This window comes from Chenopodium album, chromosome 6 (genome assembly GCF_948465745.1).
Source record: "Chenopodium album chromosome 6, dcCheAlbu1.1, whole genome shotgun sequence".
NCBI classification, from domain to species: domain Eukaryota; kingdom Viridiplantae; phylum Streptophyta; class Magnoliopsida; order Caryophyllales; family Amaranthaceae; genus Chenopodium; species Chenopodium album.
The window spans coordinates 36,268,302-36,340,390 of NC_137839.1; the positions used below are offsets into that span (position 1 = coordinate 36,268,302).

Sequence of the window (72,089 nt, forward strand, 5' to 3'; positions counted from 1 at the left end):
CGAACTGAAAATTCCCGCGTCACGGCAACAATCCACCGTGTCACAGGAAACTTTCCCGTCTGACGGTGGGGTTCCCCGTGACACGGGACACCTGCCGTGACACAGGCGTTTCCGTGTCCTTTCCGCGTAAACCCTTAACGCGTTTTCTCTCCCGTTTAGCAAATATTTCCCGCGTCACACAAAAGTGCACCGTGTCACGGGAATGTTTCCCATCTAACGGTTGGATTTCCCGTGTCACGGTACACTTTTTCGTGTTGCGGGATACTCTTTTAGGGTTTTTATCATTTTAGAGTTCCGTGTGTTCCCTCAGCACATTTTTTTCTATAAATACCCCCTCGATTCTGATGTACGGGGCATCAATTAATTCTCTAGTTTTTTCTCTCTTCTATGCTCTAGATTAAACACTAGCCTACCCTTATTCTTTCAAAATTCCTTCTTCAAGCACTCCTAGGAGTCCATACTTTACTCGTGGTTCTGTACTTAAGCCAAGGCGTGAAAGGTAGAACTGTTTGAGGGTTTGTCCCAAAATCAATTCTATTTAATTTAAATTAATTATTGTTTTCTTATTATTTCCTTGAAGTTACTAACTCGTTTATTATTTTGTAGTTGCAAGCAAACAGAATCAAAGTAAGAATTATGTTCCTTTTATTTCTATTATTTTTCTAACGATTTTATATTGTTGGAATTATTATTTAATTGCTTCCAATATTGATGTTATTCTATTATTTTTATGATCACAATATTGCATGTTTAAAGGGAATATGTAATTGAAAATCACGCCTAATAAGATAATTTGGACAACTGGTTTAGGTTCCTTTTTAATCTTGTTATTTAATCAAGTGATCATGATAATTTAGAATAATGTGTTGCATTAATATTAAACCAATTTAGCTTAATAATAGTTTGGAGCAAATTGAATCTTTGTTTGCATGCCTTTGAGATTGCAGGAATCACTTTTCACTATAAGAATCGAGTAGAGGCCAATACGGGCGAATGTGACTCCATGACTCACTTCGTACCATCATCCCCGATCCTCCTTTCGTGGTTCCGAACCATATGGAGTTAGTACTCTCATGGATTATGAATGGGGTGTAACCTTCACGAGTAAATCGTTCTTGCATTTCGTTGTCCCTTTATCGTGGTTGCCTATTATGATCCGTGAACGGTTTACAAGTTCCTTAAAAACTTGTTAACGACTCCCTACTTTCCTTGTCCCTAATCGTATTATGTCAATTCCCACTTTCTATGAGTGCCAAGCATATTCACCACATGCTTTAACGTAGGCGCACTTCGAACGACGCCTACTATTTGGCGACTCCACAGGGGAGGATTCTTGGTTATTTATCGATTTGAGTGATCGGTATTTAATTAAGATAAGTGGATGAGACTTGAAAGATTCTTGAAAAATATTCATGTGATTAATTTGGCCTTTTTGCATATGCATAGACGTTTTAACGTCGCATTTAGGTCTGTTCCGTAGGAGGAATTGAATAACTTGATTGCGTACAAAGGAAAACAGGGTACCAGTCAGATTTTCTGACTGCCGTGCCATGGCAGAATCTGCCGTGTCACGGTACAGTGCACCGTATGAAGGTGTGCAGTACCGTGGCACGGGAATCTCTGTTGTGTCACGACAGTCCTAAAATCAGTCCGGTGGCATGTTTTATCTTCTCACAGTCAACTTCCTTCGATTTTTCTGAAAAAAACGTGTGTGTTCTACATGCGTCTTAGCCCTGGGGGATTTAAGCTCTATCAACCCAAAAACTCTCATGGCAATAAGGGTTTATCTGAGTTATTAAATCCACTAAACCATGGAGTCGAGTTCGATTTCATCACGAAGTCGCGGAGCCGCCCGTTAGCATACACCCTCAAGGGAGGCTGCCTTGCTAATGCGTCGAAACTCTTAACCATGGTACCCTATTGACACCAAATAAACCTTACCATAGTCTAACATAGAACTTGACCTTAGGTTGCGAACTATTCTTTGCATCATTGTGCCTATGTATTTTATGCATGGTCGTTTTGATCCTAACCTTAACGATCTTTTTTTGTCTATGGTGGATTATTTTATGACTGACGATTGCCAATGGACCGTACTCATTTAATAATTAGTGCAAAAAAATAAAAAAAAAAAGTTTGCCGCGCCACGGGTAGGTCTACCGTGTTATGGCAATTCTACCGTGGCACGGTGGACTTGCAAAAAAAAAAACAAAAAAAATGCCGCGCCCTGGGAAGGTCTACCGTGTCATGGCAAATTTCCACCATGGCACGGTGGACTTGCAAAAACAAAAAAAAAAAAAAGGGTTTGCCGCGCCACGGGAAGATCTACCGTGCCACGGCAAGTTTCCACCGTGGCACGGTGTACCTGGGAAAAAAAAATAAGGGGAGTTTGCCGCACCACAGTGGATTTCCAAAAAAAAAAAAAAAAAAAAAAAAAACCACCGTGTCACGGCAGCTTGTACCGTGACACGGTACAGTTTTCCGTGTCACGGTGCCCTTGAATTAAGTCCAGTCAGCTTTTTCTTAAGTCTTCCGTGTTAATTTGGTCCTCGTGTCAGTCATTTTTGTTATTGTTCTCATGTCTAGCCATACGATCATACCACGAGTCTTATAACATCACTTAGTCACTCACGAGTCAAGTATAGTCCACACACTTTCTTTATGTTCCGACTCGAGTCGTGCACCAGGTCGTTTATGATCGTATATTAGGTTCATGCACCCTTTTTTCGTCATAATAAAAAAATAAGTGGAGTTTTCTCACCTGTTTTCAAATATCTATTTTTTGTTTCCTTTCCTATTGACAAGGGAATAATCGTGTCGTCGAGCGACTACACCTAAGTCAAATTAATTTATAACGCTCTACCAACCTAATACGTGTATAGGGTAAATAGAGGGGTCGAACCACAGGGAGACATGCATAAACACCGCATTCACTACTTAAGACTTTAAGCTATCTCGGGACAAGAAGTATGAATAACTAAGAGATTAAACTAAGGATTAAGAATGATTAAAGATCAATATAACTAAACACCAAGGGAAGTGGGTAGATGTAGATGTCACTTGATCATGCAATAACACAGAAGCAAAGCAATGGTAAACTAAGCATGCAAGAATATCGAAATAAAGCTCGATCTAACCGCCTTTTGGGGTTAATCGATTTCTCCTAACATAGCCTCTATGTTTCCACATTAGAACCATATATTAGAGGGTGCAAACAAAGAATTATCGATAGTAATGAATCTCAACTAAGTCAACTTCCGTTACTTGTTAGTAAAGACTCATCTTTGATCAACTAACAATGTGCACTTGCAAGAAAGACCAAAGAATATCAAGCATACAAAGACTTTAATCACCATTAACATAACCCCCAACATCATAAGCATGAATCAATTAACAACTACACCATCCCCACACCCTTGGCTAGGTGACTACTCACAAATCATATTGAAGACAATATCAATCATCAAATCAATAAGCATCAACATGATCAATAAGCAAAGAAGGAAAATCAAAATAAGCAAACAAAACTAGATACAAAAGTAAAGAAAGAGAGTAAGAGATTGCTCATTCATTGAAGATGAAGATTTACAAAGATTCAATCAAGCTCCTTCTTCAATATCCAAGTTCATCAATAGAAATCCACACTTTCTCTCTCTACTAATGAAGTTTCTCTCTCTAGATTAAGCTAAAAATGTAGAAAATTAAAACTAAGTTAATCCCCCAAAACGTTCTAAAAAAAGGGACTTATATAGTCCGTACAGAGTCAGCTGAGAAAAGGAGAGGTCCGACCGAACAAATGGGAAGGTTCGGCCGAACTACAGGGTAGGTTCGGCCGAACCATGGGTAGGTTCGGTCGAACCTCCCTGATCCTGGTCTGGTCGAACTCCTGTGGTTCGGCCACTCCTGCAAAACTGCCAATTTTCATCTTGCCCCTGCCTCGAAGTTCGGCCGAACCACTGAGCAGGTTCGGCCACACCTTGGTTCAGCCACACCATCAGGAGGTTCGGCCGAACCTCTTCTGAATCATGCTTCCTCTAGCTTCCTTTGAGCTTAGCTTCCTCCTCTTGAAAATCTCGATGGTTCCTACAAAGCATAAGCATGAAAAGCACAATAAGAACAAAGCGGGAAGACTAAGAAAAGGGAGGATAAAGGAGAAAGAAAAGAGAAAGCAAAGCTAAGTAAAAATGCTTAGAAAGAGGGCCAAACAAGTGCAAACGAGGGGAGAATCCTTAGAGAAAAAGGATAAAAGAGTGGCCTTTGATCGCCTTTACGGTCAAGGCTTGATCACACATATTGGGCCATTTCCAGAGCCAAAACCTGAAGAAAGGAGCGCCAAATGGAATCCCAATGTCCATTGCAAGTACCATCAAGGAATGGGCCACACTACAGAGCAATGTTGGAATTTGAAGGACGTCATTCAAGACTTGGTGGATGCAAACAAACTTCCTGTCCCTAAAGGCGGCAAGAAATAATGAACACAAGGCGCACAACAAATCCTTCGTGCAAGATTTCATGATTTCTTTCTTTATCATTCATCTCCATTCCCCCATTCATGTCTAGCATAGGTTTCCAATTTTGAATTTTTATATGTTTCATGTGTTTCGTTCACCTTTTCCATTAATATAATGAGCAAATTTCCTTTACATCTCGATCATACAATTTTTCATTCATTCATTCATTCTAAAAAAATAAACAAATTTAAAAAAAAATTTTAAAAAAAAATCAATTACCGAACTAAACCCAAGGTACACCAATGACTTGAGGCACCTTTGCAACCCTGTCATTCCCTGTTAACCGTTCAATCACATTCCATTTCTTCATCAACCATTTTGAGCCTCGTCTAACGTTTAGCCTTCATTTCTTCAACCCACATTCACTAAACCCTGGGATTGGAAGATGTGTAATTGTATAACATTCAAAATCAAGTAAAAAAAGCAAATAAAATAAAGCATTAAAAGCAACAATAAAACAATGTCTAAAGGCAAGTGTTCCAATGTCTTCGATACGAACACGTCTCGAATTGCGTCTCTTATCGAGTGCTTGGTACCGTGCCTGAGAAACATGAATGCTAAGTGAGTGATGGACCGCATGATCTGAGATTGCCTACATTGATTCAACAGAATGAAAAAAAAATATCAAGAAACTAAACACTAGGGATGTAGGTTCCACATGCAAGTTCAATAATCATGCTAATTGATGGTTCATTAAATTGATTCAAGCATTGCAAAGGACAAACAATAGTAGCAATCAAAAGAATTCAAAAGCTATCTCCTAGAAGCCAAACAAGGGGTCACTATGAATAGCTAATCAAGGAAAATCACAATCAAACTCAATCAATTAAAGCAACTCTCAAATTGATGGTTCATGTCATTAAGAATTGCAATGCAATCTAGATTAATCTTATAGGTTGATCATTCCTAATCTAATTAATCACATGCAAAACTATGTTAACCAATTTAATTGCAACAATTAAATAAATCAATGATCATCAACTAGCACAAATAATCAATCAAGCATGCTTCCCCTTCCCCCTAGCAACTAATCTACTCACTAATCATGGTGTAACTGAAGAACAAATCACTAGCAATTGCATTGATCATCATTCTAAATAAAAATGAAGAGAAAACAATATCAACTTAAATTTCAAATTAAAATCCAAGGAAATTGAACAATCAAACATGAAACTTAAACAAACAAGTAAAGAGATGAACTAAAAGAAGAGATTCTCACTAAGATTAATGATTGAAGATGAAGAAATTCAAACACAATTGAACCTATGTTGAAATACCAATCCAAATCCAAGAACTTCTTTCTAACTTCTCTTTCTAAAACTTAACTAATCAAAATCTCCCACACTTGCCTTTTGCTTGTCCTCAAGCAAGGAATACTAAAACAAAAAGACAACACACAACAAGCATAATATGACAAGGGTTAAGAAAATCAATCAAGTTTCACGATGGGAAATGCTCTAAATGGACTCTAACATAGGGACATGAATCAAATAATGCTTACTTTTCTCAACTCAAAGAGGGGGAACACGTTCTAAGATGCTCATGGTTGAGGGAGACAAACCTAAGCTAAGCGTAGAGAACTAATGATTTCATCCTCTTCCCTAGCTCCAACCAAGACGGTCCACATTCTCTCCACTAGCTTCAAATCATCCCTAAGTTAGCTCCTCATGGTTCCTCGAGGGAACCGGAAAAAGAAATTTATTGTGGAGTCATAAGGTTATCCCGACATCTCAACTATGCACACTCTTTCCATAGGGTTGAAATCTATCTCCCTCCACCGTTCTTTGACCGCACTTCTCCAAGTCCAAGGGTCTTAACTTGGGTTGTAATGTCATGGCTAAGGGTTAAGGTTGGGAATTAATTTGAAAATTTTTGGTGGCAAATCCTAAGTGAAGCAAAAGAGTGGCCATCTCTCAAGAACCACCTAAGAATTGAACCTAAATTCAAATTACAACCTTCAATACAAGATTTCATAACATTACTTCATTTCTCTCATCATTTCCTCTTCCTTTTCCTTCCCCCTCTCTCTCTTTTCTATTTATTTATTTTTATTTATTTTTTTTTTTTTATTTTGAACTTCATACGTTGCATCCTTCCTCACAAACTTTTTGCAAATATTTCCTTTCATGAACAACCTTCAAAATCTCACTTGAACCAATATTCACAACTTTCTTGCCCTAAAACCAACACTCTCGAATTCGAACCTCAAAAACCAATGCTTCACTAACTACAAGGGTTGGTAGAACATAGGCCGAAAGGTTTGTAATATGGCTAGATCAAGAAAGGGGAATGAGGCCCAAATTGGTTAGCAAGTGGGTGGATGTAAAAATGAAAACCAAATTTATAACAAAACACAAAGAAAACAAAGAAAAATGAGAAGAAATGCCCTCTTCCTCCTTTAAAGTTGTTTGGTCACGATCTCGGGAGCTAAATACCAACACAAAGATTAAGACATGCATAGTTAAGGATCCAAAACGCCGCTCACAAGAGTGATGAAGGCTAGAACAAATGACGCTCACACGGGATAAAAATAAGCAAATACCAACCAAGGGAATCCTATTCACTACCGAGAGCAACACCATCTTACCACTTTCCCGTGAACTAAGGGGTTCAAACGTCATCAAGAGTTCTAAACCGGGCTACCTTAGCTTATAATGTGTCTAATTCAACCTTAAGCATTCTTAAACTGTATAAACCCTCATCAACTAGGAAGATAAGCATTCAAAGCCATGTCATCAAAAAGGCACATAAATTCTTGAATCCAAATGAATGAGCAAATCCACATCAAAAATGTTTCAACTTGTCATAGTCATGCTCGTTACACAAAAGAGAACAAGAAAAACACACAAAAGGGAGGAAGAAATAAAAAAGGTTCATAATCGAGGCATGTAAATCAAATAAATCCCAATCGACATACAAGTGATCGTTGATATCAACATCAACGATCCCAGGTTCCTTGGAACCAAAATCAATCAACCTCGAACCATTCAACTCTTTCTAAACTAGACCTAAACTAAGCACTCAAAGAAAAAGAAAAAGAAAGAGAGGAAAGGTCTCACCGAATGTCGCTTGAAATATAAGACAAGGTAATATATCCAATTCTCACCAAGGGAGCTAGTGTTGCTCCTTAACGTCCTACATCTCCGCTTCAAGCTTCAATAAAGGTGAGCCAAACAAAAGAAACTAAAACAAAACAAGAAAAGGTTAGAAAACAAAGAAAAAGACTAAAGAAACAAACAAAAAGAAGAAAAAATAATAAAAATCTATCTACAAAGTTTGGATTAAGGGGATTTGGAGTTTCGGGAAATTTGGATTTTTTTTTCGGGAGCATCTCCACCTACAAAGACTCGGGGATCATCAAAGAAAATCATCAGAAATCAGCAAAAATAACCATAAAACATCATCATCATCATCACATCAATAATCATAAAACATCACCATCTCATCACATCACCATCACAACATCACCAACATCATCACCACCGCCACAACCCCACATCAATACCACAAAGCCACTATCCTCACTATCCTCCTTATGTGCAAGCAACTACCCTACCACCCTACCTTCCTATGTACACTTCAACCAACCAAAAGGACATCCTCCCCCACACCATTCTTTTGCTCGTCCCGAGCAAAAGTGACAAGTGAGAAGATCGGGGGGAAGGGAAAAGTTCCCACAACATCACTGGTTATCATCTCCTCGCCCCCTAGGTTGAGGGGGGTTGTTAGGATCAAACCCGGGAGAGTCCATGAAAGGGTGGAAGGGTTGGTTAAAGTTCTCATAGGGCCACCCTTGGGCACCCCAACCACCATCAAAAGGAGCGGGGGTGGATGCGGATGCCGGGTCATAAGACGGATCACACCCACCCGGACGATAGGGGTCGTATGGGGGGGTGCCAACGCGTTGGGTAGGGTCGATGGGACCTTCCCAATAGGCGTAGCAAGGGGGGGTGGGGTGTTGAGGGTCATAGGATCCCCAATGATTGACCGGACCCTCTTGAGGAGGGTGGTAGGGGTAGTTCACATAGGGCGCTTGAATGCCCGCTTGCACAAGATTGTCATAATTTGCCCTCGCGTAGTACCCCCATTGCTCAATGGAAGCTTGATTGTCTCGACGAATATCGTCGAGGGTACTACAAAGGGCATTGAAATCAAAAGGAGGAAAGGAAGAAGAAGAAGATGCCTCACCTCCCCCGCTAAGGGGGGGATTGATTTGCTCTTGATGGAGGACCGGTGTAGGTTGAGGAGCTCCACCCCGGGCTCTAGTTCGCCTCAGCTCATTGGGGATGATTTGCTGAGGGATCTTCCATTTGAGAGGAGCGGAGTGGTCCACCGTAGTGAGGTCGGGGTCCGGGAGGACACACCATTCGATCTCCCTATCGACCAGGAGGATAAAACGGCGTTTGCTAGTAGTGAAATTGAGGAAGCGGCTGTGACGGAGGGCGCTTATGGATAGAGCATAGGGAGGGAACTCGTCGGTGAGCTCTTCTCGGTTTTGGTGCACCGGTGGGAGCAATTCAATTTGGTCCTTGTATGCTCCACCCTTCAAAGAGAGAGCAATGATAGTAATCATGCCACCCATAAATATCTCATCACCTAGACGGTTGTCCCTAGTATCCAAGAGCCGTTGGATAAAGGTGGAGGAGCATTGAAATTTTAGCCATTGAGGATTGTCGGCCAAGAATAGGCAAGCAACCTCGTCTTTTACCATGGAGCCGAGGTTGGCTTTGAAGAACACGGCGTATTGTAGAAACCGTACAAAATACCTCAAGGCTAAATGGATGATGTTGTTGACCTTTGAGGTATTAGTTTGGAACCTATCCTTGTTTGTGATGCTCCTCCACCACTCTTGCTCGTTGTAAGGAATGCGATGGGAGGAGGTCATTTCAGACGGGTGATCAAGGCCAGTGGCGTGCCAAAAGAAGATCTCATTTAGATCACTCTCCGTTAGAGAGTGATCCTCGTTGAACATCCTGAAGTGTATAATGAGTTGAGGATCCTCATCGACATCTTCCGGCTCAAAAACTTCCTTGCGGAGGGAGGCAAGGAATTCCAAGGTCACACGCTCGTAAGTGTGAGCGTGGAGGTGGATGAAGTCGCCCCAACCAAAGTTTTGAGCCAACCTAGTCACCTCATCCAATATTCCCAGCTTCCTCAAAGTTTGAGGGCAAAAGAACCTTGTGGACCTAATCGGACGCTTGATGAGTGATGCATATATAGGCCAAAATTGCTCGTCCGGAGCAATAATGCCATGATCGTTGATGTTGGGAGGAGGTGGGAATTGCGTTGCTGAGGATTCTCCCACCCTCTTCCTCTTTGACTTTCCTTTTCCCTTGCCGAACATCGTGATTCTACAAATTCACCAAGAGCATATCATTAGAACAAATTGATAGGAAATGACATAAGAAGCCAAGTACTTAACCAAGGTAAAAGTGTATGCTTGAGAGTATACAATTCAAGGCATGCATGAATACATTTGGACCAAGGTTTGAATAAGGATTCCTATGTCATTCCTAAATTAGTCCTAACAAGGTCTAGGTGAAATTTGGCATGATGTCCCCTTATTTTCATGATATCCAATCATCAAACCATCAAAATCAAGCCAAAACCATGAATAACAATCTCCAATAACATCCAACTCATGCATTTCTCAATCATAAAATGGTAACATGAATACCCTAGTATGAAATCAACATTCAATTACATTGAGATCAAAATAAAACCAAGGTAAACATGCATAATCATCATAAGAACATGTTCTACTATGAACAACCAATCAATTGCAACAAGTCAATCCAAAGAACCACATGAAATAAACAAGTCATTACTAATAATTTCAAGAATACCATAATTCACACTTAAATATGTAAAACATGGTAAAACTATAAGAAATTAAAGAAATAAACTTGCAAAAGCTAGAACAAACATACCACAATTGATTGGAAGGAAGTAAAAACCCAAAAACACCGAAGCACTTAAACCCTTGAAATTGGGGAAAATGGAAAGATGGGTTTGTTTGGTAGGAATTTTTGGTAGAGATTGCAAAAGTTGAGTGAAGGATGGAAAATAAGTGAGAAAGGATGAAGATTGGAGTGATTTTGATGGAGATTTGAGGTTGTAAGGGGAGGTGCAATGGAGGTTTAGAGTGAGAAGGAGAAGAATGGGGTAGGTGACGAATATGGGAGTGATATTCACGAAAATGCAGCAAAATAGAAAACATGGCAGCATTTTTTTTTCGACTCTGAAGATAGGTTCGGCCGAACCGAGGGTATGTTCGGTCGAACCACAGTAAAAGTTCGACCGAACTCCCCTGTGGTTCGGTCGAACCATTGCCAAAACTCTACATTTTAAAATCCGGGCAGAAAGTTCCAGCAAAATCGCAAAAAGAGAGGAGTGACCGAACCTAGGGAAGTTCGGCCGCACTACGAATTAAGTTCGGTCGAACCATACTTGGGTTCGGTCGAACCTATGCTGGAACTGCAAATTTTCAGATTCTGGCAGAAAGTTGCTGGAAATTTCTAAAAATTTAGGAGTGACCGAACCCAGGGAAGTTCGGCCGCACTATAGTATAAGTTCGGTCGAACCTCCCATGGGTTCGGTCGAACCTTCTGCCAGAATTCAATATTTTTGTTTTTGGCAGAATGTTGCCATAAATCCTTGAAATTGCTGCAGTGGCCGAACATGAAGTGGTTCGGCCAAACTTCCATAAAGAATCACGCAAGTAAAATTAGTCCGTTAACACACATCTAAACACATTACAATCATGCTAGATGCAAAGTATATCTAAAACCCAAGCACAATCAAAACCCAAAAATCCAAACAATCCAAAGTCGTAGATGGAAAAATAGAAGCAACATGAAAAGAAAAAGTATAAAAGGGTTAGAAACTCGGGTTGCCTCCCGGAAGCGCTTTTGGTTAACGTCGTTAGCTCGACGTTCCTTGAGTTGATCAAGGAGGGTCGAATTGACGATGCACATCAAGAAGTGTCACAGAAACTGGTTCATCACTTGGGAATCCTTCATGATAGGGCTTGAGACGGTGACCGTTGACTTTGAAAGGGGAGTGGCCGTCTTGGGAAATTTCGTAGGCTCCATAGGGAAACACTTCCGTGACAATGTACGGCCCACTCCATCTTGACCTAAGTTTGCCCGGGAAAAGCTTCAAGCGGGAGTTGAATAGGAGGACTTTTTGGCCTTTGACGAATGCCTTCTTGACAATTTGAGCATCGTGCCAAGCCTTAGTCCGCGCCTTATACATGCTTGCGCTATCGTAGGCATTCATCCTCAACTCCTCTAACTCATGTAGCTCTAGAAGCCTTTGCTCACCCGCACTATGGAGATCAAAGTTGATTTGCTTGATTGCCCAATGCGTTCGATGCTCCATCTCCACGGGCAAATGACAATTTTTCCCATAGACAAGCTTGTAGGGAGTGGTCCCTATTGGGGTTTTGAAGGCGGTCCTATAAGCCCATAGTGAATCAATAAGTTTGGAGGACCAATCCTTCCTTGTCCTAGCAACCGTCTTCTCCAAAATCACCTTGAGCTCTCTATTGGTGACCTCCGCTTGGCCACTCGTTTGAGGGTGGTATGCAAGCCCTCGCTTATGAGAAACCCCATATTTATCAAGTAGTCGAACGAAGGTGTGGTGCTTGAAATGCGATCCCCCATCAATAATTATTGCTCTTGGAACACCAAATCTCTGGAAGATCACCTTTTTGAAAAGGTCGACCACCACCTTAGAGTCATTCGTTGGAGAAGCCACGGCCTCCGCCCACTTAGATACATAGTCAACGGCGACCAAAATATACTTGTTCCCATGTGAAAAAATGAAAGGGCCCATAAAGTCTATAGCCCACACATCAAAAACTTCAAGCTCAAGGATGGGATTTTGCGGCATTTCATCCCTTCTAGAAATATTCACCATCCGTTGACATCTATCACAAGTTTTGACAAATATCCACGCATCCTTGAATAGAGAAGGCCAAAAGAGCATAGATTGAAGGACCTTAGAGGCGGTCTTTTGAGCACTCATATGCCCACCACAAGGAGAAGAGTGGCACATATGGAGAACACTTTGAACCTCGTCGTTGGGGACGCATCTCCTCAACAAACCATCGACCCCTCTTTTCAATAAAATGGGATCATCCCAAATGTATCTCTTGGCCTCGTGCTTGAGTTTTCGACGTTGTTGTGAAGTGAAATCTGGTGGTATGGCACTACAAGCTAAGTAATTCACAATATCCGCATACCAAGGCTCCGATTTCACTTCAAAGACATAAAGCACATCATCTCTTAGAGCGTCCTCTATTGGCAAGCCATCATCTTCAAACCTTGCACCGCCCAACCTTGAGAGGTGATCCGCCACCACATTCTCGGCTCCCTTCTTGTCTCTCATCTCATAATCGAAGTCTTGGAGGACTAAAACCCATCTCAACAACCTTAGTTTAGCTTCCTTCTTCCCTATCAAATATTTGAGAGCCGAGTGGTCGGTATACACAATTGTCTTAGAACCAATGAGGTAGGTTCTAAACTTCTCGAATGAATGGATAACCGCTAGGAACTCCTTCTCGGTAGTTGTGTAGTTTCGTTGGGCATCATTGAGAGTTTTAGACAAATAATGTATGACATGAAGTTTCCCATTCTTTCGTTGTCCAAGAACCGATCCAATAGCCTCGTCGCTTGCATCGCACATGAGCTCAAATGAAAGAGACCAATCCGGACCTTGGACAATAGGAGCGGTGCAAAGGGCTTCTTTCAACCTACAAAAGGACTTATGACAAGCATCATCAAACACAAACTCCTTATCCTGTTGCAATAGGGATGTGAGAGGCTTAGCGATCATTGAAAAATCATTAATAAAGCGCCGATAGAACCTGGCATGGCCAAGAAAAGACCTCACTTCCCTCACGTTGGTGGGGGGAGGAAGTTTTTCGATGACCTCAACCTTGGCTCTATCAACCTCAATGCCGGCATGGGAAATTTTGTGCCCAAGAACAATCCCACTTTCGACCATAAAGTGGCACTTTTCCCAATTCAGCACGAGGTTAGCCCTCTCACACCTTTCTAAGCAACGAGATAAATTAGATAGACAATCTTCATAGGTGGCTCCTCCAACGGAGAAGTCATCCATGAAGACTTCTATCTCATCCTCAATCATATCACTAAAAATGGACATCATGCAACGTTGGAATGTTGCGGGGGCATTACAAAGCCCGAAAGGCATCCTACGATACGCATAAGTACCGTAGGGGCATGTGAAAGTTGTCTTCTCTTGATCCTTAGGGTCAATTTGGATTTGGAAAAATCCCGAGTAACCATCAAGGAAACAATAGAAGGAATGCTTTGTAAGCCTTTCCAACATTTGATCAATGAACGGTAGTGGAAAATGATCTTTGCATGTACTTGTGTTAAGTTGGCGATAGTCAATACACATGCGCCAACCGGTAACAAGTCTAGTGGGTACTAGTTGATCATGATCATTTTTCACTACCGTCATGCCCCCTTTCTTAGGCACAACTTGCACGGGAGATACCCAATCACTATGAGCAATTGGGTAAATAATTCCCGCATCAAGAAGCTTAGCCACTTCCTTCCGCACAACCTCTTGCATGGAAGGGTTAAGCTTTCTTTGCCTTTGCCTGACGGGTTTGGCATCTCCCTCTAGATCAATTTTGTGCATACATAAAGATGGACTTATACCCTTGATATCATCAATGGTATAGCCCAAAGCTTTTTTGTGATTTCTCAAAACATTGATCAAGAGGGAGGTTTGCTCCTCCGTTAGGTTAGAATTTACAATCACGGGGAAAGACTCATTGGGACCAAGAAATGCATACCTCAAGCCCAAAGGTAGAGGTTTCAAGTCTACCTTTGGTGCTCCCTTACCATTGGGGCTCTCTTCTCTTTCTTCAACTTGAAAGAGGTCATGAATGTAAGGAGCTTCTTCTTCCATGCTCGCGCCCTTGCACTCCTTGCTTTCCTCAAGCAAATCCTCATAGAATTGTATGTCTTCTTTGTGAGTACCTATCTTTGATTCATTCAACAACACACTTTCAAGGGGATCATTAGTGGCATGCAAGTTGGAGCGAGAAAATTCATCAAGAACCGTATCAAGAATATCTACCCTAAAGCATTCACCACTTGAGGAGGGTTGTTGCATGACATTGTTCAAATCAAACTCAATAGAATCATTGTCAATTTTCAAGGATATCTTCCCCTCCTTCACATCGATGATAGCTCTAGAAGTGGCTAGAAATGGCCTACCCAAAATTATAGGAATCCTCTTATCCTCATCCATTTCTAGCACATAGAAATCCACGGGGAATGTGAACTTTCCTACCCTAAGGGGAATGTCCTCAACTTTGCCCATGGGGAACTTAACGGAACGGTCCGCTAGTTGGAGAGTAATGTTAGTGGGAGAGAGGGTTCCTACACTAAGCTTTTGGTAGACGGAATAGGGCATGAGACTCACACTTGCTCCTAAGTCACACAAGGCTTTATCAAATTCAATGCCATTGATAGAGCAAGGGATGGAAAAGTTACCCGGATCTTTCAATTTGGTAGGTAGTTTGTTGGAAAGAATTGCACTACAATTGGCGGTTAAACTCACCGTCTCACACTCCCTTCTCCCACTCAAAAGATCTTTCAAAAATTTGGAATAGTGGGGCATTTGCTTCATAGCATCAACAAAAGGGACGGAGATATGCAAATTCTTAATGACTTCCAAAAACTTCCCAAATTGGGCATCAAGTTTAGCTCTCACAAATCGTTGTGGAAAGGGTAGCTTCTCCTCTCTAGGTTGACGATTTAGGGGCAAGGGGGTGGCTTCTTTTTCCTTGAGCACCTCAACATGTTTTTCTTTTTCAACACTCAATGGCTCATTGGGTTTTTCACCCTCATTCTCTAACTCCGCCTCTTCTTGGGGTTCTTCCTCAATTAAAGGGTCACTCCCTACTACTTTCCCACTCCTTGTTGTCACGGCATACAAAGGTTTTGGGTTGACTCCTTGACTTGGGATGTGAGAAGAAGAAGGAGAAGAAGAGGAAGGGGATGAATTAGATGCAAGTTGAGCAATTTGAGTCTCAAGCATTTTCATATGAGCATTGGTTCGTTTTTTAGCCTCTTCATGTTTCTTTTGATCCTCCTCACGCATTTTTAAAAGAGCATCTAATTTAGCCATCACGGGATCTATTGGAGGGGCTTCAAGTTGAAGAGGTTGTTGAGGTGGAGGAAGTTGGGGTTGATGGAAACCCGGGGGCCTATTAGTTTGGGCATAGTTAGGAACAAATTGGCCCCTATTGCCTCCCGTGCCTTGGTTAGGAACATTTCCTTGTTGATTATTTCCCATGTTACCGTGGTCACCAAAATTTTGATTTTGATGGTCATGGTATCGGGAATTAGGTTGTTGGTTTTGATTACCATATCCTCTTTGGTTAGAGTAGCCTCTTCCATTGAAATTGGAAAGGCCTCCCCCACCATGGTATTGGTTATCATAACCACCACCATTTTGGTTCCAACCATGGTTTCCACCTTGATTCCAATTCCCCATTTGATTGGAGGTTGGCCTCAAGTTTCCTACATTTCCCATTCTAGGAGCAAAATTCATAGCATTGACATTTTCCATATTACTATCATGTTCATGGGAAGGGGGTTGAACTTCACAAGCATAGACACAATGAGAGGTATCATGATCATAGGTTTCACAATTAGAACAAAACATGCATCCTTGGGACATTGTATTGTAAGAAGAGGGGGAGGAAGTATCCATACCATTGCCTCCCTTGGTTGAAGGGGAGATATTACCATGAGGGTTGGACCTTTCTTTCATCAATTCATCCATTTGCTTGGTCATTTTGGAGATTTGGGTAGAAAGGTTTTTGATTGCGTTGGCTTGCTCCAATGCATAAACGCCCTTGCTAGAAGTAGCATCCCTTTCTCCTTCGTACCAATCATCATAGTGCTTTGCGGCTTCCTCTATAATACACTCCACTTCATGCTCTCCTTTGTTCATAATTGGACCACCGGCCGCGGCGTCTAGGCTTGTTCTTCCTTGAGGTGTGAGACCTCCATAGAAAGTGTGAATGAGTTGATACTTGGGTATCCCATGGTGTGGGCATTGACGTTGAAGCTCTTTGTATCGTTCCCATGCCGCACTTAGAGACTCACCACTCTTTTGGCGAAAACCATGAATCAAAGACCGAGCCTCGGCGGTCTTCCTATGGTTATAAAACCTCCTCAAGAAAGCCGTAGTCACTTGGTCCCATGTCGTGAGAGAATTAGGGGGCACCTCCTTCTCTAGCCATTCTAGACCTCTCCCAATTAGCGAAAATGGAAACATTTTGAGGCGAATATATTCTTGAGTCACTCCATTGGCCTTTATTGTGTCACAATATTTCTCAAACTCTTTTAGGTGCTCATGAGGACTCTCAAACTTTCCACCCGAGAATTGTTTCCTCTCAATCAAGGCAATCAAATTAGGCTTGATCTCGAAATTGTTGGCTTGAGTAGTAGGAGTTAGGATCCCACTTTGCGCTCTAAAAGCTTCGGGGGCCCCAAGACGACTCAAAGGCGTATTCTCTCCCATTTTAGAACCTTCTTTACTTTCAAACTTATAGGTTGAGAAAGGGTTGATTTCTGAATTCGAAGATGATTTAGGGCTATCTAATTCTTCACTTGAGGGTGAAGAGGGTGGAGTATCTTCTAATTCTCTTACTCCTCTCGTTGGAGTGCGGGAATTTCTACTCCTTGCTCTTGCTTCTCTTCGAAGTAGGGACAAAGACCTCTCTAGCTCTGGATCGATGGGAATTAAAGATCTTGAGCGGGTTCGTCCTCTGTTCATACAACAAAGCTAAGAAGAACGTAAGCACTGACAAGTAACAAAAGTAGCAAACACTAACAAATAAAGGTGAGATAGTCTTAAACAAGCAATGAAATAGCAATGGAAACCGTATCCCCGACAACGGCGCCAATTTGACAAGGGAATAATCGTGTCGTCGAGCGACTACACCTAAGTCAAATTAATTTATAACGCTCTACCAACCTAATACGTGTATAGGGTAAATAGAGGGGTCGAACCACAGGGAGACATGCATAAACACCGCATTCACTACTTAAGACTTTAAGCTATCTCGGGACAAGAAGTATGAATAACTAAGAGATTAAACTAAGGATTAAGAATGATTAAAGATCAATATAACTAAACACCAAGGGAAGTGGGTAGATGTAGATGTCACTTGATCATGCAATAACACAGAAGCAAAGCAATGGTAAACTAAGCATGCAAGAATATCGAAATAAAGCTCGATCTAACCGCCTTTCGGGGTTAATCGATTTCTCCTAACATAGCCTCTATGTTTCCACATTAGAACCATATATTAGAGGGTGCAAACAAAGAATTATCGATAGTAATGAATCTCAACTAAGTCAACTTCCGTTACTTGTTAGTAAAGACTCATCTTTGATCAACTAACAATGTGCACTTGCAAGAAAGACCAAAGAATATCAAGCATACAAAGACTTTAATCACCATTAACATAACCCCCAACATCATAAGCATGAATCAATTAACAACTACACCATCCCCACACCCTTGGCTAGGTGACTACTCACAAATCATATTGAAGACAATATCAATCATCAAATCAATAAGCATTAACATGATCAATAAGCAAAGAAGGAAAATCAAAATAAGCAAACAAAACTAGATACAAAAGTAAAGAAAGAGAGTAAGAGATTGCTCATTCATTGAAGATGAAGATTTACAAAGATTCAATCAAGCTCCTTCTTCAATATCCAAGTTCATCAATAGAAATCCACACTTTCTCTCTCTACTAATGAAGTTTCTCTCTCTAGATTAAGCTAAAAATGTAGAAAATTAAAACTTAGTTAATCCCCCAAAACGTTCTAAAAAAAGGGACTTATATAGTCCGTACAGAGTCAGCTGAGAAAAGGAGAGGTCCGACCGAACAAATGGGAAGGTTCGGCCGGACTACAGGGTAGGTTTGGCTGAACCATGGGTAGGTTCGGTCGAACCTCCCTGATCCTGGTCTGGTCGAACTCCTGTGGTTCGGCCACTCCTGCAAAACTGCCAATTTTCATCTTGCCCCTGCCTCGAAGTTCGGCCGAACCACTGAGCAGGTTCGGCCACACCTTGGTTCGGCCACACCATCAGGAGGTTCGGCCGAACCTCTTCTGAATCATGCTTCCTCTAGCTTCCTTTGAGCTTAGCTTCCTCCTCTTGAAAATCTCGATGGTTCCTACAAAGCATAAGCATGAAAAGCACAATAAGAACAAAGCGGGAAGACTAAGAAAAGGGAGGATAAAGGAGAAAGAAAAGAGAAAGCAAAGCTAAGTAAAAATGCTTAGAAAGAGGGCCAAACAAGTGCAAACGAGGGGAGAATCCTTAGAGAAAAAGGATAAAAGAGTGGCCTTTGATCGCCTTTACGGTCAAGGCTTGATCACACATATTGGGCCATTTCCAGAGCCAAAACCTGAAGAAAGGAGCGCCAAATGGAATCCCAATGTCCATTGCAAGTACCATCAAGGAATGGGCCACACTACAGAGCAATGTTGGAATTTGAAGGACGTCATTCAAGACTTGGTGGATGCAAACAAACTTCCTGTCCCTAAAGGCGGCAAGAAATAATGAACACAAGGCGCACAACAAATCCTTCGTGCAAGATTTCATGATTTCTTTCTTTATCATTCATCTCCATTCCCCCATTCATGTCTAGCATAGGTTTCCAATTTTGAATTTTTATATGTTTCATGTGTTTCGTTCACCTTTTCCATTAATATAATGAGCAAATTTCCTTTACATCTCGATCATACAATTTTTCATTCATTCATTCATTCTAAAAAAATAAACAAATTTAAAAAAAAAATTTAAAAAAAAATCAATTACCGAACTAAACCCAAGGTACACCAATGACTTGAGGCACCTTTGCAACCCTGTCATTCCCTGTTAACCGTTCAATCACATTCCATTTCTTCATCAACCATTTTGAGCCTCGTCTAACGTTTAGCCTTCATTTCTTCAACCCACATTCACTAAACCCTGGGATTGGAAGATGTGTAATTGTATAACATTCAAAATCAAGTAAAAAAAGCAAATAAAATAAAGCATTAAAAGCAACAATAAAACAATGTCTAAAGGCAAGTGTTCCAATGTCTTCGATACGAACACGTCTCGAATTGCGTCTCTTATCGAGTGCTTGGTACCGTGCCTGAGAAACATGAATGCTAAGTGAGTGATGGACCGCATGATCTGAGATTGCCTACATTGATTCAACAGAATGAAAAAAAAATATCAAGAAACTAAACACTAGGGATGTAGGTTCCACATGCAAGTTCAATAATCATGCTAATTGATGGTTCATTAAATTGATTCAAGCATTGCAAAGGACAAACAATAGTAGCAATCAAAAGAATTCAAAAGCTATCTCCTAGAAGCCAAACAAGGGGTCACTATGAATAGCTAATCAAGGAAAATCACAATCAAACTCAATCAATTAAAGCAACTCTCAAATTGATGGTTCATGTCATTAAGAATTGCAATGCAATCTAGATTAATCTTATAGGTTGATCATTCCTAATCTAATTAATCACATGCAAAACTATGTTAACCAATTTAATTGCAACAATTAAATAAATCAATGATCATCAACTAGCACAAATAATCAATCAAGCATGCTTCCCCTTCCCCCTAGCAACTAATCTACTCACTAATCATGGTGTAACTGAAGAACAAATCACTAGCAATTGCATTGATCATCATTCTAAATAAAAATGAAGAGAAAACAATATCAACTTAAATTTCAAATTAAAATCCAAGGAAATTGAACAATCAAACATGAAACTTAAACAAACAAGTAAAGAGATGAACTAAAAGAAGAGATTCTCACTAAGATTAATGATTGAAGATGAAGAAATTCAAACACAATTGAACCTATGTTGAAATACCAATCCAAATCCAAGAACTTCTTTCTAACTTCTCTTTCTAAAACTTAACTAATGAAAATTATCTAAAAGTTAGATTTCAAAAAGGAATTACAAGTGTATTTATAAGCAAAGAAGGAAAACAGTATCCCCGTGCCCTCTCTAAGAAATCCCGCGCCCGCGGGGAAATGTGTACTGAAACCATAAAAAACTCCGCTGGCTGTCTGAACAACACCCGCGCCCGCGGATCTTCTAGCCTACGCTCGCGGCAAAAGCCACTGCGCCCGCAGCAAGGGCGCGTCGAATCCCCTGCTCCCAAAGAGTAATTAGAGGCCCGCGGTCTCTCTAATCCAGATCGCTCTCTCCAGTCTACCCCCGCCCGCAGGGAGCCCGCGGCCAGACCGCAGAAAGTTCCTAGTCGATTTTGACTAATTTGATGCAACAAATCACGCCCCCGAGGCCTTCAGGATCCGCGCCCGCGGCAACCTGGCAAATGCTGATGCCCTCTCCAAGGCCTCTCCAAGCCCTCTCTAAGCAGATTGCTTCCTTCTTGCTTAGTCAATATAGCTCATCTTGATCCCTTTGCAAAGAGAACTCCTAGGTACCTACAAGAGCAAACAAAGGAAAAGAATAAAAGGGAAAAAGGGCCAAATAAAAGGAAAACACGAAGAAAACACGAAAAACACAAAGAATGAAGGAAAGAGAGGAACTAAAGGAAAAAGGACCAAAAATAAGAGAAGAAATCATGAAAAAGGGATGAAATCATCCTAAAAGACTACCCTATGAGTGCCATAAATAACACTCATCATTAGGCCATGAGGTGATCCTCGGGGTTGGTGGTGCCATCATAAGCACCTACTAACACATTTTTAACTTGGCCGGATGTGCGGCTTTAGTTATTTCCTTAGTGAACGCAGAGGTTTGTTCACCAAGTTTGAGCAGTCGGAGCTGCCAGTCTAAACGCTGGACGTTAAATGCCGCCTGTCCCCCAAAGAGGGCCGGCTGCATAAAGTGAGGAAAGTATAGACCGTAGACCACAGGAGGTACATACGGCGCGTTATCAATCATCTGAGGGCCAGAGCGGACGGTATTACCGCCTGTTTGGCTCTCATGAAGAGATTGAATATTCCCTGTAGATATATTCTTGAAGCTGTCTGGAAAGCTCGATGTAGAGGCTGACTTAGACAGCTGCTGACTCCTCTTGCGATTAATTATTTACCGAGCATCCAGAGTTTATTTTTTGTTTCTCCCCGGCTGTTAACTCCGGCGGGTATTGGTGGTATTCCTCTTAGGTTGAAGAATCTTGGACCAGTCAAGGGTCCCGGCTGCCTTCTCCTTTGGATGCGGAGTTGGCTGCCTGTCCCTGACTGACTTCCTTTTTTTTAGAGGGGTCTTTCTTGCTAATTGGACCAGCCTTACTTTTAGTGATAATATCCTTGATTTCACCCTTGAAACTTGTCATAAATTTCATGAGTTCGTCCCGGGTGACTGGATCGGACCCACCTACCGTGTGGGTTTCCCTTTCCGGCCGACTTAGGGGCCGATTTGTACCCGCTAAGCTTTCGCCCCACTCCAGAGTGTCTCTAAGACGGATGCGTTTAGTGATCAGAAAGCCATCTTTGGCAATGTAGGTTTTGACTTGAGGATCATCATCATCTTGATCAGTAAAGACCTTCGGCTCATCTACCGGACATTCGGGAGGTGGAAAAGACTCTTGAACCATCCTTGAGGTACTCTCCCCACAGACGGCGCCAAATGTTTTGGGTGTTTTTGTCCATCGGAAGAGCTACGACTCAAAGACTGGTTGGTGAGCGCCTGTACCTGCAAAATAAAGAAGACTCCGGGTGGTTGGAGCTCCGCCTCCGGAGAACAAGTTAGAACGTGTATGAGTGAGTAAAAAGTACGGAAATAAAGGTGATATCTTTCTCAGATTCCGAGAAAGGAGATTTCTCTAATGTAAGAGAATGTTAGTAATTGTGTAATAAATTCAATCTGTCCCATAACTAGGGGAAATCTCCCTATTTATAGGGTCATTCTTGATAAAGGTGCCCTTGTCTAGGTCATTTGACCTAGATTTGGCGAGCTGCCCGTCCTTTTGACGGCTTTTTGGGACTTGGGCCTTAAAAAACCGTCATTCCTCTTGATGACAGTGGATTCCACGTGTCACTTCGTAAGTGGCCCAATTTAGGCCAATATAGGATGGACACGTGTCCCTTTTCTATTGGGCCACGTGGCGGGGTAATTTTACCCAAAACAGATCAGATGAAGCTTCTTGTCCACTCTTTGACCTAAGACACCTTCTATTGCCGAAACACTTGCATCACACATCAACTCAAATGGTAAATCCCATCTTGGAGCTTGAACAATAGGAATAGAGATTAGAGCTTTCTTCAACTTATTGAATGCCTCCAAACACTTATCATCAAATACAAACTCGACATATTTTTGAAGAAGATCATTGAGGGGCTTTGCTATGAGGGAAAAGTCCTTGATAAATCTTCCATAGAACCCGGCATATCCCAAAAATGATCTCACACCCTTCACATTAACCGGAGGTGGCAACTTTTCAATAACCTCAATCTTTCCCTTGTCCACCTCTATTTCCATTTGAGAAATTTTGTGCCCGAATACTATTCCTTCTTCAACCATGAAATGACATTTTTCCCAATTCAACACCAAGTTCACCTTTTCACACCTTGCCAAATACTTTTCAAGATTTTCAAGGCATGCCTCAAAGGAAACTCCACCTACGCAAAAGTCATCCGTAAACACCTCCATATCCTCCTCCAACATGTCTCCAATGATACTCATCATACATAGTTGGAAAGTGGCGAGAGCATTGCAAAGGCCGAATGGCATTCTCCTATAGGCAAAGGTACCATAGGAACAAGTAAAAGTAGTTTTCTCTTGGTCATCGGGATGAAAAGGAATTTGGAAAAATCCCGAGTAACCATCAAGGAAACAATAATACTTGTGCCTCGTTAGTCTTTTAAGCATTTGATCAATGAAAGGAAGGGGGAAATGATCTTTTTTGGTGGATGTGTTTAAACATCTATAGTCTATACACATCCTCCATCCCGTGATCGTACTTGTTGGAATGAGCTCACCTTTCTCATTTTCAACGACGGTCATACCTCCCTTCTTTAGGACAACGTGAACGGGAGAAACCCACCTTGAATTAGAAATGGGGAATATGATTCCCGCATCCAAAAGTTTGGTGATCTCCTTCTTCACTACCTCTCCCATTTGGGGATGTAGATTTCTTTGCCTCTCAATGGATGGTAGAGTACCCTCCTCAAGAGTTATATGATGTGTACATAAAGCGGGGCTTATACCTTTTGAGGTCATCAATGGTATATCCCAAAGCACATTGATGCTTCCTCAAAACATCACATAACTTTTAAGCTTGGTGCTCGCTCAAAGAAGATCTAACAAACGGGAAAAGTGGAGTTAGGTCCCAAAAATTTATACTAAGGTGTGATCGAAGAGGTTTGAGCTCAACTATTGGTACACCTTTACCTTCCTTTGATGTGGTGGCTTGCAAAGCTTCTTGTCTTGAGATATTCATGCACATATGCTCATCCACTTCCTCAATGCTTCCATTTAGCAAATCCTCATACATTGCCATTTCCTTAGTAGGAGCACCTATCTTATCCTTATTCAACAAGACATTCTCTAGAGGATCATTAGAAGTGAGCAAGTGCTAATGCATGGAAGAAACAACAAGATCAAGAGACTCAATTAACATGCAATTTTCTAAAGAAGAAAATGGATACTTCATGCTTTCATTCAATTCATATTCAATGACCTCATCTCCCACCTTGAGTGAAATTTTTGCACTCTTAACATCAATCATAGAACCCGAGGTAACAATAAAAGGTCTACCAAGAATAATGGAAATGGTACCATCTTCATCCATTTCAAGAACCACAAAATCTACCGGAATCACAAACTTCCCTACTCTAAAAGGAACATCCTCTACCTTCCCCTTAGGATTCTTAATTGACCTATCGGTCAATTGCAATGTAATTTTGGAAGGCATAAGTTCCTCTAACTCATGTTTTTGATAAACCAAATATGGAATTATGCTAACACTAGCTCCTAAGTCACATAAGGCATTATCATTTTGCATCTTGTTAATGGCACAAGGGATAGAGAAGTTTCCGGGATCTTTCAACTTGGGTGGCATCTTGTTCATTATAATAGCACTACAATTCTCGGTCAAGTTGACCGTCACTACCACATCACAAGTCCTTCTACAACTCAAAATGTTTTTGAGGAATTTTTCATAGTTGGGCATTTGGGTAACAACTTCGGTAAAAGGTAGAGAAAGGTGAAGTTGCTTAAGCATGTCAATAAATCTTCCAAATTGTTCATCCAACTTCTGTCTCATGAATTTTTGTGGATATGGAAGCTTGGGTTTCACAATTTCTTTCTCTACTTTAACCTCTCTAGGTGTCTCAATCACAACCTCACTCAAAGATGCACCATCTCTCTCATCCTCTACCAAGACCTCCTTGGGGACCTCCTTAGTTCCACTCTTCCTAGGCAAATTCTCCTCAAGAACCTTACCATTCCTTGTAACAATAGCATTCACGGGTCTCTTGGGATCTACGCCTTGGGAAGGTAAAGAAGAAGGACTAGAATGGTCTTTCAAAACATTAGCAAGTTTAGAAATTTGGTTTTCAAGCATCTTATGATGAGTCATCATCTTATTAAATTTCTTATTACTTACGGCCCTGTAAGTGTTCAACAACTTGGTTTGATTTTCAATGATTCCCTCCAAATTAGTTCTAGAATAAGAGGATTGTGAATAGGAATTATCAACTTGAGTCTTTAGAGCAAATCCGGGTAGAGGGCCTCTTTGAGCATAATTTTCAAAATTGTCTCTCCCTTGATTGTTCCAATTACTCCTATTTTTATTTTGACCATAACCTTGATTATGGTTACCACCACCTTGATTATATTTCCATAACGTTGGTTTTGATTACCATAATTTTGGTTTTGATTTTGGCTACTATAACCTTGATTGTTATAGTTACCTCGAGAACCCTGGTTCCCTTGTTACCTATAACCACCACCTTGGTTATAGTTGTCAAAATTACCATGGTTTTGGTAATTCCTATTCCATTGACCCCTTTGCTCATCAAACCTTTGCACATTATTATTGTTTTACACATAGTTCACATGTTCACTCTCATTATTGTCAAAATCATCATTACTATCTGGAAAAGCATGAGGGCATTTGCTAGAATCATGATCATATGAACCACGTACATCTAAAAGCAAACAACCACTAGGCATGTTACTAGAAGAAAGAAGGGGATGAGAGTTAGAAGGAGTACCTTTCCCCTTAAATTGGGAGGGAAAACTTGGAGCTTGGGAAGAAAAGCTCTCCAATTTTTCCTTGATTTCTATCACTTCCTTCCCCAAGTTTGTCATTTGTGAGGAGAGATTGTTGATTGCATTTAGATGATCAACCGAGTACACAAAAGAGCTACTCTTGCTAATTAAATCTCTCTCACCATCTTGCCAATCTCTATAGTACCTCACAACATCCTGAATGATGTCGACCACTTCTTATTCCATCCTATTCATGATGGGACCTCCGGCTCCTCCATCCAGGCATGACTTGCCTTGGGGACATAGGCCTCCATAGAAAATTTGAATAATTTGATAGGTTGGAATTCCATGGTGAGGACATTCCCTTTGATACTCTTTATATCTCTCCCACGCTTCATAGAGGCTCTCACTTAGCTTTTGTTTGAAGCCTAGAATCAAAGCTCTTTCCTCCGCCATTTTCTTTTGTGGATAGATACAGGTTAGAACTTCTTTTGTAACCTCGTCCCATGTCGTTCGAGGATTCGGCTTAACCTCCTTGTCTAGCCATTCCAAAGCACGCCCAGTGAGAGAAAAGGGAAAGAGCTTGAGGCGGATGAATTCTTGGGAAACTCCGTTCACCTTGATAGTATTGCAATATTTTTCAAACTCCTTGAGATGATTTAGCGGGCTCTCATGCTTGGCTCCACTAAATTGTGTCCTCTCTATCAAAGTGATCATAGCCGACCTAATTTCAAAATCATTTGCCGGTGTTATAGGTGGAGCAATTCCACTCTCAAATCTATATGCACCGGGAATCCCCAATTCTTTAAATGCCACTCTCGGATTCTCTCCCACTTTTGCTTGTCCTTCTTGTTGCCGTTCTTCCTCACTTGAAATGCTAGAGCTCAAAGATCGCGTAGCAACCCTTAATCTTGTAATAGTCCTCTCAATCTCCGGATGAAATGACACTAGTGAATGACCACGTGCTCTATGCATACAACTTCAAAAGAAATGATTAGTATCACGGCTACAAGTGTAGCCCTAAAGAGGAAAATATTTTTGTTTTTTTTAGAATGAAATAGACTCAGCAACTATAACAAAGCACCAATGTCATTCCCCGGCAACGGCGCCATTTTGACAAGAGGAAAAACTAGGTCATCATCTAATTCTCCCTTGGTCAAACTAAATTTATAAACACTTAACAAACCTTATTATTCAAGTATGCGGTAAGTCAAGGGTTCAACCCAAAGGAATGAATAGGAACTATGCTATAGTCTATTGTCAAGCTAAATCGATGAATATCAATGGTTGAGGTTGGTAACTAGAATAACAAGAAGATATAAAAATCAAAGAATTCAATCAATATGCTAAACACTAGGGATATAGGTTCCACATGCAAGCTCAACGATTATGCTAATTGATAGATCACTCAATTGATTCAAACATTGCAAGGGACAAACAATAGTTGCAATCAAAGAAATGCAAAGGTTATCTCCTATTAGGGTTCACTATGAATGGCTAACAAGGAGAATTGGTGTACTCGGTTGATCATTTGAATGCAATCAACAATATCTCCTCACAAATTGAAAACTTGGGGAAGGTTGTAAGTGCAATCAATGAAACATTAGAGAGTTCTTCTTTCCAAGCTCTAAGTTTTCCCTCCCAATCTAAGGGGAGAGGTTCTCCTTCTAACTCTTATCCCCCTCCTTCTTCTAGTAACATGCCTAGTGGTTGTTTGTTTTGTGATGTGTGTGGTTCATATGATCATGATTCTAGTAATTGCCCTCATGCTTTTCCGGAGAGTAATGATGATTTTGGTTACAATGAGAGTTAACATGTGAACTTTGTGTCAAACAATAATAATATGCAAAGGTTTGATAACCAAAAGGGTAAATGGAATAGAAATTACCAAAACCATGGTAATTTTGACAATTATAACCAAGGTGGTGGTTATAGGAACCAATGGAACCAAGGTTCTCAAGGTACATATAACAATCAAGGTCATAGTGGCCAAAATCAAAACAAAAATTATGGTAATCAAAACAAGGTTATGGAAATCATAATCAAGGTGGTGGTAACCATAATCAAGGTTATGGTAAAAATCAAAATAGGGGTAATTGGAACAATCAAGGGAGATGCAATTTTCAAAATAATACTCAAAGAGGCCCTCCACCCGGATTTGCTCCAAAGACTCAAGTTGATAATTCCTATTCACAATCCTCTTCTTCTAGGACTAATTTAGAGGAAATCATTGAAAATTAAACAAAGTTGTGAGCACTTACATGGCTGTAAGTGACAAGAAATTCAATGAAGAGATGACTCATAATAAGATGATTGAAAACCAAATTTCTCAACTTGCTAATGCTTTAAAAGACCATGCTAGTCCTTCTTCTTGAGACACGTGAATGCTATTTTCACAGGGAGGGGTGAGGTTCTTGAGGAGAGTTTGCCTGGGAAGAGTGGAACTAAGGAGGTTCTTAAGAAGGTCTTAGTAGAGGATGAGAGAAATGGTGCATCTTTGAGTGAGGTGGTGATTAAGACACCTAGAGTGGTGAGAGTGGAGAAAGAGATTGTGAAACCTAGGCTTCCATATCCACAAAAATTCATGAGACATAAGTTGGATGAACAATTTGGAAGATTTATTGACATGCTTAAGCAACTTCATCTTTCTTTACCTTTTACCGAAGTTGTTACCCAAATGCCCAACTATGGAAAATTCCTCAAAGACATTTTGAGTGGTAGGAGGTCTTCTGATGTGGTGGAGACGGTCAACTTGATCTAGAATTGTAGTGCAATTATAATGAACAAGATGCCACCCAAGTTGAAAGATCCTGTAAACTTCTCTATCCCTTGTGCCATTAACAAAATGCAAATTGATAATGCCTTATGTGACTTAGGAGCTAGTGTGAGCTTAATGACATATTCGGTTTATCAAAGACTTCAGTTAGGGGAACTTATGCCTTCTAATATTACCTTGCAATTGGTCGATAGGTCAATGAAGAATCCTAAGGGGAAGGTTGAGGATGTTCCTTTGAGAGTAAGGAAGTTTGTAATTTTGGTAGATTTTGTGGTGCATGAAATGGATGAAGATGCTACCATTCCCGTTATTCTTGGTAGACCTTTTCTTGCTATCTCGGGTTCTATGATTGATGTTAAGAGTGCAAAAATTTCACTCAACGTAGGTGAAAAGGTTATTGAATTTGATTAGAATAAAAGCATGAAATATCCATGTTCTTCTCTAGAAAATTGCATGTTGATCGATTCTCTTGATCTTGTTGTATCTTCCATGCATGAGCACTTGCTCACTTCTAATGATTCTCTTTAGAATGTGTTGTTGAACAAGGATAAGATAGGTGCTCCTATCAAGGAAGTGGCAATGTATGAATATTTGCTAAATGGAAGCATTAAGGAAGTGGATGATCATATGTGCATGAATATCTCAAGCTAAGTAGCTTTGCAAGCCGCCACTTCAAAGAAAGTAGTGTACCAATGGTTGAGCTCAAACCTCTTCCACCACACCTTAGGTATGAATTTTTGGGACCCAACTCTTCTTTCCCCGTGATTGTTAGCTCTTCTTTAAGTGAGCACCAAGCTCAAACGTTATGTGATGTTTTGAGGAAGCATCAAGGTGATTTGGGATACACCATTGATGACCTCAAAGGTATGAGCCCCGCTTTGTGTAAACATCATATAACTCTTGAGGAGGGTACTTTACTATCCTTGGAGAGGCAACGAAAGCTACATCCCCAAATGGGAGAGGTAGTAAAGAAGGAGATCACCAAACTTTTAGGTGTGGGAATTATATTTCGCATTGCTAATTCTAGGTGGGTTTCTCCCGTCGACGTTGTCCCAAAGAAGAGAGGTATGACCGTCGTTGAGAATGAGAAAGGTTAGCTCATTCCAACGAGGACGGTCACGGGATAGAGGATGTGTATAGACTATAGACGTCTAAACACATCCACAAAGAAAGATCATTTCCCCTTTCCTTTCATTGATCAAATGCTTGAAAGACTAACAAGGCACAAGTACTATTGTTTTCTTGATGGTTATTTGGGATTTTTCTAAAGTCCTATTCATCCCAATGACCAAGAGAAAACTACTTTTACTTGTCCCTATGGTAACTTTGCCTATAGGAGAATACCATTCGGCCTTTGCAATGCTTCCGCCACTTTCCAACGGTGTATGATGAGTATTTTTGGAGACATGTTGGAAGAGGAGATGGAGGCGTTTATGGATGACTTTTCCGTAGGTGGGGTTTCCTTTGAGGTTTGCCTTAAAAATCTTGAAAAGTGTTTGGCAAGATGTGAAAAAGTTAACTTGGTATTTTATTGGGAAAAATGTCATTTCATGGTTAAAGAAGGAATAGTACTCGGGCACAAAATTTCTCACAAAGGCATAGAGGTGACAAGGCAAAGATGGAGGTTATTGAAAAGTTTCCACCTCAGGTCAATGTGAAGGGTGTAAGGTCATATTTGGGCCATGCCGGGTTCTATAGAATATTTATCAAAGACTTTTCCCTCATTGCAAAGCCCCTCAATGATCTTCTTCAAAAAGATGTCGAGTTTGTATTTGATGACAAGTGTTTGGAGGCATTCAATAAGTTGAAGAAGGCTCTAATCTCTACTCCTATTGTTCAAGCTCCAAGATGGGATTTACCATTTGAGTTGATGTGTTATGCAAGTGATTCGGCAATAGGAGGTGTTTCGGGGTTTTTGTCCCTCGGGAGAGTTACAACACTAAGTTTGGATCCAGCAAGGGGTGCATGTACCTGCAAAACCAACGGACCGCCAATTGGTCGGCGGTCCACCTCCAAAGATTAAGTTAGCAAAGTGTTTGGAGCAAAACGTGCGGAAATAAGGTTATCTGCTTGGATTCCTTGCTCAGGCGTACTGTTTCTTGAGAGTGACAGTTCAGACAATGATTGGTATTTAATCAAGGTTATGCCATAAAAGTTGTCTAAAATTCTGATCCCCATAAATGAGGGGAATGTTCCCTATTTATAGGGCTCTAGAAATGTGTGCCTTTTCTAGGGTTTCATGCCCTAGGAAAGGGCACGCCTTTTTTGTAGGGGCCCCTTGGGATTTTGGCCTTGAAAGCCGCCATTCCCAGGGGGCCAAATCTGCCTGCCACGTGTCACCATCTGGAGGGGCCAAGGTGGCGCCCCGTCCAGTGACACATGGCTGGCTCGGATTGGGCCAGCTGGTTGGGTAAAAATACCCAAATCATTTTCCCCTCAAAGGGGACACGCGCTTTCCACGTGTCGCCTGTGACACGTGTTAGGATCCGACTAGCCGGATTTCAAATTTTACTGTTGGAGGGAAAAATTAGGGTTTTACCCCCTCTATAAATAGAAAGGTTTGACCCCCCCCCCCCCCCTTGAATTCACACCTTTGCGAATCTTTGGAGAATCTCTAGACTTTTGACTTTTAAAGACTTAAACTTCTCAAGCATCCGACGTTTGGCTTTCTGTCCGTCTATTCCAGCAAACCAAGCGTCTCCTAGTACGTTCTTCAAAGGTAACCGCCTACTCTTTTCTCTCATTTTTCCTTTGTTTTCCTTTGAAAAATGGTTTCCCAAACGCACGCGGCACGGCATAGGATAGTGATCAACCGGTCAACGGGGACGGCTGAATCTAGAACTAGCGGTGCCGACTGCTTGGTCAGAGATCATGCTTTGCGAACTTCCCCGAATCCGACCATTTATGTGTCTGTGCAGGACACTATGGCCAGAACGAAGAAAACAACAAGAGCTTATAATTAGGATGGTACTTATTACCTGTTGGAGGGGTCGACTATTTATTCTGACGGCTCCATTAGGGTGCCTGTCAGTGAAGTCTCTGAAAGCCCTTCAATCCCTTCATTCGACCCTCCACCAACTCCAACTTATCACTCTCCCCCTTCTTCAAGCGGCACCCCCATTGATACCATAGTGTGGGAAGCCGACAATCAGTACAAACCCAAGCCTTCAGAACAGGCGTTGGAAGAGAGTTTGGGGGAGGACCCTGCTGGCCCCAGTCGGTAATACCCCAGCTCTGATGAGAGCTCAGATGACGATTCGGCCTCGTCATCTTCTAAAAATGCCTCCATTACTTTAGAGGAGGCCAGAGCAAAGATAAGCACTTCAAGGGAGTCCTTGTCAGTGGAGAGGGGAGAAGGCTGGGCCGAGCCGAGTGCTTCTCGGCGCCTGGAACGCGCTCTCTACTATCATCATGTTCGGCTAAGCAAGCGGACTTTTATGACATCCGGCCTTGCTAATTTTAGGCGCAAGACCGTAATGGGTAATGACTTTTCCTTGTCTGTGCCTAACAAAAATTATACAATAACCTGGCTGATCTTGGGCAGCTATAAGGACCAAGCATTTGGCTGCTACAAGGCGGTCCTCCAAGCCAGCCTGCGCTTCCATCTCCATTCGGCCGATGAGAGAATATTGGACGGATACCAACTAGGTATCTGGCAACTTGTCCTGTGCTTGAGTGGGAGTTAGAAAGAGCATTCCATATTTTGGGAAAAACTCTTAAACTCCATTAACACTTGGGTTTTGGTCGGACCTTGTTAACTCCAAGGTAGCGGACCTAAAAAGTGGTGTTCGTCCTTTGTGGGTGGATACCGTTGGAGGCACGGCATTTGCGGTGCTCAAGACTTTCAAGTAAGAGCCCGTTTTGAGAGGGCGAAGCTCGCTTCAAGGGTATGATTCGTTCTTCCTTTTCTTGTGCTTATGCTTTACGGTTTTATTAATTAGGAGTGGTTCCTTGGGTCGGGGTTGTTTCTGCGGTGAGTCGGACTCACCAAACCCCAACAGCGATATCGGAGCCCCGCTCGTTTATTTTTATAATCATGTTTTTCAAGGTTTATTTTGGCTTATTTTTCTGGTTTAAGTTGCTAATTAGGTTAGTAGCTCAGTTTTATTTATTTTAATCCTGTTTTTAATGTCGAATTTGGCCCAGAACCCAAATTTTGCCCAAAAATAGTGAATTTTAGGTGGAAAAGGTGTTCTGGAAAGGTTTTTACCCCAAAGGAACTGTGATTTTAGCCAAATTCTGACCAGAAAATGCCTTTTTCGAGGGATTTTTCGTTTTTGACGAAAAGTTTTAAGTCTTTTCTAACCTTGAAATTAATGGCATAACTTGTTGATTATGTGGTTGATAATTTGCATTATTTTCTGCATTTTTAAGTCCCCTTAAAGCACTCTTACTTGGTAGTATTTGATGCTTAAAGGTTGATTTATTTTCACATAATTGCAAACTAATTGCTTTTTAGTGTGAAAATTTTTGTTTTGAGGCTTCCTAAGTGTTAAAGATTCAATCTTTATTTGTGATAAGTGATTGAAACTTTAAAAACCACTAAATTCCATATTATTTTGTGTTAAAACTTTGTTGTTTTAATCATTTAGAGTTGATTGGAAACATAAAGTTTCAATTTTTGTGATAGAAATTTGGTTATCTTCATGTTGGAAGATATAATTTTCAAGGATTCACAAAATTTAGATGTTGGAATTTTCATTTGAACATTAAAATTCATATTTTTCCAACTTCCCCTTACTTTGTCAAATTCTCAAGTTTAATTTAAATTGATTAAATTAAAAGTGAGAAATTGCCTCAACTTTGTTATTGCACCGAGGCCATGACATGCCAAGGTGGCTGCCCCGCCTTGCGTGGGGCCACACGCGCGGCAGCAACACACGGCCGCAGCAGCCACGCACCAACAGCCATGGCTGTGTGTGCGCGTGCGTGCGGCAGTGGCAGCAGCCCATGGCTGCTTGCCGCGGGCCGTGTGTGCGGAGTTTTTTGTGTGTGCATATGCTTGGTGCGGTGAGGTGAATAGCCTTAGTATGCTTGTTTTACATGAGCCGCGATTATTCGAGTTTCCTTGGCAAAACGCTTAAAGCGAAAGCCACTTGAAATGCGGTTGGCCTAATATTGCTTATTTTGTCGTTTTATTTATTTTAATTAATTTGGTTTATTTTAATTAAAATTTTGGGAGGCTAGGCCTCGGTTTTGAGCGACATTGGCAAAATTTTATTTTAACAAGTTTGGGTGCTACCGACTTAATTAATTGGATTAATTAAGGGAAATGCGGAATTTAGTGGGAGCTTCAATTATTAATGACGTCAATTACATAATCAGTTAAACAACTTTGACTAGTTTTAAATAGGCGTGTTAATCGGATTAACCACCTAGATTAGTTACTAGTGCGCGCGTTGTTTAAATGCATTTTACTTGTTTGATATTGTAAATTGCATGGACCATTCACAAATAGTGAATGGATGAATGGAATATATATTTTCTCTCACAGGTTTTATGAAATGGCAACTAGTGGGACCCGATTAGGATAGAAAATACGGACTACGTGTCGTTATGTATTTTTGTAAATCTAAATACGGTCTACGCACCGTTAAGTATTTTTGTACCTTAATATTTAGATTATTCCTAGTCGTAGACACTAGTATTTGCATAGTTTGGTTAAGTCTTGAAGACGGCGTATCTTGGAAGACAAAGCCTTGAATTGCAAATGAAGACCTTTTGAAGATTTGAAGAATTCAAGGGGTCATGCTAGTTGCCAATATGCATCTATAATTTCGCTTTATATTTTATGCTTATATACATGTGAATTATTCATTAGATGCATGTTTAGGTTTTCTTTATGTTGCGATGATTAGTTAAGTTCACTTAAATCAACCAACATAGAAATCCTAGGTCCCTAATAATATTGAGTCAAACTTGCCTTTCCAAAACAACACTTACCAACTGAACGAGGGTGATGGTAGGCTACGCCAAAGCGAGGTGCCATCACTTCTCCAAGGCTCATAAGGCACACCGGGTGTGCACGTTGGTTTTGGTTTAACTCATCGGTATGAGTGAGGAGTCCTCACATACCGTGGCAAAAGAGATATATCGTCAAAGATGCATTAGATGCGACGATTGTCTAACTAAGAGTGGCTTAGATCCATTAGCAAGGTAATGCTTACCCTAGAAGATTGAGTGTTAAGACAAGCCAAAGCATGCTTAATCACTCTTTGTTTCTTCGGATCTTGGAATCGCCTTATTTTCACAAAATAGGGACAATTTTACGTGTAAATAAGACTCTAAATAAGTATTGAAAATTTGCATGAATAAAATTCAATCTTATTTAAGTAATTTTGAATGGTTTTTCATTAAAAAAATTTCAATTGTAGAATCATGTCTTCAACCTCAAACAACAAGTTTTCATTACGCTTAATTCTTGACAAGGAGAAGTTGAGTGGTACCAATTTCCTTGATTGGCAAAGGAATTTGCGCATCGTTCTTATGCAAGAACAGAAAGAGTATGTCCTTGATGAGGAAATGCCCGAGGCTCCCAATGAGGAGGTAACTCAAGCAGCCCTTAACCGATGGCAAGTAGCCGATCGGGATGTCAAGTGCGTAATGCTAGCCACTATGTCTCCTGAACTTCAGAAAACCTTCTTCGAGAAGGAATCGGCCTATGAGATCATTTCTGAGTTACAGAATATGTTTCAAGAACAGGCTCGAACTGAAAGGTTTAAAACCCACAGGCAGATCCTTGAGACTAAGCTCAAGAAAGGAGAGCTAGTCAGCCCACATGTGCTCAAAATGATCGGATTATTTGAGAACATGGGAAGGCTTCATGCGGGGTATTCAACTGAAATGGCTATTGACATCATTCTCCATTCCCTTCACAAAGGCTATGACCAGTTCAAGATGAACTAAAACATGCATAGCATGGAGAAAACCCTCACCGAGCTTTATGGGATGTTGAAGCAAGCTGAGCAGACGCTCAAGGATGAGGGAAAGCATGATATGCTAATGATTAAGAAGGGCAAGCCATTCAAAAGGGCGGGCCAAAAGAACAAGGGCTTCAAGGGGAAAGGAAAGAAGAACTTTTCGCCTAAGCCGAAAGCTACCAAAGACAACACGGAGAAAAAGGTAGCATCTTCTAAGTCTGATTCCGAATGCTTCTATTGTAAGAAGAAGGGACATTGGAAGAGAGACTGCCTCAAATTCAAGGAAGATAAGAAGAACGAAACCGTTGCTTCTACATCAGGTATCTACGTTATAGACTTTAACTTCACTAGCTCGGCTTCATGGGTATTAGATACCGGATGTGGCTCACACCTTTGTTCCGATTTACAGGCACTAAGGAACACTAGGAGGCTAGCGAAGGGAGAGATCGAGCTCCGGGTAGGAAATGGAGCAAGGATTGGTGCTATATCCGTAGCATCTCTTAGTTTGTCTTTGCCCACAGGGCTAGTTTTGGAACTTGACAATGTTTATTGTGTTCCCAACATTACCAAAAACATCATTTCAATTTCGGCGTTGGACGCCAAAGGTTTTGAATTTCTAGTTAAGAACCAATCATGTTCATTTTATCTCGATAATGTTTTATATGGTACGACACATTAAGAAAATGGTCTTTATGTGTTATCTCTAGACAAAGAAATTTATAACGTTAATAATCCTGCAAAGAAATCTAAGACTACACCGTCTAGTCAAAAACTTACTTGTGGCATTGTCGTCTTGGCCACATTAACATCAAACGCATCAAGAAGCTTTTTCAAGAAGGTATTCTTGACTCATTTGATTTAGAATCCTTTGAGAATTGCGAAGGATGTTTATTAGGCAAGATGATAAAGCAACCATTCTCCAAGTTGGGAGAAAGGGCCGGTGACTTGTTGGGACTAATACACACCGATGTATGTGGGCCAATGAGTACACCCGCAAGGTGTGGTTATTGGTATCTCATAACCTTCACGGACGACTATAGTAGATATGGTTATGTCTATCTAATGTCGCATAAATCTGAATCGTTTGATAAATTCAAGGAATTTCAGAACGAAGTTGAAAACCAACTCGGCAAGAAAATCAAAGCGCTTCGATCGGATCGAGGTGGCAAATATTTGAGCCAAGAATTCGATGGCCATCTGAAAGAACATGGAATACTTTCAGAGTTGACACCTCCGGGAACTCCGCAATGGAATGGAGTATCTGAAAGGAGGAATCGAACCCTGTTCGACATGGTCCGATCGACTATGGGTCTTAGTGAACTTCCAATCTCTTTCTAGGGACATGCACTTTTAACTGCGGCACTTACACTGAATCGTGCTCCGTCAAAGGCAGTGGAAAAGACTCCATATGAATTATGGACTAATAAACCTCCAAGGTTGTCTTTTTTCAAGATCTTGGGATGTGAAACATATGTCATGAAACTCATTTCTGACAAACTTCATCCGAAATCTGACAAGGTTTAATTTGTGGGTTATCCAAAAGAAACCAAAGGGTATTACTTCTAAAACAAATCCGAGAACAAAGTGTTTGTTGCTCGTGATATTGTCTTTTTGGAGAAGGAGCATCTCTCCAAAATGACAAGTGGGAGGAAAATCGAACTTGACGAAGTTTAAGAGGACGAGCAACAAGGACAAGTTGACAATCAAAGTGCTCACGAAGCATCTGTTGACATTGGTCAAAGTCAAAATATGCAAAGTCAAACCGACAATGCAAATGCTCAGTCCATTACCATACGTAGGTCAACTCGGCCAAGATCTCAACCTGACAGATATCTCGCTGTTGTATTAACCGAAGATCAGGACATCCTAGTAGTGGATGGAGATGAGCCGGCAACCTACAAGCAAGCTATGACAAGCCCCGTCTCTGAAAAATGGCAAGAGGCCATGAAATCCAAAATGGACTCCATGTTTGAAAATCAAGTATGGGACTTGGTTGATTTACCTGTAGGTTACACACCTATCGGATGTAAATGGATTTTCAAGATGAAAACTGACAAAGATGGAAATGTATTCATTTACAAAGCAAGGTTGGTAGCAAAAGGTTACAGGCAAATTCACGGCGTTGATTATGATGAAACCTTTTCTCCAGTAACTATGCTTAAGTCCGTTCGAATTCTTCTAGCGATTGCTGCATATTACAATTATGTAATATAGCAGATGGACGTCAAAACCGCCTTCCTCAATGAAATTTTGGAAGAAACTGTGTACATGACACAACCTGAAGGTTTTGTGAACCAAAACAATCCTAAGAAGGTATGCAAGCTTAAGAAGTCCATTTATGGATTAAAGCAAGCAAGCAGAAGTTGAAATCTGCGATTTGATGAAGCCATCAGTAAGTTTGATTTTATCAAGAATCCAGATGATTCTTGTGTTTACAAGAAGGTCAGTGGGAGTGACATCGCCTTCCTAGTCTTATATGTCTATGACATTTTGCTCATTGGAAATAGTATTCCGTTGTTAGAGTCTGTAAAGGCTTGGCTCGGGAAATGTTTTTCAATGAAAGACTTGGGAGAGGCTCAGTACATACTAGGCATCAAGATCTATAGGGATAGATCAAAGAGGATGATAGGAATGAGTCAAAGTACTTACATCGATAAGGTACTAGCTCGATTCCAAATGGAAGGAGCCAAGAAAGGGCACCTACCCATGTCACATGGCATAACCTTAAGCAAGAAGCAGTGTCCAAAGACACCTAATGAGCGAGAAAGGATGAGTCGTATTCCATATGCTTCGCTTATTGGATCGATCATGTATGCCATGATATGTACTAGGTCGGATGTATCGTATGCCTTGAGTGCTACGAGCCGATACCAATCAGACCCAGTAGAGGCGCATTGGACTGCGGCCAAGAATATTTTGAAGTACCTGAAAAGGAAGAAGGATAAATTCTTGGTCTATGGCGGTAAAGATGAATTGGTTGTTGAGGGATATACCGACGCAAGCTTCAGACAAACAGAGACGACTCCAAGTCACAATCCGGATACATATTTTGTCTCAATGTAGGAGCGTTTAGTTAGAAGAGTGCAAAGCAAAGCACAACCGCTAATTCTACAACTGAAGCCGAGTACTTGGCAGCGTCTGAGGCAGCCAAGGAGGTAGTTTGGATTCACAAGTTCATTGATGAACTTGGTGTTGTACCATCCATCAAGGGTCCAATAGACCTCCATTTTGAGAACAATGGAGCTATTGCTCAGGCTAGAGAGCCACGAGAACATTAGAAGGTCAAACATGTCAAGAGGTGATTTCACATGATTCGAGAATAGAAGACAGAGGGTGAAATCAGAATTTGCAAAGTGGGAACGGATGATAATGTAGCCAATCCACTTACTAAACCCTTATCTCAAGTGAAGCACAACAAACACATTGAGGCAATGGGAATCAAGCATGTCGCGAATTGGCTGATTTCCATACTATACTGTTTTAATTAAATTTTGGACAATGTTAATGTAAAGCACTATGATGAACCATTCAGTTTTTGGAGTAATTAAAATTTTTCATGCAATTTAATTCACTCCGTCTCTATTTAATTGTGGTTTAGAATTAAATAATGAGTCCATTCGATTTTAATAAATATTCAAAATAGGGTATCAAGTCAATGGCTTGGATAAAGAAACACTTATTAAGTGACATTGAATATTTTAATCGAAAATTATCCCTAATCAAGGTCATATTTTTTGTGGACGATTAATGACCATTAGAGATTAGTGTGTAGTATGATTTATAGCACCGTTTCTTGTGCTATGAGGATATAAATCATTTTCACAGGTATTGGTTTAGAACCATACTGGATCGACCTATGAGAATACTTTAAGAGATTTAAAATCGTCATAAGTATTTTTCTCATTATTACTATCGGAACTCTTTTCCTTGACCATGAGTAGTGGGAGGTCTCTTGTTTGAGTACTAGTACGCTTTGGTATCCGCCAAACGTCTGCCGTAACTGGGGATTATAACGACAGTTATCGGGCGGCTAGGTCCTCTTAGTAAGAGAAGCTACATTACAAGACAAGAAATGTCCCCCTACTAAAAATAGGGAACATGTCTTGTTGTTTAAAAGGCCTCTCGAAGAGCGAGACTGTGAAAATGCATGGCCGTGCTCAGATGGATTTTAGAAATAATCTTCTTATTGACAGTCAAACTCGGATTTCGAGAAACACTTCTGGACGTAACAGAGATGACGAGTAATCTCACTCTGTAGTTCAGGAAGAGACATAGGAAGGGACTATACACTAAATGCACACTTGTCCGGAAGGACAAGTGGGAGATTGAAAGGAATGGTGTCCTTCGAAGAAGTGTATTATTCTGATAGCGGGTTCAGAATTATTAGAAACCTAATATATTCAGTAAGGTCAAGTGATCGGAATGCCTGGGTGGAGGCCGCTTCCGATCAGTAATATTAATATAATTAATAATGCAGCTTAATCTTGACTGAACCCTTTGGGTCACACCCAAGCAAAATATACGAACCGACTCGACGAATTAATTCGGAAGAAATTAATTTGTCGCCCGAATGTTAAATATTTAGACGTCGGTAATTCGAGCTTTGAGCGTCGAAACCGAACGTCGGAAGTCGAGTCAAAAATAATAAAAAAAGAGAAGACGCGCAAAATAATAATAAATTGACCATATTCCTAAAATACCCCTAGCATCGGAGTGCCCCGAGCATCCGAATGCTAGGGGCAAAAATGTCCAAGCATAGGTGGCTAGCAAGCGCACCAAGCCGAGCCTAGCATGGCTTGCTAGGTGCGTGCTAGCAGCCGCGTGCACGTGGTGCGTGCAGCAGCTAGCTGCCGCAAGCTAGGTGTGCTAGTAGCGCACGCATTAGCAGCCACGCACAGCAGCAAGCCCGCACCAAGTGCGTGGCTTGCGCGCACAGCAGCAGCCCGCATCTTGGTGCGGGGCTGGGCTCGGGCTGGGCTCGTGGCTAGGTCATAGGGCCAGTCACTATGGGAAAGCTTGAGGAATATGGGAGCAAGTGGGTAAGGACATGTGGCACAAGGAGAGTATTGAGTGGGGAGCAAGTATGGTCCCCTACTCTCCATGTGGTCCTCACCAACCCATTTCACATGGTAATGCCACTTGTAGATTTATTTTTAGTTTGCAATTTTAATTCAATTTAGCTTTAAATTAATTTGTGGAATTTCATGATCCCATATTGATGGGATAGAAATTCCCACTTATACTTTCCTCCATAAATACCAACCTTGGGATGTGGAGTAAAGTGCTTAAGTGGGAGTTAGAAAGAGCATTCCATATTTTGGGAAAAACTCTTAAACTCCATTAACACTTGGGTTTTGGTCGGACCTTGCTAACTCCAAAGTAGCGGACCTAAAAAGTCGTGTTCGTCCTTTGTGGGTGGATACCGTTGGAGGCACGGCATTTGCGGTGCTCAAGGCTGTCAAGTAAGAGCCTATTTTGAGAGGGCGAAGCTTGCTTCAAGGGTATGATTCGTTCTTCCTTTTCTTGTGATTATGCTTTATGGTTTTATTAAATACGAGTGGTTCCTTGGGTCGGGGTTGTTTCCGCGGTGAGTCGGACCCACCAAACCCCAACATGTATATGGCAAGTCATGCCATCTCCCGGTTGAGATTGAGAACCGTGATTTGTTGGCAATTAAGAAGATTAATTTTTATTTAACAACTGAGGGGGAGAAAAGGTGGTTGGACCTTCATGAGCTAGAGGAGCTTCGGCTTGATGCTTATGATTGTGCTAGTGTGTACAAGGCTCGTTCCAAGAAAACACATGTGAAACTTATTGAGAAGAAAGATATTTGTCTTGGTGATAAAGTTCTTCTTTACAATTCAAAAATGAAGTTGTTTCCCGGAAAGTTTATGTCAAGATTGAACGGTCCCTATTTGGTCAAGAGTGTCTTTCCAAGTGGTATTGTAGAGATTTCGATGACGGATTCTTCTTCTTCGTTTAAAGTCAATGGCCATCGCCTTAAGAAGTATTTTGATGGTGCTTTTATTGGCCTTGCTCACTCTTTGCTTCTCCGATAACCACCTTGAGTGGCAAAGCTCTTACGAGAGGTAACCCGGATTCTAAACCTCTCTTCTCATTTCTTTTCCTTCTTTTATTTTTGTTGTTATTCTTTGTTTTTACTAATTTTCTTGTTTTTATTTGTTTTGTAGGTTATTTTCCATCATCAACTATGGATATAGGGTGAATGATGACAAGATATCAAGAAGAAGAGTTTTTGATGTAGAGGAGAGGGCACCCCGCGGGCATAGAGAGGCCGCGGGGGTTATGAGCTTCAAAATGCAACTTTTGCTAAAATTCGACCAAGAAATCTCCGTGGGTGCCCCACGAGCTACCTGCGGGCGGGGGCTGAGTGGAGAGGTCGGGGGTCCCCTAGAGACGGCGAGGCTCCTCGTTGAAGCTAATTTTGAAGAAATTTTTCAGTTTGCAGCCGAGGGCTCCCCGCGAGCTCCCCGCGGGCGTGGCCTTGCTAGAGTGGTCGCGGCGAATTTGGAGCGCCCGCGGACCCTTTATTCAAGTAAATTTGTGAAATGTTCCTGGAACTTAGCTCCGCGGTATACCCGCGGGCGCGATAATATCGGGCGCGGGTGCGACGAGCTGGGTGTATTTCACTCGGCCGAATCTCCTTTCCTCTATCCTCTCTTATTTTCCCCTTTCACTCATCTTTTACTCTCCTTCTCTCTCTTCTTTCCTCTCAAACCCTAACCCCCAGTTCATAGTTCTCACATCAAATTACATGATTTCACTCAGATTTTTACTTTAATCTCTTACATTTCTCCATTGTCATAAAGTTTGGAGCATTTTTCTTGTGATTTTTCGGGAAAATTGAGGTTTTTGAAGCATGTTCAAGCTTGATTGGTGCTAAGTCCGTATTTGGTGTTCTAGTTCTTCATTGAGTCTACAACTTTGGTATAATCCTAATTCTTGCTCAATTTTTTTTTTTTTGTATTTTTATTGATTTTATGCATTGATTTTGGTATACCTTGGTTTAGAATGCATATAATGATTTTGGTTAATTGTTTGTTGATTTTATAATTGTTTTGAGTGAATTGGGTTTACTTTTGATATTGATTGTTAATTGTGTTGGTTGTTGTTCGTATTATGGTTATTTTGTTGTTTGAAACAGGCAGGTACCTTGTAGTATTGGGGTGTTGTGTAGTTGTGTGGAGTATTGGTGGTAGAATTGGTATTGAGAAGTTGTTGGTGTGATTTCCTTTGTGCTATTTGGTGAATTTAATTTGGTTATCATGGATCTGTTGAGAAAAGCCAAGTCTAGCAAGAAGCATTCCCATCAATCACCCGGCCAATCCTCTCATGGCCAATCCTCTCAAAGCTAACCTCCTAATTCCAATCCTCAAGATACTAAACCTACTTCACCTCTTCCACCTCTCAAATTCTACAATCGGTCTAAACAAGCTCCCATATATAATAGTATGAAATCTCCAAAGTTTAGAACGACTCGGAATTACTATCGTGATGACATGGTCAAGTTAGGAATTGAATCCGAGCTTGACATTCTCCTCCACAACCTCCGTTTGACTAAGTTTGTTAAAACTACTCCTAGAACTTACTTGGAACCCACTGTTGAATTTTGTTAGGATTTGGTGAGTCCGACTCACCGCGAAAACAACCCCGACCTAAAGAACCACTCGCAATTAATAAAACCATAAAGAATAACTAATAAACACGAGAAAGGGAAAACCGGAATATGCCTTTGATTCGTGCTTCACCCTCACAAACGGGCTCGTACTTGAAAACTCTAGCTCCGAAAATACCGAGCCTCCAACGGTATCAACCCATAAAGGACGAACACCGACTTTTTAGGTCCGTTACCTTGGAGTTATCAAGGTCTGACCAAAACCCAGGTGTTATTGGAGTTTAAGAGTTTTTGCCAAAATGCAATGCTCTTTGTAACTCCTACTCAAGCACTTTTTTACAAATCCCAAGATGGGTATTTATAGAGAAAAGTGGGAGTGAGAATTTCAATCCCATCAATGTGGGATCATTAAATTCCACAATTTAATTTAAAGCTAAAATAAATTAAATAGTCAAGCAATTAATAAATCAACAAGTGTCTTTGTTATATGTAAAGAGAAGTGAGGACCACTTGGAGAGGAGGGGACCATATTTTCTCCCCACTCCTTCCTCTCCTTGTGCCACTTGTCCTCACACAAACACACTCCCTTCATATGCTTCCCTAATGACTCGACCCTAGCACCCAGCCCAACCTAGCCCCGCACACGCAGGCTGCTAGCTGCTGCCTTCTCGGTCCAGCACGCCCACACACATATGAGCGGGCTGCTGCTACCGATAGGCGCTGCTAGCAAGCCACACACATTTGCGGGCTGCTAGCAGTAGCGCGTGCCAGCAAGCCATGCAATGCTTGCGGGTTGCTGGCCGTAGCTTGCTAGCAAGCCTCGCACATGCTGCGGGTTGCTAGCTTGCCTAATCCCCTAGCACTCGGGATTCCGATGCTAGGGGTATTTTAGTCATTGTTGATTTATTACTAATTTTGTCGTCTCGTCTTTTACTATTTTTTACTCGACCTCCGACGGTCTGTTTTGACGCTCTGAGCTCGAATTTCCGACGTCTAAATATTTAATGCTCGGGCGACGAATTAATTTCTTCCGAATTAATTCGTCGAGTCAGTACGTATATTTGCTTGGGTATGACCTGAAGGGTTCAGTCAAGATTAAGCTGTAATATTAATTATACATTAATATTACTGATGGGAAGCGGCCTCCTCCCAGGCATTCCGATCACTTGACCTTACTGAATATATTAGCTTTCTAAAAATTCTGAACCCGCTATCAGATTAATACACGTGTTCGAAGGACACCCTTCCTTTAAATCTCCCACTTGTCCTTCCGGACAAGTGAGCATTTAGTGTATAGCCCCTTTCCTATGTCTCTTTATGTCTCTTCATGAACTATAAGGTATGATTATTTCATCATCTTTATTACGTCCAGAAGTGTTTCTCAATTATGAGTCCGACTGTCAATAAACAGATGATTTCTAAAATCCATCCGAGCACGGCCATGCATTTTTACAGTCTCGCTCTATGAGAGGCCTTGTATACAACAAAGACATCTTCCCTATTTTATTAGGGGGACATTCCCAATCTTGTAATGTAGCTCCTCTTACTAAGAGGACCTAGCCGCCCGAGTGTTGCCGTTATAATCCCCTATTACGGCAGACGTTTGACAACATCAAAGCGGACTAGTACTCAAACAAGAGAACTCACAATACTCATGGTCAAGGAAATAGGTTCCGATAGCCATATGATGATTTTTAATCTCTTAAAGTATTCTCATGGGTCGATCCAGTATGGATCTAAACCAATAACTGTGCAAATGATTTATGACAATCATGTCCTCGTAGCACAAGAAACAGTGCTATAAATCAGACTACACACTAATCTCAATTGGTCATTAATCGTCCATCGTTTAAATGACCTTGATTAGGGACAATTTTAGATTATAATATTCAACGTTCACTTAATAGGTGTTTCCTTACCAAGACTGGTCTTGATACCTATTTTGAATATTCTAAGAATCGAATGGACTCATTATTTAATCCTAAACCACAATTAAATAGCAAACGGAGTGACAAAATTGCATGAAATTTTAAATTACTCCAAAACATGAATGGTTCATCTAATGATAAATGGTTTTTCCGAATGTTTTAAGAGTATCACTCTTTATAAAACAATTATAGAAATCACACCCATATCTAATATGCTTGATTTCTTTCATGCAATTGTGAATGTTGTCGTTCACTTACTACATAGGTTTAGTTATAACTACTTTGTTAATCTTATCATCTTCATTACTGATCACTTTCATAATAAGATGATAAAATTTGAGAATGTCATGGATTATATGTGATTTAGGATTTATTGTCCAAGTGATGGCTCCCAATCATTTTCATGATTGAGACCTTCAACTTGACAACCTACAATCATTAACATTCATCAATAAACTTTCCATAGAACATCTTCTTTATTATCGCCATTAAGGCAACGATATTCTCAACATATATTTTAGTAGACTTCCTGAAGATGCTTTGCTTGGGTTTCATTCCAAACGGCTCGCAATGACTTGGGATACCCTAATCACTTGTGATCATGGAAATTTTCCTTAAATTCCTACACATTACACATGGATCCACGTCCATGTTACCATTCTCAAGCCACGACTTATTGTTAGCTCGTGCTTATAAATGGCTTCCTTTTTAAGGATATAATCCTTGTTAAGGCTTGTGTTTGCAACATCAATTCTCAAATTGTATTTGTTTCAACAAGTTAAGAACTCATCCTGTTACTTGTCCAAGTATTTTGGATGTTCTTGGACATAATCTAACGATCTAATACATAGATTCAGGTTGATTGGTGCTTCATACATAATTCACATGCTCTAAGCAAGTAAGTCCAACGACGATTCCATATCACAATGTACATGATGGATTAAACTGCATAGTAATTCACAATCTTATTCCATTAATTTGTCATTTTAGCTCATTCAGTTTCACCGAGTCTTTTCTAAACAGTTTGCTGTGTGATATGGTTGAAAGTCTCTATTAGAGTCTTTCATATTTGACTTAGTATTTAGCGTAGCTTATACTTAGTTCAAACATTTACTTAGTTTTATACATATGGGTCGAAAGTCTTTCAAAGTCCTTCAATTCATGTTTAACACTTTAAACTCCTTTACACGTTCAAACATTTTATCAAGTCTATACATTAGAACTTAATATCCGATACGTACTAAGTATCGTCTTTTTCTTGGTCCATTGTCGATAATACTTTCAAATCTAAGCATTTAGCATTTGATAGTTATTTCACAATACAGTTCGTAAACTTCTCGTTGGACCTTTACTTTTGCTCCCACTAAACTTCTTATTCATCAGAATTTCTATGTTTCTCCATAAGCCAATCCTCTTATTAACATTAAGAGAAAACACGTTCCAATTCCTATATGCAATGCTTCCTTAAATCCCATAACGGATTCCTTGAGGTTGCTTTCAAATCTAGCGTTATTTAGATTTTCAAAACCCTTAGACTATTCCATAGTCACTTCCAAAATCCTATTTTGGGAAGGCGGTTTTGGTATCTATATTGCCATATTTCATATGAGCAATTTTTCTAAAACAATAACGAAAAGACTTTAGCATTCCGATTGGTGAATAGGTTTTTATTAAAATCAACTCCGTGAATTTAATTGTATCCTTTTCAACCAATCTAGCTATGTATGCATATACATTTCCACATTTGTTGGTTTTCTACTTGAAAACTTATTTACAATCGATTGGTCTTTCACCCTTTATGAATATTAATCAAGTTTCAAACATGATTTTCAAACATGGAGTCTATCTCGGATTTTTATGGTCGCTAACCATTATTCGGAATTTGGATTTGTCGTCGCTATCTTCACTAGTAGAAAAATAGCAATAGGCAGCCCCCAAATGGCACCGGTTCAGGCCAAACCGGTGGCCAAAATCGGTCTAGAAATGGGCAGGATTTTAGAACAAGAGAAATGGCATCAGTTTGGCCTGAACCGGTGCCAAAAATAAAAAAGGCACCAGTTTGAACCGGCGCCAAATAAAAAAAAAAACGCGGCCTTAGCATAATTGTTCTCCTTCCTCTCTTTCTCTTTCATTCCTTCTATCACATCTCACTGTTTCATTAGGGCTGAGCGAAAACCACCTTCAATCCTTCCTCTCTTTCCCTCCACCACAGCCGCCACCTTAACCGGCCACCAGAGGTGACGAAAACCATCTTCAATCCTCCCCTGCCCTTCTGTTTTCCCTTTCTTTCTCTTTCAAACCTGCTGCCCTGAGGTTCCTCCACCTGCATTGTTTGAAAACAACAGCCACCAGCCTTGATGTTCCTCCACCACCGAGCCGCACCACCGCCCTGAGGCTCCTCAACCACCGAGTCGTGCCACCGCCCTAAGGCTCCTCCTCCATTTGTCGTGCCCTGCCCTGAGGCTCGTCCTCCGTTTGCTGCCCTCATTCTCTCCTTCCTTTCAAGGTTTTCCTTTTAATTTTTTTTTTTGTTTTTTTTACATTATTTTCCAAATATATACGTATATATATTAATTTGTTTTTGATTTTGAACCATTGTTAAAAAATTAAAATTTAGGTTTGAATATAATATTTCTCAATTTTAGGTTTGAATATAATTGGGAAATTGTAAAAATATTAGAGATTAGTAACCTTGTTACTCAATTAGTTGGATTATATTATGTTTTAATGGTTAATTTAATGTGATTTGGTGGATAATTTTGAAATAATTATAGAATATATATTAACCTTGGTACTTAAATAGGCGAAATTTGGTATGTTACTTTTAATGGTTAATTTGAAGTTGTTTTGATGGATTATTTTGAATAAGTTAGAGATTAGTGAACTTTGTTATTAAATTAGTGGAATTTTGGAATGGTTAATATTAAGTTGTTTTGATGGGTATATTTGAATAAATTTGAGATTAGTAACCTGTCTTGTTACTAAAGTAGATGAATTTTGGAATGGGTGAATAATGGTTACTTTTAAGTTGCTTTGATGTGTAATTCTGAAAAAATTAGAGATTAGTAACCTTGTTAGTTTAGCAATTTTGAATAAATTAGATTAATTAAAGTAGTGAATACATTGTTTAGAAATTGTTAGTTCGATGAATGATGTGTTTCAGCTTATAAATAAATTAGTGAATTGACATATTATGAGAAAGAAATAGTATATACCTAATATTCAACCTAATTTTTGTTTATTGTTTTTTTTTAATAGATTTGTGAATTAAAGCACGAGTTTAGCTTGAGGACTGCATATTAAGCTCAAGTGGGTAGTTGCTATATTGGTATGACTTATAAACTTTACTTAGCTATATTTCTTTCTATTTATCCATTTAATAAATGTTTATTCATTAAATTGCAACTTGTGTATTGTTTAATTGCAAATAAATACAACAATATATATAATACTTGCATCATCATATGCCTAGATACCCGTTCAAGGCTTTCTCATTAGGAGAAAGTCTTGAATAGTCCCCGGTTGGGACTGTTCTTGACAGTGTACTCTCACTTAGGTGGTGAATGTATGTTTTCTTTTTGATTTTAAGGAACATCTTGGCTTACCATTTCCTCATTATGTTTTCTGGGTACATATGTGGTTAATTAATTATCTACATAGTGTACTTGTAGAACTAGGGGGAAATGCTGCCGGATTTTCCATAAAATTGGAAAGCTGACATACATTTACTAGTGAGAGTAGACATTCAAGGATGGGTTAGGTTGGAGTGATTAGGACCCTTTAGAAACATGCATTTTTTCACTATATGAATGGTATATTCACGTTTTGTACTTGAATTAGATTTACATAAAATATGTAGCAATTACACATTATTCATTATATTTTGATATATATGTTTAGAGACAATCAACTAAATGGAGAAGGATCGTGGTTGGATGTACGGTAGACGCGATACATTGGAATTTTGGAATGGGGTTCAAGAGTTTTGCGAGAGGGCTTTAGCTTATCAACGCAAACTGGGTGGCAAAGGCCTTTATTGTCCTTGTATTGATTGTAATAATGTGAATGTGGTCGATAGTGTTGAAATCATTAGAGATCATGTATTATGTCGTGGGTTTAGGCATTTATACCATGTGTGGATTTGGCATGAAGAAAGTGGAGAGTACAGTGGGGATCTTGATTGGAATGATGTGCGTGTTAGAAGCAATGAGATTCATGTGGACGTGGAATACGAGAATGATGGCTATATTGTTGATAATGGAGACGATGGAGCCGATGATGATCAGGCGGATGAGGTCGAGGATGAACAAGTGGATGAGATGTTGCATGGTGTTGAAGGTGAAGTGTTTGAGTTATTATCAGAGGCTTCCAAAAAGCGTTTGTATCCTGGGTACAAAAAATACTCCAAACTATCGGCCGTGCTAACACTTTTAAAATTAAGTCGAAGCATGGGTGGACGAACATTAGTTTTACTTCTTTGTTGACCACATTAAGTGATATGTTACCTGATGGGAATGAAATTCCTAAGTCTTACTATTACGCAAAGAAGCTCATGTGTCCCTTTGGTTTAAAGTATAAAAAGATACATGCATGTCCTAATGACTGTATTCTGTATCGAAATGAGTATGAACAATTACAGGAGTGTCCGCGATGCAAGCGGTCGCGCTACAAGCGCATGAGTTGCAATCCTGGTACGGAGGGAACTCTTGCTAAGGTGTTGTGGTATCTTCCCATTATTCTAATATTTAAGCGTCTGTTCTTAATACCAAATGATGCTAAAAACTTGAGGTGGCATGCGGAGGGAAGAAAGAATAACAGAATGCTGAAGCATCTAGTTGACTCTTTACAGTGGAAGAACATTGATTTGAAGTTTGAGAAATTTGGTGATGATGAAATTTAAGGCTTGGGTTGTGCACGGACGGGATGAATCCATTTACCACTCTTAGTACCCAACACAACACATGGCCGGTACTTTTAGTGATTCATAATTTGTCTCATTGGCAGTGCATGAAACGTAAGTATGTTATGCTTTTATTGCTAATAACTGGTCCTAAGCAACCTGGAAACGACATAGATGTTTACCTTGCGCCGCTTATTAACGACTTGAGAAAGATGTGGGACGAAGGGGTTTCCGTTTTCGATGCTCATTAGAACGGGATGTTCATATTGCGTGCAGCCCTTATGTGGATCATGAATGAATTCCCTGCATATAGCAACTTGTGTGGGTACAAGGTAAAAGGGAAAAAAGCATTCCCCATATGTATTGATGACACATCAAGCGTATACCTTACTCATTCTCACAAAGATGTCTACCTACGGACTCGAAGGTTCCTTAGGCGTGATCACCCGTACCGTTGGCAGAAAAAGGCTTTCGATGGAATAGTGGAAGAGGATACTGCGCCTAGACCATTGACTGGTGCTGAGATTTGTGCTCGGGTGAAAGGGATACGAACGTTGTGTTGGAAAATTAGAAAAAACTGTGGTCTCAGCTACTCTATTTAAGAAAGAATCAATCTTTTATAAGCTTCCGTACTGGAGAGAACACGACGTTAGGAATTGTCTTGATGTGATGCATATAGAGAAGAATGTTTGTGATGCTATTTTGGGAACGCTTATGAATATCCAAGGCAAAACAAAGGACGGAAAGGGTGCACGGTTAGATTTGAAAGAGATGGGGATTCGTCAAGAATTGTGGCCTCAAGAAAAGGTTAGAAAGGGGAAGGAACCAAGAAAAAAATATATATATATATGTATATATATATGTATATATATATATATATATTAATATATATATACATGTATATATATATGTATATATATATATTAATATATATATATATGTATATATATATATATTGAGTAAAAAGGCACCGGTTAACCGGTGCCAAAACTAGTTGCCACAAAAAAAAGGCGGGAGACTATTTTAGGCACTGGTTAACCGGTGGCAAAAATAGTTAAAGGCACCAGTTAACTGGTGCCAAAACATGTATAGAGCACCGATTTTGAACCGATGCTAAAAGGGGGGTAACTGGCACCCCCCACATAGAAAGCGGTTCAAACCGGTGCCTTAGACCGGGTTTGAACCGCTGCCAAAGGCTATTTTTCACCTAGTGCTTACAAGACATTATTCCTTTACTATCTAATAGTAAATAGTATGCATGTAAGTCTTAGGTTTATTTATAACTTAATAGAAAATTTATAGGATTCAACCCAAGCCTTTGGTGAATTATATACCTACACGGGGTTATTGCATCAAAACACTGAGTTTCAAAGCGCTTCCAAAGCCCTTTGATATTCTTGATCTTACTCCAACTTTTCAAAAGTTTTGTGAGTAATGAATTATCTTTTAAGGCACTTGTAAATTCCTTTTGAGTATTCTTGATCAAGTATTCTCACGAAGCCTTTTTTAAGGTCTTCCGAGATTCTCAATTCTAGTTTGTTGCTAAGCTCGATGGTCATCGAGTTCATTTTCCTCCTACTTGTCGTTTTGAAAACGTGTTACTTTCCATAAAGACACCACTTAGAGCAACAAACACTATGTTCTCAATTAGATTGTGGAGGTAATGCCCATGGTCTCACTTGAATGCTTACAAAGAGACATGTATATTGTCTTTGGGTAAAAGTTCGTTGTGATGAAACAAACAGTTAGCTCCCACTTGAGCTATCTTAGCCTTTAATGAGCCATTTTGCTCCCACTCAACCACCTAGCTCTTGCTAAGCTTGTGAGCTCCCACTGAGTCACTTAGATCCCATTGCGCCAATGAACTCCCACTGTGGCTAAGAGTTTTAGACATATACTTGAAAAGACATTTAGAAGATAATTCTATCCATAACTGAATATGGCGTCCTTTCTTAGCTTCGACATTTTGTTTAGTGTAACATTAGTCCTTCGTGCAAATCTTAAGAACTTTATAGGAAGGGATGTGATCCATCATTGTTCGAGTCATTTTTAAATGGCATCGAGGTCTCCGTGAAGACACACTATGTTCTTTGTGGAGTTATTTATGAAAATTTCATTTTCATAACTTTGTGATGGTCACACTTGGCTCAAGCAAACATCACTCGATCTAATCTAGACGTTTTGATATCTTGCCAAGTCGATTCTGTACTTCACTGAACTCTTGAACTATTCAAGGTCAAGTTTGTTCACATATGATGAATATAGCCATATTCTTTCAAATTCTTTGTGAGACATTTAAGTAATTGAATCCTCTTTAGCTTTTGGAGTCAGTTGTATATACCAAGAACAATAGCTCTTTACTTTGTCGGTTTCAACAAGTAAGACTTGCTTGTCTTAGAATGATTCTGAATCGATCAAATATCAAGAGCCTATCTAATAGAGCCTTGAGTACGTTCTTGTCGATGTGACATTGCTAAAGATGTTCGGAACGCAAATCATGCCCATGTATTTTAGTTTTTGCTAGTTTATCATATTAAGATAGTGTTTGTTTATAATAAAGCATTCTTGACTCATGGTTTAGACAACCATGCCATTCAAATAAATTTACAACTATTGCTCATTGCTTTGAATGTGAGTCTTTCCGTGTGTAAACGGATAAATTGCTGATTATGGAACACAATCAATAACCATTTATTTGTTCCAGCCTTAGCTTAAAGGTCTTTAAACAAAGCATACGTCTTTACAACTGATGTAGCACCACTTGCTTCATTCTTAGTTTGTAAGTCGATAACTAAACTTATCTTCAATAGTTTGAGGTCACTTTCAAAGTGGAACACTCAAGCAGTATCCAATAGTTGTGAAGATAACGAATTGCAAAGTTAACTACAATAATATGAACTCATGGGTTGAAATGTAATCTTATTCCTTTCTTCGTTCCTCGTTTCCTATATTTCTTATCATACTCTATCTCATAATCTTTTAAGAGCCATTTCTTTAAGAGTCTTTGACTTTTATAATTTAATAGGCATAATTAAGCATCTAATGCGCCGTAAAATGAAGTTCCATATTTTCCTTTAATTCACGCTTGAATTACTAAATCAATGAATCCTACTCATCTATGTATTAAGCGAAAAGATAGTGACAGTGCTTGTTCTTATTCCGATTTTCAGCGGAACCTTTCATAGGAGTCGGCTTCTCAAGAGTCAACCGATCCATAATCTACATGAGGATGGAGTAGTTGTCCCTGTGGAACTCGTACCTTGGAACGTAGGACCTCCACTCTTTCTTTTTCTTCTAGGCCTGTTCATCGGAGTTATCAACCGCCCAGATCTGTTTTTTCTTTTTTCTCCCTTATGGTTTTAGAGACAGCTGAGTAGGCTGACTCTCTTACAGTCGGTCAGACTTCTTAGATTCCGACTGTTTATTAGAGGATCAGAGCTCGGTCGCTTGAATATAAGCGTTCGCCTCCATCAGGGCTCCTTGGAGGGTGAAATTTTTCTTACGGACGAGTTCGGACATGAAAGTAGACCCGTACTTCAGACCTTTGAAAAAGTTTGTATCAGCCACTTTGTCAGACAGTCTTTGGATCTGGATTCTCACTAGATTGAACCGCTTGACGTATGATCGCAGCCCTTCTCTATCTCCCTGCTGCACATAGCCTAGATCAAGGCTCGTTTTCTTTGCAAGGATGTTCATAGAGAAGTTAGAATCAAACAAGAACGCAAGCGTCTTGAAGCTGTTTATGCAACCAGCCGGCAGATTGCCGAACCACTGCTGGGATATGCCCTTTAGTGTGGCTGGGAAGCATCGACACCAGGAGGCCTCATCCAACCCCTGTAAGTACATAAGGTGGGTGTATGCCAAGAGGTGGTCTTCTGGGTTGGAGGTACCATCATAGGTTCTAACCATTAAATTTTTCACCTTGGTCGGTTGTTCAGCCTCGACTATTTCCCTGGAGAATGCTGAGGGTTGTTCCCCAAGGTTTTGTAGCCAAAGTTGCCAATCCAAAGGCTTATAGTTGTATGTTGCCTGTCTTCCGAAGAAGGCAGGCTGGATGTAGGGAAAAGCAGGCGGTCGGTATAATGGTTGTGCCATATACTGCGCCGAACTCATCCAATATCAACTCATATCTTCCACCCCCTTCCCCTAGCTAAAAGTTTAGCCTAGAGAAGGGAGATTAAACATAATATCAAAACTAGAAATAAACTCAAGAAACTCAAAACAAAACATGATTAAAATCAATGAAATCAATAACAATTAGATGAACTAATAAGACTAACAAGAATAAGAAACAATAAAACAAATAAATAATACTAACGGAAAGGATAAGAGAAAACTAAAGAAAGGATTAATGAAAGATGAAAACTTGGATTCTTGCTTGATTGATTGAAGATTAAAACTTTAGAAAAGTTGAATACAATAAAGGATGCTTGAATAACAATCTAATTTCTCTCTCTAGATTAGGCTAATAATCTATGGAATTAGTACTAAGGGTCCTTTATTACAAAGAGTCACGTATACATATATGTGGCTCCCCTAAGAGAAAGAAACTTGGGCAACAAGGCGCAAAGAAATCAGAAACCCAGCGGTGCGCGCCCGCACACGACGTATGTGCGCCCGCGCAGTAGAAGTGTGCGCCCTCTCAGCATAGTGCGCGGCCGCAACTTTGACCGTACGGGGAAATCAAGCGCACCCGCACACTAAACCTGCGCGCCCGCGCAGCAGGTCGCGCGCCCGCCCAGATGCCGCACAATAGGTCGCGTAAACTCTCTGGTTTGGCTCTGTTTCTTCATCCTGGCTGCGCGGGTTCTAACAGGGCTGCGCGCCCGCACAGCCAAGGGTGCGCTCTAGCGCAATAGCCGCACAGCATCCCGCGCAGAATAGTTTGCTTGGCTCCTTGAAATCCTCTTTCTTTCGGCAAAAAATACCTACAAAACAAAAGCATGGAAATAAAATAAAGAGAAGGCGAGAAGACTAAGAAAAGGGAAGATAAAGGAGAACCGAAAAGAGGAAACAAAACTAGGTAAAAATGCTTAGAAAAAGGGCTAAACAAGTGCAAATTAGGGGAGAATCCTTAGAGAAAAAGGAAATAGGAGTGGCATAAATTCCACTCATCAAAATCCCCCACACTTGCCTCTTACTTTTCCTCAAGCAAAGAAAACTGGAAAAAAAGACAAACACAACAAACATAACATGACAAGGTTTTAGCAAAACCAATCAAGCCTCAAGGTAATGAAATGCTCCATTTAGATTCACACGCAAATAAATGCACCAAAGAATACTTATCTTTCTCAATTCAAAGAGGGAAAACACGTTCCAAGATACTCAAGGTTGAAAAAGACAAACCTAAGCTAAGCATAGAGAACTAATGATTTCATTCTCCGCCCTAGCCCCAACCAAGACGGTCCACGTTCTCTCCACTAGCTTCAATTCATCCCCTAGCTAGCTCCTCATGATTCCTCGAGGGAACCGAAAAAAGAAATTTTTATGTTGAATTATAAGGTCATCCCGACATCTCAACTATGCATAATCTCTCCATAGGGTTGAAATCTATCTCCCTCCACCATTCTTTGACCACGCCCCTCTAAAATCCAAGGGTCCTAAGTAGGGTTGTAATGTCATGGCTAGGGGTTAAGGATGGGAAACAATTTGAAAAATTTTGGTGGCAATTCCTAAGTGAAGCATAAGAGTGGCCATCTCTCAAGAACATCTTAAGAATTGAACCTATTCTCAAACTTACAACCTTTCAAAACAAACCACACCACACCACATTACTTCAATCCCTTTCATATTTTTCACCCTTTGATTTTTTTTATTTATTTTATTTATTTATTTTTTATTTTTTTGCCCTTGGTTTTCATGAGTTTTAACTTTCTTGCCAAACCTTTTTGCATACTCTTTTCATGAATGATCTTTCAAAACTTTACTTGAACCAAATTACACAACTTTCTTGCTCAATTTCAACATTATCAAACTCGAACCTCACAAACCAATGCTTCACTAACTACAAGGGTTGGTAGAACATAGGCCGATAGGTTTGTAATACGGCTAAGCCAAGAAAGGGGAAATAAGGCTCTAATTGGTTAGCATGAATGCAAAAATGATAACCAAATTTGTAACAAAACACAAAGAAAACAAAGAAAAATGAGAAGAAGTGCCCTCTTCCTCCTCTAGAGTTATATGGTCACGATCTTGGCAGCTACATGCCAACGTAAAGATTAAGATATGCATAGTTAAGGATCCTAAATGCCGCTCACAAGAATGATGAAGGCTAGAACAAATGATGCTCACACGGGATAAGAAATATAGCAAATACCAACCAAGGGAATCCTATCCACGATAGAGAGCAACACCATCTTACCACTTTCCCGTGAACTAGGGGTTCAAACATCCTCAAAAGTTCTAAACCGGGCTACCTTAGCTTACAATGTGTCTAATTCAACCCAAAGCATTCTCAAACCGTGTAAACCCTCATCAACTAGGAAGATAAGCATTCAAAGACACATCGTCAAGAGAGGCAAACCAATCCAAAAGAGTGAGCAAATTACAAATCAAAAATCATTTCAAATTGTCATAATTATGCTTGTAACACAAAAAGGGGAAAATAAAACAAAACAAAGAGGAAGAAAACAAAAAGGTTTACATACGAGGCATATAATCCAATTAAATCCCAACCGTCATACAAGTGATCGTTTGATAACAACATCAACGATACCAGGTTCCATAGAACCAAAAGCAAACATCCTCAAACCATTCAACTTCTTACTAAGCTAAAACTATGCTAAACACCCAAAGAAAAAGAAAATAAAAGAGTGGAAAGGTCTCACCAAACGCCGCTTGAAATGAAGAAAAGATAAATTATGCAATCTCACCGAGGGGGCTCGATTTGCCCCTTAACTTCCTTCTTCTCCATTTTCAAGCTTGAAAAGTGAGCTGAAACGAAAGAAACGACTGAGATAAAACAAAAATAAATTAAAAAAATTAAAAATCAAAGAAGGAAACTAAGACTATAAATAAAATGAAGAAATAGAAATAAAATAAAACAATCTAAAAAAAAATTGGATTTAGGGAAATTTGGACTATCGGGAGTTTGGATTTTTCTTCATAGGAGCGCCATCACCTACACAAACACTTTAAAATTCATTAGTAAAAGCTCATCAAAATCACCCAGAGACATCATCAACACAATCAAGAAGATAAATCAACATCAAAACATGATAAAGCCAACTGAACCATGAGAGCTCTACCAACTACAATGAAATCCCTTCCACACTAGCATGATGATCAGCCTTCCCCTACACTGTCAAAAAAATATCTCTTTGCTTCTTACACACCCCCCCCACACTAAAATAATGCACTGTCCGCGGTGCCCCAAATTAAAACATTGGGGGGGGGGGGGGGCAAAGGGAATAAATAAAGAACAAGGGGGGCTAGTGGCCACTAGGGCCGACATCTTCATCATCTCCATCATCCTCGGTGTCGTAAGAGAAACCGTCCGGAGGGAGGCTATGTGGGTCCCAACCATCGGTGAAACCCGGAGGCCAACCATAGTGACCTCGAAAGAGGTCTTGTTGCCATTGAGGCAACAGGTCGAAAGGGGCAGGAAGCTGAAGAGGGGAAGGGTGGGTAGGGTCAACATATGGATAGTTGGGGTCACCCCTAAAATCGGTCCCCCTCGGGGCACGATAATCGTACTCGGTTTCCGTCGGGTAGTCTACCCGGGAAACACCGTGGGAGGAGGGCCCTTGACAATAGGGGCAAGTAGGTTGCGATCCCTGCCACTGAGGGACCGAGCCTTGTTGGGGTGGCCAATAGGGGTAATTGGCCCGGGGGGTGACCTCACCCCTATCTACGGCCGCACCATAGAGAGCTTGGGTTTGCATAAACATACCCTATTTGTTCTCCATCAAGCTTTGCATGCCAAGTTACATGCTCATCATTTGTTGTTCAAGGCTACTCATGCCTTGATGTTGTTGCTGTTGTTGACGATGCTGTTGTTGTTGCTGATGTTGTTGTTGCTAATGTTGTTGTTGCTGTTGTTGTTTTTGATGTTGTTGTTGTTGCTGTTGATGTTGTTGTTGTTGTTGTTGATCGACTACCATATTCCTTACGCCACCCAAAGCAGTGGGTAACACACCATTGTGTCGCGGAATTTTCCATACATTCCTACCGTTCCGCTCCAAGGATGTACGGCTTGGGTAAGGCAAGATACAATGGTGCTCGCAGTCAACAATCCAAGTATGAAAATTGTTGGCATCTGAAGTTCCTTGGAGGAACCCCGACCTTCTCATTTGTTGTATGTCAACGAATAAATCCTTGTCGGCCCCATTTTGAGTGCATGAGGGGAAGAAGCGTTCATAGTTAAGCTTCTTGGAAATCCTTGTGATCATCCAACCAAGGGCAATTCTCCCGTCTTGTGACCCGACTTGATTGCCTCGCAGCACATGACGAACCAGTACCCCATCTTGAGCAACCCTCTCAACTCCTCCCTAGTAGCAACCCACGAAGTAAAGAGCTCTTCATGCGAGAGCTTACTCAAGTCTTGCTTGCTAAACACCGCAAACCCCAGAATGTGGTGAAGGATACGGAGAACAGGGTGGATAATATGGTTGGCCACCGAATACCTAGTGTTGAACTCTTCAAAATCGGTAATCGTTTGCCACCATCGAAATTTATCGTACTCTGTGAATAGGCTCAATGAAGGGGAAAGGAGGTCCGCCTCGGGGTTCAAATCCAACAATGTATTTAGATCACTAAGAGTCATAGTGTGCTAGTTGTTGAATAGTTGGAAGGAAATTTGGAAGTCGTTGTTCACATAAGGCTCCTTTTTAAATGAGGCCAAGAATTCAAAGGTGGGCTCTTTATATGTTTGAAATTGATGCTTGATGAACTTATTCATCCCTAAGTTGTCAAGGAGCGACCTTATGTCATCGTCAATCCCCAAAGCTCTCATGGAGTGTTGATCATAGTGTCTCTAGGGATTTAGCTTTCGTCCTTGAAGGTCATTAAAGAAAGTAGCATGGACCTTGTTCAAGAATTTCAATCGAGGGGGAATATTTGGTCCTTGAGCTTGAGTTTGTTGAGTTTGAGTACTCGGTTCCTCAACCCTTAACCAGGGCTCCTTTCTACTCTTCCTTTTGCTCATTGTGGCCTCAAGCAATACAAACAACCAAACCAAAAGAGAACTCCCTTCGAACTTAACCAATAATTGAAACACAACAACAACAACCCAAGCCTTAACAATCTGCCAAAAGGTTAATACCAACAACTAACCACACAAATATAGCTCCAAAAACAACTAGAATCAACAACAAAGCACTCAATCACAATACATTATGATAATAAGCAATTTTCATGAAAAAAGTTGCATTATCATCAATACTAACACAAAATTGCTCAACTTAATTCCATGAAAATAGCTTCCAAATCAATAATGTTAACATCAATGTCCCAAAATCACTAAATATCACACTAATAACCAACAAATCCTTAGCAAAGAAAATCAATATCACATGAAATTCACTCAAGCTAATCCATGCTTAATAACTAAAAATTTTGCATAAACAAGTGAAACTAAGCAATAAAATAGCAAAATTTAGAGTTATACCATTTAGTAGAAGCTTGAACACCACTAAGAACCCCCAAGAACACCACCTTCAACTAAGCTTGCACACCATGAAAATGGAGGATTTTTGGGTATTTTGGAGAGATAAAGTGGGTAAATTTGTGAGTAGAGTGAAAATTTTTGATGGATTTGAAGGAAAATCAATAGAACTTATGAGAAATGCGTGAAATTGGAAGGTTAGGGCTTGAGTTTGTGAGGATAGAGAAGAGAGCATGAAATAGGGCTTGTGAAAATATGAGGGTGAAATGGGGAAGAAGAGGTTAAAACCCGACTTTCCCAGCTCTGCGCGCCCGCACAGGGATCACGCACTAGGTCGCGCAAACTCAGTACCTCAATTCTCCAATTCCGAGCAAAAGTGTGCGAGTTCTGACAGTGCTTGCGCGCCCGCACAACCTTCCCTGCGCGCCCGCACAGAGATCGCGCAAACCTTCTGTCTCAAACCTAAAATTTTGAATAAAAGTGTGCGGGTTCTGACAGAGATGCGCGGCCGCACACTTTACACTGCGCACCCGCACAGGAGTCGCGCAAAGGGTCGCGCAGAGCAAACTTTAATTTCTTTCTCCTCTCATCTTTTATTTAGAGAAACTTTTACTCCTTCATCATCTAAACACCTATTAACCAAAAGGGGAAAAATATAATTCAAATTCAAAAAAAAAAGTGAAATCGGAATATAAAAAAAAAATATAGAAAGGAGTTAGAAACTCAGGTTGCCTCCCGAGAAGCGCTTCTTTATGAGGTCACTAGCTTGACCATGAGGAAAATTCTTCAAGTGGGAGGCTTGGGATCCAAAGGATCAAGCATTATACATTCGATGATACCAACTTCTTCCTTGCAAAAGTAATGCTTTAAACGATGACCATTAACCATAAACTTGTTACCATCTGCATCTAACTCAAAGGAGCGATAAGGAGTAGTCTTTGATATCACAAAAGGACCCGACCACTTTGATTTGAGTTTATCCGGAAACAAACAAAGCCTTAAGTTGAAAAGAAAAACCTTGTCTCCAACCTTAAAGCTCTTATTTCGAATATGTTGGTCATGCCAATTTTTGGTCTTCTCCTTATATAACCTTGAGCTCCCATAAGCATCATCTCTAAGCTCTTCAAGTTCATTGAGCTTAAGCAATCTCTTCTCACCGGCCAACGATAAATCCATATTGATCTCTTTAATGGCCCACCAAGCCTTGTATTCTAACTCAACCGGCAAGTGACAAGCCTTTCCATACACCAACCTATTGGGGGTCGTGCCTATTAGAGTCTTGTACGTTGTCCTAAGAGCCCATAGTGTGTCATCAAGTTTGAGAGACCAATCTTTCCTTGATTTCTTCACCATCCTTTCATGAAGATTTTGGATTTCACGATTTGAGACCTCCACTTGTCCTTGAGTTTGAGGGTGGTAAGGTAATACAACCTTGTGATGAACGCCATACCTCTTGAGAAGAGCTTTTAATTGCTTTTTGGCAAAATGGGAGCCTCCATCACTAATTAGCACCCTCGGAACCCCAAACCTAGGGAAAATGATCTTCTTTAGACACTTAAGCACAACCTTGTGATCATTGGTAGGTGAGGGTATAACTTAAATCCATTTTGTCACATAATCAACCTCTACCAAGATATATAGATTTCCACAAGAAGAAACCAAAGGCCCCATAAAACACCCCCCAAACTTTGAAGGGTTCAAATTATAAAACACTTTGTTGAGGCATTTCGTCCCTCTTGGTAATGCCTCCGCTCCTTTGACATCTATCACATTGCGCAACGAATCTATGGGCGTCTCTATGCATTGTCGGCCACCACAATAAATATTGATAGATTTTTGCCACTTTTTTGTCAACACCACCATGTCCTCCACATGGTAGTGAGTGGCAATGCTCAAGAACTCCTTGAATTACATGATCTGGAATACACTTCCGAAAAAGGCCATCTCCTCATTGCTTGAATAGGTATGGGTCATTCCAAAAGTACCTCCTCACTTCATTGAAAAACTTCTTCTTTTGTTGAGAAGAATACTCCGGGGGAACGACTCCACAAGCAAGATAGTTGGCTATATCCGCATACCAAGGGGTAGAAGTTGACACCATAGCCATGAGAGCCTTGAATCCTATCTCATCATTAATCGGTACATCCTCCTTGTTCTCAAAATGTATCCTAGACAATTGATCCGCTACATAGTTCTCCGCTCCCTTTTTGTCCCTCATTTCCATGTGAAAGTCTTGGAGAGAGAGAACCCAACGGATCAAGCGAGGCTTTGCTTCTTTCTTCGTCATGAGATATCGCAACGCGATGTGACCCGTGTACACAATAACTTTAGAGCATATAAGATAGGACCAAAACTTATCGAATGCAAACACTACCGCTAGCATCTCTTTCTCCGTTGTTGTATAATTATTTTGAGCCTCATCGAGAGTCCTACTTGCATAGTAGATGACATATGATTTTCCTTCTTTCTTTGGACCAAGAATGGCACCTACTGCAAAGTCACTAGCATCGAATATTAGCTCCAAAGGCAAGCTCCAATCCGGATTTTGTAACACAACGGGAGAAGAAATGAGAGCTTCCTTGAGCTTATGAAATGCCTCAAGGCAAGCCTCATTGAAGCTAAAAACAACCTCGTTTTTGAGTAATTCGGTCAAAGGTTTGGCGATTGATGAAAAATCTTTGATAAACCTCCGGTAAAAACCGGCATGCCCAAGAAAAACTCGTAAACCCCTTGATGGAAATAGGAGGGGGCAAATTTTCAATCACCGAAACATTGGTCGGATCAACCTCAATGCCATTTTTTGAAACCTTATGGCCGAGGACAATGCCCTCCTCGACCATAAAATGGCACTTTTCCCAATTTAAAACCAAACTCGTCTCTTGACACCTTTTCAAAACTTTTTCAAGGTTAAAAAGACAAGTGTCAAAAGACGAGCCACCAACACTAAAATCATCCATGAAAACTTCAATTTCTTTTTCAAGCATCTCAGAGAAAAATGGAAGTCATGCATCATTGAAAAGTAGAGGGAGCATTGCATAATCCGAATGGCATTCTTCGGTATGCAAATGTCCCATATGGACATGTGAAAGTAGTATTCTCTTGATCACATGGATGGATAGGGATTTGGAAAAATCCAGAGTACCCATCTAAGAAACAAAAGAGAGCATGGTTAGAAAGCCTTTCAAGCATTTGGTCTATAAAAGGGAGAGGAAAATGATCCTTCTTTGTATTTTTGTTCAATCTCCTATAATCAATACACATTCTCCACCCGGTCACCGTCCGGGTGGAGATTTCCTCTAACTTTTTATCTTTGATTATGATCATTCCACCCTTCTTTGGAACTACATGAACCGGGCTAACCCATTTGCTATCACGTAGTTTCAAAATTTCTTTCTTCACAACCTCTTGAAGGTTGGGGTTCAACCTTCTTTGAGGTTCAATGGAGGTGGAATGATCATCTTCAAGATTGTGGTTCAACCTTCTTTGAAGTTTCTTGAATCACATAATATTCGATTGTGGTTTAATGTTTTTGTATGGAGTATTAATTATGAAATTAAGTTTAGTAGGTCAAAGAAGAGGAAAGGTTTTCGGAACAAACCTTCAATGGTGGGTGAAGCATCTGATTATTTGTTTGTTTTTTTTAAGTATAACAACTTCAATAGTTGCAACAAACATTTTTGGAGAAGAATTAAAATTTCAGTACCTTCCATTAATTGTGTCTGAATTTTAACTTTTCCTTTTTTTTTGGGTTGTTAACCGGTTGTTGTAGGTGGAAAGTTTAGTACCCTCCCTAGAGTGCCTTGCCTGATTAAAAATGGAAGTTGAGTACTTTAAGTGATACATTTGGCAAAGCTCAGTACCTAGTAGTGTATATAACTCCTAGGTAAACCTTAGTACTATAAAGCCTTAATTTTTGTCAATTTTGCATAATGTAGTATGGCTAGACGACGCGGTTCTTGTTTTCGGTCTCTAGACACTCGACGGGAGCACAATCCCGTGCAGGAGGACGAGGATTCGTACACTTCTCTTGGTCCCTTCCCTGAGTGGGATAAGCGGACGCAGTTTTTCTCTCCTCAGCACCATATTTTTCAGAGGGTGCATCACGGGATTACTGGCAGGAGGACGCGTAGCCATGGTTCGGGCAACGAGTCCATCGGCAACCTGTACGACAAGTATTTCCGCAACGATAAGGAGGTGCGACGGCTTTGAGAGTCTTGTCGGTTGATTTCCCTGTTTTGGGCTACTCAGGCCATATACTCGTTTGACGTGAGCCACCACGTGGTTCGTGCTTTGGTGGAGTTCTTCTGGGACACCACCAACACTTTTCACTTTCCCTTAGGTGAGATAATTGTCACTCCTGCCGATTTCAGTCTCATATCGGGACTGGAGTTTCGCTTGACTGCGCTGCCATTCGACGGTACGATTACTGGTTTTTCTCCAATAGTCGAGGAGCTGTTGGGTCCGATTGCTGTTCGAGCCCGTGCCAAGGTGGAGCCAGAATGACTTAGCTCTCGGTGCATCCGCGGGTCGACTCCGGCGATGGCTTTCGAGGATGATGCGACCACCAGAAAGCAGCGGGTGCGCATCTTCGTTCTCATCTTGCTGTCAGGGACTTTTTCTCTTGACAAGGGTAGTCGGGTGCTTCTATACTACCTACTTTTTCTCCGCGATCTTCAGCTGATCGGGACTTATGATTGGGCCAGCTTGGCCTATGCTGATTTCTTGCGGGGCTTACGAGACTCCTGTCGTCACAGAGCCTTCACTGGAAACATCGTACTCTCGAGCTTCTAGAGAATTGTAGAGGTATACTTTATCTCTTTAATAGTTAGCTCTAGATTCTTATTAGCATTCGTTGATTTTCTTCTATCTTTGTTAATTTGGTTCTATGAGCACTTTCCGTTGGTTGCGCTAGCGAGACCATCTCCTTGCGAGCTCCCTGTTGGCTCCTATTGGGGAGGTCGCATCAGTGATCGGGCGGCCACTGCGCATGTCCGAGAGCTAATCCTCTCGGTATGATCTTTGTGAACAGTATTCATATTTATATTTCCTTTTGATAGAGTTTTACCTTACAGACGTATTTTGCAGGAGCCGGATGTGGTATATCGGCCATGGGCCGGTCTGGTTATTCCTGTGCTGGTTGCGCAGTATACCACTGAGCGTCGCTACTTCAAGGGGACGTATGAGGCGGCGGTGTACCTTGGTGAGAGAGTGGATATTAAGCACTCTTTAGAGATTTTTGTCGTCCTTGCTCCTCCGCCTCGCCACATGTTCCATGATGCGATGCTGATCTTTACCTGCTGGTACCCCTTAGCGATCTCATGCTAGCTCGGGGCGGTGTTACATGGAGGACTTGCTGCCATTGCTAGCTCCAGCCCCTGTTTTATCTGAGGAGGCGGCGGTATGCTTTATGTCTTTTAGTTCTTTGCTAGGTAGCCCCCAAGTGGTGTTTATTCACTTAGTTTGCTTTTTACCAGGCTAAGCTTGCTTAGTTCATTCCTCCTTGGATGTCCATCAGCTATCAGGGGACATACGACCCTGTTGAAGAGATGATTCCTCTGGCTCCTGAGGATAAGCGTTTCTTAGAGCGATCCATCCCTCTCACTAGACTCGGGTGAGCTACTTGCTTGCTATTTGTTTATACTTGTCTCGTATTATTACTGACTTTATTTCTTGACAGTTCTCACGCGAGGTGGTGACAACGATGGTGGGGTGCAATGACGCCTTTCAGAGCCAGCTGGTAACAGGCTCAAGTCGTAATAACCCAATCAAAAATAATACCTAAATCTAATAACTATGTATATAGGGAAGAAGGGTCGAACCATAGGGAAACGAGTTAATTTATTCCTAATTAATCAAAATAATCTAAATTATCAAGTAATCAAATTGTTATTATAAAAGGTAATTAAACTACTAAGAGTAAGAGTAGGAAGGAATAAGAGTAAGAGGGAATTCAATGAAATAAAAGCGTAGGGCATAGGTTCACCAATAAACAATATTCCAGGGTAAAACATAACAATCAATCATCAATGCATCAATTAATCAGATCATAAAGGGCTTTCGCTACGTATTACAATCACAGAGTTAATTTACCGGTATTAAATCTCATCTCTCGAATCTCGACTTAACCATTTATAAATTAGTCCGCCTATTGAAACTAAGCCTAAACATCAATTATGATCTCTCGAATCTCGAATCAATATTGCTAAACTCATACAATTAAACCAGACCTAATCTTATTGCATAACATTAAATCAATCAATAGGAAAATAATTAAACATTGACAATCAACAATCATAAATTATCCCTTCATATTATATATTGGATCCCCATAAACCCTAGAAAAAAAACTACTCACACATAATTAAATCTAAACTAAATAAAGCAATTAAACAAGTCATAAGAGAATAAAGGAATAAAATTGCTGAAATTAATAGAGAAGAAATCGTTACCAAAACCAATGGAACTACAAAGTTGAGTCAAGAACAAGAGTAAAAGTTTGAGAGTAATCTAAAGAGAGAAAATAATCTAAGTAGAGAGAGAAAGTCTCAAAAAGAAGGTAAACAAAAATCAAGTACTAAATCGTACTTAAACAAACTCTAAAACAATCCTAATTAGACACTAAGAATTCGTTGAATCAAGTCCCCAAGAAACACGCGCCCGATCGGGCCAGCCTTTTTCTTCTCACCCTCTTTTAAGTAGCTGCACCCGATCGAGCTAATGCTCATTCGATCGGGCGCGCCTTACTAGCAGCAACTGACTGCGCGCCCGCCTGATCGAGCGCATGCTTGCCCGATCGGGCCGACTCCACCTCGATGCTTGGACTTCGATTGGGCTTGATTCTTCGGTCCAATCCGGATTTCCTCTTCGGGTCTTATATAATTGGTCTAAATGCCCCGGTATCACATATACCGAGTCCTTAATCCCCGGCTTGATTACTTTAACCGGTCTTGGGCTTCAAAGACGGTCGTGCTCCTCCAATGTCCGTAGTTGCTCCATGAAAACTCGGGAAAATGCTCCAAAAGTGTTATTTCCTACAAAACTCAAGCTAAACTAAAAAAACACTAGAAAACACCAATTAGTAATAAAAGTGGCTCTAAAGAGCCAAAAACACTACTAATTATGACCGAAGGATGGGGGTAAAATACTATATAAATTAGACACATCAAACTCCCCCAAGCCAAACCTTTGCTTGTCCCTAAGCAAAGAGCTCATCAATGAACATATAAAACACTCCTCATCCCAAGTAATCAAAATCAAGCACAAACGATTAAATGCAAATCTAATAAACATGCTTCAATGTCAATCAATCACATTCATCTAATCACTCTTCCTCCCCAACAATTGTCAAGTAGAGCAAACCACATGAGCATATAGAATTCAAGACTAGTGCTCACACACTCAACTCTCATCTATGTGGCGAGTAAAAGATGTACTCGATCGCTCTCCAACCAACCCCTTTAGTGTGAACAATGCCCTCCCAACTTACACTTTCGTGTGTTTAAAAAGATGTACACTCAACCTACTAGTTGACTTGAAATATGTCAAATCATGACTTGCATTGATAAACAACACTTTCACATTCATACAACTCTATGCACAACGATCGGAAGGTCTTTAAAGCTTGTAATGTAAGGCTAGGGTAAAGGGTAGGATAAATTTAGGAAAATGTTAGAGAAAAGTCATGCTTAAGGGAGCCATATCCTAACAAAACCCAAGGTCAAAATAAACAATGACCAAATCATCTCCAATCATAACTCAAACTTCACAAAAGTTCACCAAACAGTCCCATACATGACAACAATCCCAATACTTACACATTCACTCACAAAAATATGGTAGTAAAGAACTAGAGTGAATTAAAACAAACTTTGAACTCATTCTTTTTTTTTTCTTTTCTTTCTTTTCTTTTTCAAACTTGAACTTCTTTTTTTTTTCAAGAGTTTTTTCTCTTGGTTTTTCTTGAGAAACCTTCACATAGAACATTTGAACATTTGAAACAATTTTTTTTTTTTGCTCTTTTTTTTTCTTTTTATCTCACATTGGAAATTTTCAACTTTGAAACACAAAATATCAACATTTTTCCAATCACGCAATATCAAAAGAACAATTACTTTTCTTTTATTCCCACATTGTGCAAATAAAGTGCACATCACCACTCCCTCACCTCACCAACTAATAGCTCCCCCAAGCCAAGCTAGGGACTAGTAACCAATGGGGCTCATATAGACTTGTAATGTGGCTAAATAATCAATAAAAAGGGCACAATCAACAACATGGGCAGCAAGAAGGAACAAATGTATCTAATATCGTTTGAAGGCTGCCTAAAAGAACAAATGCCTTCGTCCTCCTCAATGTGCATAATATTGAGCCATACAAACATTACTAATAGTTGCAAACCAATAATCAAATTCCTTGACATACCAGGAACTATCACACAATTCCTAATCTAATAAACTAGTCAAGCACTATATTCACAAACGGTTGGGAAAATTGACGCATGTTTAGGCATACGAAAAATTAAACTTCAAATCATGATCAACAAATTCACAATGCTCATTATCATATACCAAGAATCAAAACAAAATTTAAAAATATGGGACACAAGGAAGCATGATTTACAATTCATTGGAACGTATTTTTTTATTATTTTTTTATTTTTGAAATAGGAAAGCAAATAAAAACTACACTAGAAAGCAATTAAATCTATATTAGAAAGCGATAAATAGAGAAAAGAGAGAAAGAGTTACCATATGTAAAAGATCATCTCCCCCCAAGCCAAATCAAGCAATGCCCTCATTGACTTGGGGGTGTAGCTAGGAGTAGCTACTCCTCATCATCATCCTCAACCATCCTCGAGTAGCCACCTCCATGGCTAGAGCCGGCATCACCATGGCTCGTACGAATGCCCCCATAACCCGAACCACCTGCAAAATAGTTAGGATATACATTCCCCCCCCCCCCCCATCTCACCAAAAGGAGCATCGGCCCCATAACCATGGACCATAAAATAGTCCACGTAACTACCATAGGCACCAGGGGTTGAATACCCTCCTTTGGGGTATAGAAACCAGTCGGGAACAAGAACCTCCGGGGGAATAGCCCCTCGGCGTGCATAATCATCGTAAATGGGGTATAAACCCCTCCTGAGGTTCCTCTCCATATACCCAACCCTCCTATCTAGAGAACCTACTCTAGAGTCCAGGTTTTGCACCATACCCTGTACTCTCCCCTGCCCCCTCTCAATCCTATCGAGTTGGCTCCTAAAAGCTGAAAGGTCATATGGGGCATGATGGTCGATGTTGTAATCAACGGAGGAGGTAGGGATATCATATATGTAAGATTGGGGTGGTGGTTGGAATTAAGGTGATGGGTAGGGTGGTGTATGGTGAGCCGCTTGAGCCTCTCCTTGACCATCTAACTCAAAAGTGTATAAAGGCTTTCCCTTCTCAAATTTGGTCAAGGTGGGGTTGGGTAGCTTAAAAGCTTGGTCTCTTCTACCCGATCCTCGGTGGACTATCCACCACGCCCCACCCCCTATAGGATGGATCTAGTTAAGACCTCCTAGGTAAGCAAAATCCATAAGGGTAGAACCCTCTACTTTCCAATGGCCAATCAGGGTCCAACCTAGGTGTTTTACCGCTATGTTGGTAACCAACCCCTCCAAATAGATAGGAGCCCTAGAACCACCCCCCTCGGCCGCATTGGCTGTCCTTTGGAAGTGTTGGGCTATTGACAAGGTAAAGTCGTATCCCCTAATAAAAAATAAGTACCTAAATCACTAACTAAGGTAGATAGGGAAGTAGGGTCGATCTCCACAGGGAAACAAGTCTTTTTACTCCTAATTAATTATTATAATCTAAATTATTTAAGTAACCAATATTTATAGTTGAATAAGAAACTAAACTACAAAGAGTAGGAATAGGGAGAAAATAATATATAAAAGGATCTAAGGCATAGGTTCACCAATAAATAATACTCCAGGGTAAAACAGGGTAATTAATCATTGATATTGCATAAATAACATGATTAATAGGCTCTCGCAATTTACTAACCAACATAGATCTAACAGGCTCTCGCAATTTACTAGATCCAAGTTCTTATTGAAAATAGCCTTTAATATCAAATTAACTTCTGCTCGATTCATCAATTTAATATTGTTATACTTTTACAAGCCGCAATTGTAAAACATTAAAACAATCCAATAAGAAATCATCATGCAACACCAATAATCAATAATAGTCAATCATCAATGCATCAATTAACCAGATTGTAAAGGGCTCTCGCTACGTATTACAATCACACGATTAATTTATCGGTATTAAATCTCATTTCTCGAATCTTGACTTAACCATTTATAAATTAACTTTCCTATTGAAACTAGACCTAAACATTAATTCTCATCTCTCGATTCTTGAATCAATATTGTCAAACTCATGCATAAAAGATAGGCCTAATCTAGTCACAGAGCATTAAATCAATCAATAGGAAATTAATCTAGCATTGATAATCAACAACAATAAATTACCCCTTCATATTATTTATTAGATCCCCATAAACCCTAGAAATTAAACTACTCATACATATTGAAAACTAAACTAATCAAAGTAATAAAATAAATCATGATGAAAGGAATAAAATAAATAAGATTAATGGAAGAGAAATCGTTACCAAAATAAATCTGGAATTAATGAAAGAATTAAGAACAAAAGTTTAGAGAGAGAGATTAAGAGAGAGAAAACTAAGTAGAGAGAGAAAGTCTAAGAGAGAAGGATGAGATCCAATTAATCGTCCTAAAAACGTACTTAAAACAAAACTAAAACAACTCCTAATTAGAAACTAATTGCTCGTCAAAAGACCCTTTCCAGAAACACGCGCCCAATCGGGCAAGAGGCCGCCCGATCAGGCGCGCCTTTTTCTTGCACAGCTCTTCTCACAGCCGCGCCCGATCGAGCTAGCAGCTCACCCGATCGGGTGCGCCTTTGGCCACGCACCAGCACACTTCCGTGCCTTGCCCGATTGAGCTAAGCTGCCCGATCGGGCCCTTGCTTCACCTCGAGGCTCGGAGCTTCGATTGGGCTCATTTCTTCGGCCCAATCCGGGTATCCACTTAGGGTCTTTATCACTCGGTCCATATACCTCGGTATCCCGATTACCGAGCCCTTAATCACTGGCTCTCACCGGTCTTGGGCTCCAAAAGTGGTCGTGTTTCTCCAATGCTCGTAATTGCTCCAAAATATCTCGGGAAAATACTCCAAAAGCATAAATCCCTGCAAAAGTCAACCAAATCTACGAAAACACTGGAAAACACCGATTAGTAATAAAAGTGGCTCTAAAGAGCCAAAAACACTACTAATTATGACCAAGGGACGGGGGTAAAATAATATATAAAATGGACACATCAAACTCCCCCAAGCCAAACCTTTGCTTGTCCCTAAGCAAAGATCTCATCAATGAATCAATAAATATGCTTCACCCCAAAAGTACAAATCAAGCACAAACGATCCAGGGTAAATCAAATAAACATGCTTCAAAATCAACCAATCAAATCCATCCAATTACCTTTCTTCCCTAACAATAGTCAAACAGAGCAAACCACAAGAGCATATAGAATTCAAGACTAGTGCTCACACACTCAACTCTCAATTTATGTGGCGAGTAAAAGATGTACTCGATCGCTCTCCATCCAACCCCTTTATGTGAACAATGCCCTCCCAACTCACACTCTCGTGTGTATAAAAAACATTGAACGCTCATCCTACTAGTCGACTCGAAATATGCCAAATCATAACTTGCATTGATAAACAACACTTTCACATTCATACAATTCTATGCACACAGGTCGGAAGGTCTTTAAAGCTTGTAATGTAAGGCTAGGGTAAAGGGTAGGAATCATTTGGGAACAAGTGAGAGAAAAGCTATGCTTAAAGGAGCCATATTCTAATAAAACCCATGATCAAAATAAATAATGATCATACATCTCCTACATAACCAACTCCAACAACAACCAAATATACTCCAATCATAGTAAATAAACCCAACTCTTACAATTTCACTCATAAGATATAATAATGAAGAAGTAGAGTGAATAAACAAACTTTATTTTTCAACTTGAGTTTTTCATTGAGGCTCAATTTTTTTCCCTTTGATCAACCTCTAAATAGAACATTTGAATATTTTTTTTCTACTGAAGTTCACTTATTTTTTCACATTTTTTTCTTTGAACTTCTCCTCTTTTTTTTCATAATATCATGCTTTATTTTTTTCAAAAAAATATAACTCTCAAACTCATCAAAAATAAACATGAATAACAACAAAACAACTTCTCAAATCCCACCCAAATTGTGCAAATAATAAGCACACTACAAACTCCCTCACCTCACTCACAAATAGCTCCCCCAAGCCAAGCTTGGGACTAGTAACCAATGGGGCAATTAAGGGTTGTAATGTGGCTATAAACAATAAAAAGTCAAGGCAACAACATGGGTAGCAAGAAGGGAACAAATGTATCTACAATGTCTGGAGGCTACCTAAAAGAA

General features: G+C 40.4%; 2 non-coding genes across 2 annotated transcripts; both read left to right on the forward strand.

Annotated features, from left to right (window-relative positions):
* The first annotated feature begins 16,608 nt into the window (after positions 1–16,608).
* On the forward strand, positions 16,609–16,714 carry LOC145637531 (small nucleolar RNA R71). Its single transcript, XR_014114305.1, has one exon. It is a non-coding gene; the product is annotated as a small nucleolar RNA R71 (small nucleolar RNA).
* A 9,418-nt stretch (positions 16,715–26,132) lies between these two features.
* Positions 26,133–26,238, forward strand: LOC145637522 (small nucleolar RNA R71). Its single transcript, XR_014114297.1, has one exon. It is a non-coding gene; the product is annotated as a small nucleolar RNA R71 (small nucleolar RNA).
* The last annotated feature ends 45,851 nt before the right edge of the window (positions 26,239–72,089 follow it).